The sequence below is a fragment of the Aethalodelphis obliquidens genome, unplaced genomic scaffold (assembly GCF_003676395.1).
Source record: "Aethalodelphis obliquidens isolate GAN/ISIS:26980383/991018 unplaced genomic scaffold, ASM367639v1 scaffold50, whole genome shotgun sequence".
Taxonomy (NCBI): domain Eukaryota; kingdom Metazoa; phylum Chordata; class Mammalia; order Artiodactyla; family Delphinidae; genus Aethalodelphis; species Aethalodelphis obliquidens.
The window spans coordinates 13130670-13202758 of NW_020837994.1; the positions used below are offsets into that span (position 1 = coordinate 13130670).

The 72089-nt window shown below is 45.1% G+C and overlaps 1 protein-coding gene across 1 annotated transcript; it reads right to left on the minus strand.

The window, feature by feature from the left end:
* Positions 1-40487: 40487 nt before the first annotated feature.
* FZD4 (frizzled class receptor 4) lies at positions 40488-49814 on the minus strand. The gene is made up of 2 exons (XM_027083622.1): positions 49202-49814; positions 40488-46842 (listed from the first exon to the last, which is right to left on the minus strand). Exons 1-2 carry the CDS (start codon positions 49484-49486, stop codon positions 45514-45516), a joined length of 1614 nt encoding a protein of 537 aa, XP_026939423.1. The 5' UTR covers positions 49487-49814; the 3' UTR covers positions 40488-45513.
* Between the last annotated feature and the right edge of the window lie 22275 nt (positions 49815-72089).

Below are 72089 nucleotides of genomic sequence, written 5' to 3' on the forward strand. Positions count from 1 at the left end.
ACCTCTAAGGCAGGTAACCTTTGTTGCTTTAGTTAATGACCCTGGGCCCTCAACTCCTTAGTGGGAAAAATGGGTACCTCATAGGATTATAGAGTTTAAATTGTACGTGTACATTGCACGTAAGATGCCTGACACTGTCACTGGCACATAGGAAACAACTCAGTCAAAGATAACTCTTGCTATCATCACCATCACCATAGTCATCACCACCATCATCATCATCATCAAAGTAGAGAAAGACCAGAATGGCTTTACCTTACTCTTTTGCTCTCAGCACGTCTTTTTCCTTTCTGTTCAACCAGCATTTATTGAGTGCCTCTTATGGGCTCTCAATTACGTGTCAAATGTCAACACGAATCAGGTAAATTCCTTGTTCTCAAGGAGCTCTCTCCTTAGTAGAGGGAGACAGATAGACCTCCACTCTGCTCAGATCAGACTGTGATAAGTGCTATAAAATTATAAGTAAAGCTCCCCACAGTTTATTTGAAGATGTTTTAACACCAAATCTCTGTTTTTCTTATTAGAAGACTTGAATGGGGGCTCATCTTACAAAGTAACTTAGGAATTTAAACCGCAGGGCAGAATTTTCATTTCAATGGGAACCTAATGGTTATAATTTAGGTCAATGTTTATAATGTCAATAGTTCAATGGGGAGGAGGAGAAGGGTTTTCACCTCTGTTTCCATGGATGTTAAAAAAGATAATGAAGAAGTCCCCTAGAACCAGATGGAGCAACTGACATTCTTTTTAATTTCCTTCATGAAGTATAACATAAAAAAAATTGAGGAAGCGGCCATGACTCATTAAGACCAATCTGATATGGTAAGTGTACCAAATATTAATATCTATGTATGTACATAGATATCTATATGTAAAGATATAGAGAGAGGTATATAGAGAGAGATTTTATTGGAGATCAGAGTCCCACAGACTCCGTTTTCCATTGAATGTAATCATGAGGAAAGAGTCCCTTTGGGAATTCCATCCTGACGGTAGCTATGGGCCCCTTTTCCATGTTATCTAGAGAAAAGGCAAATGGAGCTGAGCACCTTTCAGACCTACATCCCTCTGCTGTCGTTCCCTCATGGGTCCCTGTCCTAGGGGCCTAAGTCTTGTGTGGGAGATAGATATGTCATACTGAGGACGTGACATTATATGCTGACATCAGCAGAAAGAATCTGAGCTCCTCAGCAGAGGGAGATGGGGCAGGCAGAGACTTACCAGGCAGAGAGACCTGCTTGTGGGGAGGGATTGGGGCTCCTAAGAGTAGGTCTGGAGGGGAATGCAGAATTTGGGTGGGGCGTGGGGTGACTGAGACTGGGAGGAATGGGCCAGAGGCAGCTGTCTCAAAGGAGAGCACAATTTCGTGTTTAACAAGACAACTTCCTAGAAACGGGTGAGATCCAAGGCCCATTCTAGAGACCCCTCAAATGTATTCATGGAGGCTTTCATCGGCCACGTAAGGCCGCATGTCTTCATGGAAGTTTCACAGTGTGTAAATTGCTCCCCTAGGCTTTATCATCCAATGTTATCCTCCTTTAACAGATTGAAAAATTGAAGCTTACCAGCTGTGTGTCTTTGGGTGTTTTACTTAACTTCTCTGAACCCTCATCTCCTTACCTCTGAATGGAGAAAACAGTGCCCACCTCTCTGAGTGTCTGGGAACATTTATGGACATTGTCTGGTGGTAACAGGCATGCATCCATTAACTTCTTTGTGGCCCAGAGTTATTAACTAGGAAGTGATAAGAAATCAAACCCAGGTATCCTGACCACTACATCACACATATTCCGGGGCATCACTCCACTTCCAGGCACACCTGGTAGACAAAGTACACACCTAAGTCCCAGCTGAGCAGTCACCAGGTTTCCGTGTGAAGTTGGGAGGCATTTGCCTCTCACCCTTCAACTCCCACCTACTTCAACAAACCCTGGCCCTGCTGACTCCCACCCCAACCGCAGTCCCCACTGATGGGGAGTTGAGGGAGAACAAGCAAGTCAAGAAAAAATATTACCCCAAGGGAGGCATCAGCCATGAAGTAAATTGGGAGGGGAAACTAATGACAAGTAACACTAAAAAGACCCGATTTATCAAGATGTTTTTACTTGTCTTTAAACAAAAATTACAAAGGAAAATCAGATAACCAAAGAATGCATGGTCTGTGAGGGAGAAAACAAGGAAATTGAGCTAGAAAAGGGAAGGGACTGACTAAACACCACTTTGAAAATAGAGATGTTTCTAAATCAGTGGGCCCTAAGGACATGTTTCCTGAGACACTTATAGCCAAATGTATTCGTTTCACTGAAAATCAACCTAAGACTGGAATCTTGATCTTAAGTTGGTGAGAGCTTTAAAACTTGATTCATTGTTTCCCCCTCAAAGCCTTCCTCTGCTGCTACACAGACACTTTGTACTTTGTCTCAGGGTCTGGAAGCCACATTCTGCCTCCCAGGCAGGACCCTTGGTAGGGCAGGCAGGTGGAGAAGGTGATCTGTATGTGTCCAGGTGATGCCCAGCTTCCCGTGCCCACCTGGCCATAGAGCTTGGAAAAGCAACTGGCCCAGGACACCATGCAGGTAAACCAGGCACACGATGACTCAGGCTGCGTCATGTGTTTTTCTTAAATGTATATCTGATCCATTCTACACACAGAATTCACAGGTATTTTTTAATGTAAACAGATCACCCTCCTTCCCTGCTTACGACCCTTCTGTAACTTCCCAGGTCACCAGAATGAAATTCACGCTCTTCACCAGAGGCTACGAGGCCCTGCAGGGTCTGGTTCTGAGCCACCTGGACGTGCTCGTTTTGTGTCTCTCTTTCCCACCACGACTATGCCACAGCTGCATTTTCCAGCTGACCCGTTTGTAAGTGACACCCTCTTCTTTCCAGCTTATAGTCTGCGCACGTGCTGTTCCCTCTGCCTGGAATCTCTTCCCCGGCCCCTTTGGCTGACTAGTGCCCACTCCTTCAAATCTCAGCATTATTGTCTATTTCTTAAAGAGGCCTTCCCTGTCTCTTAATCCATTTAGTTCAGCCCCTTTTTACACTCACAGTAGCCCAGTCTCTTCCTTATTGGCGCTTATTAAAATTTGTGGAGTTATTTGTTTAATGTCTGTCAGCGCACCCCTCATAGATGGGGGTATTGTCCACAACTATTTTATGGGTATTGTATGCCATGAATATAGGACAGCTCCTGGCTCAGAGTGCTGTGTGACAAACATTTGGAGAATCAGTGAATGGCTGCCTTGGTGAGAACTACCAGGTTATCTGCTCCTGCAGCTGGCGCAGAAAGGGTACATGTGGCTTCTGACCAAAATCAGCTCACAACATAATATCCAATTATTAAAAGTGCTTGTCACCAAATTGAATTGAAGGCAAAATGGTAGGTTGGCAGACTGTCTTCTCCTTCCAGCCAAGGCACTGTGGTCAAGGGAGGTTACTGGTCTGAAAACGTATAAAGAACTTTGAGAAAAATAAGGGCCATTTTCTAAAACCAGGAAGCCCCTAATCAAAAGTCTCCTGGAGAACTGGTCACTCAGGTCACACAGTCACTCACGTAAAAGCCAAAATGTCAGAATGTGAAGCTGATATTTGAAAGAGAAGCAGCTGCACCTCCAGAGAAAACTGGGTCCCGCAGATCCTTGCCCACGTGGTGCAGTGTTTGCCCGTGTTATCCCGAGAAGCCCAGCTGTTCCCATAACTAAAGGCAATTTCCAGGCATTCCTCTGGTTTTCCACTAATTGTAAAATATTATTATAAAGGCATAGCCTGTCAAGCCATGGTCATTTATGAAAACCAGGACACTTCCTGGGAAAAGCAGATAAAGAGAGAAACTCACGACGCATGTCTGTCTCCCTCTACTGAGCCAGGACTGGGGGCTCCTTCCAGGCCAGAAACTGGATGCTCCTGGTCTTTGTTTACCTGGAGCCCAGAACAGTGCTGAGCACAGAGCAGATCATCGGTTCATGTCTACTTGAATAACAGATGGATGAGAGTGTGTCTATGCGGTTTGTGGAGTTTTCTTTCACTGAGATGAAGCTGCCCCTCCCAGTAGCCATTTAAGAAGATGCTGTACCTTTAACCTGACCCACCTGTGCTCAGACCTTGTGGAGACATACTCTACAATCCCCAAATCCCCTTCTTTACTCCCAGCTTCTCCTGCTCTGTTTACGCTCAGTCTGTGTCCTGACCTTTGACAATATCTCCCAGCTGGAGTCTTCTCTCCCTTAACACAAGGCATTTGTACTCAATTTTCCACTCCCTAACTACTGTAACTCAGGCTATCTCATTTCCATCTTTGGCTACTTGGATAAGAGTCTTCATCCAATCTTCAGCCAGTTCAGGTTCACTTACCTCCCCTCAGCCCACTCCCTCTGTGAAATTTTAAAGAAATTGGATAAATTGCCTAGCTGCCACCAGATGGCAGGTAACAGGCCTGGTGTCATAGACCCAGCTATTAAACTACCTCCAGATATGAATGACTAAGGAGAAAAAGATTAGTGCACATGATGCCACTACCTATGTTTTTTCTACAAAGACAGTAAAGAAAACTACCCAAAACAGAATAACATCAAAGCACAGATTGGCGCTTATTTTTTCTGATCTTAACTAATTCCAAACTGTTTCTCTCAACCCCCTTATGCTTTCAGGCTTGAGTTGGAAATTTCTTCCCTTTACTCCAAGGATAAAAGATGTATATAATAGTTGTTAAGAGCTTGGACTGTGGATTCTGGGAAAGCAGTATGGAAATTCTGGTTCTACCTCTGAGTAGAGTGAGCAAGCTATGTAACCGTTTCAAGCCTCGGTCTCCTTATTGCCAAGATACGGAGAACAACAGCACAGAGGAAGATTACTCACTGAGCTGTCTGAGACTCACCTGCCTCGATGAATGAATAATATTTCCAAAGTATAGATACCTCATCTTCAAAATAGCTTTTCTTGGGCTTCCCTGGTGACGCAGTGGTTGAGAGTCCACCTGCCGATGCAGGGGACACAGGTTCATGCCCCGGTCCGGGAAGATCCCACATGCCGCGGAGCGGCTGCGCCCGTGAGCTATGGCCGCTGAGCCTGCGCGTCCGGAGCCTGTGCTCCGCAACGGGAGAGGCCGCAGCTGTTAGAGGCCCGCGTACCGCAAAAAAAAAAAAAAAAAAAAAAAAAAAGCTTTTCTCGCTACCGTTTGATCCAGCTCCAGAATCTTTTAGATATATTTCCTCCTCTGCCTCCCCCTCCTCCTCCTGTTCTCTCTCTCTCACTCTTTCTCTGTTCTTATCTATTATATGGATTAAGGGATGAATGTCTAATGTCAATTTGCCCAATTACAGTTAAAAAATGTAAAAGATGTGCTATCCACCAAAATATAAGCAAACAAGAATCCCAGCTTCTTGTCTTACAAGGTAACTGCCATCATCTGTCCTGATTCATGCCATCTATGTTGTGTGGACTGAGCTCCTCAGACATGCCTATCAGTCATTTACATGTCAGCCACATGCACCACTACCGTACCAAGTGGTTACTCAATTACTGTAATTTTTCATGCATAATTTTTAAAAATATTTTTAGAACAATTAAAGTACTTATTTCCAGGGCTTCCCTGGTGGCACAGTGGTTGAGAGTCCACCTGCCGATGCAGAGGACACGGGTTCGTGCCCCGGTCCGGGAAGATCCCACATGCCGCGGAGCGGCTGGGCCCGTGAGCCATGGCCGCTGAGCCTGCGCGTCCGGAGCCTGTGCTCCGCAACGGGAGAGGCCACAACAGTGAGAGGCCCGCGTACTGCAAAAAAACAAACAAACAAAACTTATTTCCAGACCCCTGGGTAAATGGGTAAACAAATTTGGGTAAACAAATTTGACTGTTTTGTATTAGTCTCCAAGATAACTTCTATACAACCCACAGGAAATAGAGAAGATCATTAAAATACATGATTACTGAGAGATAAATGGAGTGATGGAATAGGAGTTAATATCACTTGAGCTCAGACTGCCCCTGTAAGATCTGCAGGAATTGCATGACAGGACAAGGTTTTGCAGAACAATATTTCATCAGGAGATAATGGCAGTATCTCATTAGGCTAAAGGGAGATGACAGATGATGGAAGACCACTTTTCATGACAGCTCTTCTCTGATTGTAATAATACCTTATGCCGTCTCCACATGACAGAGACGTAAATTCATACTGTATCTAAATAACACCAAAACAGTGAGTCAATTCAGGGTTTTAAAAAATTAATCAAAAATTGTTTCGCTCCATAGAGAGATCCAGCCATAGATTGAACCTACATAGGATATATTTTAGCATTTTACTGGTAAAAAATAAGACATATTTAACTATAAATAAAGTGCCTAAATGAAAGATATTTATATATTTTTATTTATTTATTTAATTTATTTATTTTTGGCTGGGTTGGGTCTTTGTTGCTGTGCATGGGCTTTCTCTAGTTGTGACGAGCGGGGGCTACCCTTCGTTGCAGTGTGTGGGCTTCTCATTGCGGTGTCTTCTCTTGTTGCGGAGCATGGGCTCTAGGTGTGCGGGCTTCAGTAGTTGTGGCACATGGGCTCAGTAGTTGTGGCTCGCGGGCTTAGTTGCTCTGCGGCATGTGGAATCTTCCCGGGCCAGGGCTCGAACCTGTGTCCCCTGCATTGGCAGGAGGATTCTTAACCACTGCGCCACCAGGGAAGCCCAGAAAAATATTTATATATTTAAACTTTGCTACTTGAAGGTCATTTCTAAAGTATCTAGAATAAGCTAAAATTTTTTCAATTAAAAAAAAAGATTTCCTGTAAGTACCCACTTTTAACATTCTAAATATTCTCTCTCTTGTTCTGTTTTGTCCAGAAACACTGACTTTTTTTTTAATTCCCACCTTGGGTATTAGATTACACATCTATTTGTTCATTTTCATCTTGTGTGTCTCACCTACTAGAGTGAGTGCAAAGATTTTTTTTTTTAAGGCTGTGTTCCCAGTACGAAGGATGATCCTTGGCACAGAATTGGTGCTCAGTGAGTAATTACTGAATAATGAATTATTTTTACCTTTGCTCTCCTATATCTTCTAAATGTCCTATGCATTATTTTGTAATAAGAAATAAAAATAATGTTGTTTTAGAAGTAACAGGATCCAAGAGTGACCAATATGGATCACTATATGGTGAGTTCTGAAGTTGCTTTCTCCTTTCTTAGATCTCCACTCATCCCCCCACCCCTCCCACCCTACCTCCACACCTGCCAATTTACAGCGGCTAGGGTTACTGAATGCTTTCCTCTGGTTCTTCTAACTAGTAAGACTGCATGCTTCTATCTGAGTTTTAGCTGTCCTGCTGAGTACTGACTGGAGTTTTCCCTCAGGTAAAAATCCATCAAAAATGCAAAACTCACACATGACATTTCTTTCTTCCAAGCGTGACTCTTGTCCACCATGTCAGCTTTGGTTCCTCTTTAATTGCCTCCCCGTGACTGGTTTTTATATTTTTTTCTATAGCTTATACTTGTTACTTATGGGAAGTATTTACAGGAGCAACTCTGCCATTATCAGAAGTGGAACCTCACGTTCCACGTTTTAGAAAGCACTCTACAGGAGTGTTGGGAATGGATTGGAGGTGAGACTAGGGATAGGGAGATAAGTCAGGATGCTGTGGTAAGATGCCCAGGGAAAGGGGATGAGAGTTCATAGCAGCAGCATTTAGGTGAAAAGGAAAGTTTGTATTTGAGAGTTCCAGACTCTAAAATCCCAACTCTTCAGGAAAATGGCCAGCTTTGGAGTCTGAACTAAAATGTCAAGAGTTTCTGGTTAGGGAATGCAGTTTGTGGTGAGAGTTGATGTGATGATCTTGGGTGGTATTTTCTCAGGAGAGAGTGGGAAGTTCGAGAAGGGAAAGGGACCAGAAGTTGAACCCTGGGGAAGATGCAGAGAGTGATGGGCAGCAAAGTGGCTAAGAAGAGTAGGAGATGTTGGAGAATCAGGAAAGTGGTAGTGGTGATACTGAGAGCTGAGAGTTGTTGTTGGTTAATAACATCAATTAACTCAAATTAATCCAGTAAGCTGAGGTCCAGAAAGCTCCCATTGGACTTGGTAGTTGGAAAGTCACCAGTGACCTTTGTGGGGCAGTTTCAATGGAGGTTGGAGAAGCCAGATTGGAGAGAGTTAAAAAGTGAACCGGAAGTGAAGAAGCGCAGATTGTTCTGCATCTATAGATGCCTTTGAAGCAATTCCACTTGTTCTCCTGTGATCTTTGTCTACGCACAAATTTTACAATCATGCACCACCTAATTTTTTTTGAAGTGTAATTATATTAAGCCATTTTTGGTTCCCTTTTTTATGTGAATATCCTTGAAAAAATTGCCATCTGGTTATGCTTTCAAAAGCATTTAGGGGGCTTCCCTGGTGGCGCAGTGGTTGAGAGTCCGCCTGCCAATGCAGGGGACATGGGTTCGTGCCCCGGTCCGGGAAGATCCCACATGCCGCGGAGCTGCTGGGCCCGTGAGCCATGGCCGCTGGGCCTGCGCGCCCGGAGCCTGTTCTCCGCAATGGGAGAGTCCACAACAGTGAGAGGCCTGCGTACCGCCAAAAAAAAAAAAAAAAAAGCATTTAGAAGCAAACAATTGGCAAAGAGATTGCAATAGTGGCAGACACTTCCAGTAATGTCCATCAATAACTTTCCCCTCAAAAGATTTCATAATTTCACCTACTAAAGTGGAGGTATCTTTGGAAGGCAGCTATGCTCACCACTGTACAACCAATGCTGCACTATGTGGAGGTGTCTTTGTTAATTCGCACCTCTAGTTGGTTGGGATCGCAGGCTGCCAATTACTAGCTATATGACGCTAATCTTCCTGAGCCTCGATTTCTTGGCAGAGATAATAATAATAACAACAACAAGACCAGCTAAGCATTTACATAATGCTAACTACTTGCCAGGCACTATTCTAAGTTTTCACATGTATAACAATAACAAATAATTTAATTATTTTGACAACTCAACTAGGTACTATTATTATCCCCACTTAAGATGAGAAAGCTGTGGTACAGAGAGGTTAAAACACTTGCCTAAGCTCACAGAGCTAATAAGTGACAGAACCAAGATTTGAACACGCAAGCAAGGACCTCATTCAATGGCAACTGATACTGTTGTTATTACAGTTTATTCATTTACTCAATATATATTTACTGAGCACATATTCTAAGGCAGGCAATGTACAAGGACCTGAGTATATAGTGGAGAGTAAAATCTTGGCCTTTGCTAGAAAAGATTCTAATCTGATCAGGGAGATAAGCAATTGAAGGGTGAAAATAAATAAATAAATATGTAATAACAACTTAACTATAAGCTTAATGCATAAGGCATTAGCTTTTGTGCCTTGCTATGGAGAAAACAAACAAGATGTGGTACAAAGAATAATGGGGAGGGACTTCCCTGGTTTTCCAGTGGTTAAGAATCCGCCTTGCAATGCAGGGGACGCGGGTTCAATCCCTGGTCAGAGAACTAAGATCCCACATGCTGCAGGGCAACTAAGCCCACATGTCGCAACTACTGAGTCCTAGCGCTCTGGAGCCCACGTCACAACTAGAGAGAAGCCCTCGCGCTGCATCGAAGACCCCGCGTGCCGCAACTAAGATGTTGTGTGAGCCCAACGCAGCCAAATAATTAATTAATTTTAAAAAAAGAATGATGGGGAATTTCTTAACCCTGGGTGGTAAGGAAGTCCTCTGTAAGAAGGTAGACATTAAAACTGACATCTGGCTGACAGAAAGGATCCAGCCATGAGGAGCAATAGGGGAAGAGTATACCAGGCAGAAGGATCTGCATTGTGAAGACTCCAAACATGTAAGACCTAGGGGACAATTTGGACAAGGGCAAATTGAGATAAGCAAAGTCTGGCAACATGGAAAGATGGCCAGATCATGCAAAGTCTTGAAGGCCGTGGTAAGGAGTTTGGATTTTACTCAGAATATAATGCAGATTCCTTGAAAGTTTTGAAGCAGGGAACTAGCATGATTCCGATTGTATTTTTAAAAGCTCACTCTGGCTGTGATGTGGAGAATTATATTGGGGAGGGGGCAGGAGCTGGAGAGGGGAGATCAATTAGGAAGCTGTTGAAGTAGTTCAAGTGAGAGTTGATTGGCATCTTCGATTGGGGTGGTGGTTGCACAGATGGGGAGCCCCAGGGAAGAAAGCAAGAGACACTCAGCTGTAGGCCCAAGTTGCACCAGTGGGAAGCTGGTAGAATTTTGCAAGTAATTGATCTCCACAGAGATGGCTAGAGTAAGTAAGCAGTGATCCAAGATGACTTGAAGTGCTACATGAGACATGTCTAATGTAACCTCTCTTTTATGTCAGTGAAAATGTGCACCTAGAAATTCTCTAGACTTCCTTTCGATCCCACTGCTCACCCTTGCTGGAGGCCAAGAGCAGGAATACCCAGCGATAGGGCTGAGATTGCTATGATGGGCTTAGACCCATGTAGCTTCAACCCTTGGTCTGGGCACATTGTCCCTGAACAAAATCAAGGTTCTGTGAAGTAGAAGGAGGCAGCGAATGGTTACTGGCCAGACAGCCCACACGCCTACCAGAGACAGGTCTGAGAGGAAAACATCAAGAATTCTGATTTGAATAGAGTAAGTTTCAAAACACCTGAGAAACGGTGTCAATTAGACTGTTGGATATACAAGTCTGGAATGAAAAGAGAGGTTTGAGCTCCACGTATCTTCTTTTAAGTTTAGTGTTCTGTTTAAAATGTGCTGAGTTGTTGAGGTCACCTCAGATCTTGGAAATCGTTGCGAATATAAATGGGAATGGGAATGCGGCACAAATAACCATGAGGGCTTTCTTGAGTGTATCAGGATTCAGTTTTACAATGTGAGATGTGATTAACCTCGCAGCCGGCCTATCTGAGAACAGCTGAGAGCGAGGAGGGCAAGAACATATGGCGCAGCAGTTGGGAACCATCAGTCGCAGCAGCCCAGCTGCCTGGGAACTTTCGAATGGAGAGTGTTTCATTGGAAAGGCTTCAGTCATACTAAAGGACCAGGGTATCCACGGGAACATGAAAGGAGACCAGGATTAAGAATTTGGGCAGAGGAGAGTCCAAGAACACTCTCCCATCCCAGGCATTGATGCTCTGTGAAGACAGAAAACAATATGGCAAAGACAGATCCCAGCACACCCAAGGTGTGATAATGGGTAGGCTGGCTCAGGAGTTAGAGGGACCTCGGTTCCAAATCTGGCTCTGACCTCAGGACAGTTCTTTACCCTCTTTGAATCCCAGTCCCTTCATTTCTAAAACAATGTGATGCCTACCCTGGAGGCCTAAGATGAGGAAATGAGATAATGTAAGAAAAGAGACCAGTGGTGCCTCTTTTTTTAAAAAAAATAAATTTATTTGTTTGTTTTTGGCTGCATTGGGTCTTCATTGCTGCGTGCGGGCTTTCTCTAGTTGCAGCGAGCAGGGGCTACTTTTTTTTTTAACATCTTTATTGGAGTATAATTGCTTTACAATAGTGTATTAGTTTCTGCTTTATAACAAAGTGAATCAGTTATACATATACATATATCCCCATATCTCTTCCCTCTTGCGTCTCCCTCTGTCCCACCCTCCTTATCCCACCCCTCTAGGTGGTCACAAAGCACCGAGCTGATTTCCCTGTGCTATGCGGCTGCCTCCCACTAGCTATCAATTTTACATTTGGTAGTGTATATATGTCCATGCAACTCTCTCACTTTGTCCCAGCTTACCCTTCCCCATCCCCATGTCCTCAAGTCCATTCTCTAGTAGGTCTGCGTCTTTATTCCCGTCCTGCCCCTAGGTTCTTCATGACCATTTTTTTTTCTTAGATTCCATATATATGTGTTAGCATACGGTATTTGTTTTTCTCTTTCTGGCTTACTTCGCTCTGTATGACAGACTCTAGGTCCATCCACCTCACTACAAATAACTCAATTTTGGTTTTTTATGGCTGGGTAATATTCCATTGTATATATGTGCCACATCTTCTTTATCCATTCATCTGTCAATGGATACTTAGGTTGCTTCCATGTCCTGGCTATTGCAGATAGAGCTGCAATGAACAGTGCGGTACATGACTCTTTTTGAATTTTGGTTTTCTCAGGGTATATGCCAGTAGTGTGATTCCTGGGTTGTATGGTAGCTCTACTTTTAGTTTTTTAAGGAACCTCCATACTGTTCTCCATAGTGACTGTATCAATTTACATTCCCACCAACAATGCAAGAGGGTTCCCTTTTCTCCACACCCTCTCCAGCAATTATTGTTTGCAGATTTTTTGAGGATGGCCATTCTGACCGGTGTGAGACGATATCTCATTGTAGTTTTGATTTGCATTTCTCTAATGATTAATGATGTTGAGCATCCTTTCATGTGTTTGTTGGCAGTCTGTATATCTTCTTTGGAGAAATGTCTCTTTAGGTCTTCTGCCTATTTTTGGATTGGGTTGTTTGTTTTTTTGATATTAAGCGGTATGAGCTGCTTGTAAATGTTGGAGATTAATCCTTTGTCAGTTGCTTCATTTGCAAATATTTTCCCCCATTCTGAGGGTTGTCTTTTCGTCTTGTTTATGGTTTCCTTTGCAGTGCAAAAGCTTTTAAGTTTCATTAGGTCCCATTTGTTTATTTTTGTTTTTATTTCCATTTCTCTAGGAGGTGGGTCAAAAAAGATCTTGCTGTGATTTATGTCAGAGTGTTCCGCCTATGTTTTCCTCTAAGAGTTTGATAGTGTCTGGCCTTACATTTAGGTCTTTAATCTATTTTGAGTTTATTTTTGTGTATGGCGTTAGGGAGTGTTCTAATTTAATTCTTTTACATGTAGCTGTCCAGTTTTCCCAGCACCACTTCCTGAAGAGTCTGTCTTTTCTCCACTGTATATTCGTGCCTCCTTTATCAAAGATAAGGTGACCATATGTGCGTGGGTTTATCTCTGGGCTTTCTATCCTGTTCCATTGATCTATCTTTCTGTTTTTGTGCCAGTACCGTACTGTCTTGATTACTGTAGCTTTGCTTTGTAGTATAGTCTGAAGTCAGGGAGCCTGATTCCTCCAGTTCCGTTTTACTTTCTCAAGATTGCTTTGGCTATTTGGGGTCTTTTGTGTTTCTATACAAATGGTGAAATTTTTTTGTTCTAGTTCTGTGAAAAATGCCAGTGGTAGTTTGATAGGGATTGCACTGAATCTGTACATTGCTTTGGGTAGTAGAGTCATTTTCACAATGTTATTCTTCCAGTCCAAGAACATGGTATATCTCTCCATCTGTTTGTATCATCTTTAATTTCTTTCATCAGTGTCTTATAATTTTCTGCATACAGGTCTTTTTTCTCCTTAGGTAGGTTTATTCCTAGATATTTTATTCTTTTTGTTGCAATGGTAAATGGGAGTGTTTTCTTAATTTCACTTTCAGATTTTTCATCATTAGTGTATAGGAATGCAAGAGATTTCTGTGCATTAATTTTGTATCCTGCTACTTTACCAAATTCATTGATTAGCTCTAGTAGTTTTCTGATAGCATCTTTAGGATTCTCTATGTATAGTATCATGTCATCTGCAAACAGTGACAGCTTTACTTCTTCTTTTCCAATTTGGATTCCTTTTTTTTCTTTTTCTTCTCTGATTGCTGTGGCTAAAACTTCCAAAACTATGTTGAATAATAGTGGTGAGAGTGTGCAACCTTGTCTTGTTCCTGATCTTAGTGGAAATGGGGGCTACTCTTTGTTGCGATGGCTTCTCATGTTGCAGAGCATGGGCTCTAGGTGTGTGGGCTCAGTAGTTGTGGTGCACGGGCTTAGTTGCTCCGCGCACGGCATGTGGGATCTTCCCGGACCAGGGCTCGAACCCTCGTCGCCTGCATTGGCAGGGGGATTCTTAACCACTGCGCCACCAGGGAAGTCCAGTGGTGCCTCTTAATGAGGCAAGAATCTGCTTAGAGTTGTAATAATATAATAACCAAAAATTACGTGGGGATGTGAATGTCCAAAAATAGATTAACCACCTAAATCACATGGCAACTGCATAGCAGAATGTTACGTATCATTTATAAGTACGTGTTAAAGAACATAATTAATGGGGACATATTTACCATATAAAGTTATGTGAACAGAGCAGCATGTAAAATGTATATAAATATTATTTTTGAAAAGGAACTATATACATCAAAATGTTAACAGTGGTTGTTTGAACTGAAAAAATATAGATTTGGGTTTGTTTTTATCAAAAAAGCACACAGATTTTTGTCAGTTTCTGAGTTTTCTATGAGAATGAATTGCTTTTATAGAATATGGGAATTTAATTGGAGATATTAAATGGTGGATGATTTAATGTCACTGTGGTTGTTACCCTTATTAGTGTATTGTTCTAATTTGCTGTTCCTCAAACCCACCACTGGCATAGCCCCTGGGAAAATGGCAACAATCCAGTGGAACCCAAAAATGTGCACCTAGAGGAATTAAAAGGATTTTTCTTCGTTTGATTTGGGTGGTTTCCACTGGCTGGGTGTGCCTCATCCTGACAGGAAGTGTGTGTCACCAGACAAGAATTTTATTCTTTGCAGCAAAAAGTTGGTTAGTGGAGACAGAAAAAAACAGCCATGAGTGTTTCTCATGGATCCTGCTTGGTTGTGTCAGACCAGTTCTCTTGTGTGGCTGGCATCCCTCCGAGAGGAGACCCCTCCACTCAGGGGCCGCCTGCTGCAAGTGGGATGTGCTGTAGGGGTCTCCCAGGGCTCTAAGAGGTCAGTTTCATTTGACCCCTGGGCTCTAAACGTGGCTTTGCCCCTTGGTAGAGTCACCAGCCCTCCCTAAGCCTCAGTTTCTCAACTGTAAAAGCTTTTGTATCTGCCATGCCACTCCCTCTGGAAAGGGAGTTTCTTTCGGGGCTGGGACCATGCTTCATTCCTTTCTGTATCCAGAGGGCCTAGCCCAGTGCCTAAGGTCAATTAAAGTCTGCTAAGTGACAAAGTTGCATAAGTGGCTTTTAAAATGTTCCATCCAGGCTTGGCAATTAAATTTGTGAACATGGTCCTCCAGGGTATATTTATACATAATGGTTTATTTCTGGGAAAGAAACCTAAAATAAATGTTGGGAAATGGTAAGATAAATCTGCACGGTGGTACATGAAGGGACCCACGTAATATCCATATTAATCTCTTTGATTCTTGCTTTCCTCATATCTCCAAAATAGTATTTACTTTATTGAGTTCTTTTGTGCCTTGAATGAGCAGTGTTTTGTCAAGTGCTTAGCACATTTGTGCACTCATTAAATGTTCATTTCCTTTCAGCAAGGGTAGTGAAAGGTAGCTCTCATAGCTAACACTGGACTATTTGATTTGAAGGACTTGACCCCAGGCATCCTGGCTGCCATCCAATAATGGCTATATCCAATAGTGACACAGATTTTTCAATGGAGAATAAATAATTCCCAATAGGAAAGACCATAACATTGATCTCAGCGCATATCCCATCCAATGTTGGAAGCCTTATATGGTCACGTAGGAAAGTGTAATTAACTGCCCATTCATTTACAGAATACCCACCATGTGCTGGGCATTGTACCAGGCACTGGAAGGTCAGGGAGAAGACCCAATCCCTGACCACAAATAACTCACTGTCCAATAGAAGAGACAGAGGCAGAAACAAATTATTATAATATAATGCAATGAATCCTAGATTAATAGCCCATGGGAGGAAGAGAAACATCCAACCACACTTAGCAATGAAATGTACCTCTTTCATTTTTATATGAAGCCCAGAGCTCTCCTATATTTCTGAAGTATAGAAAACATTTAGAAGAGACTGTCTGTGGAAAATAAAAAGGCATCACCTTCTCAAAGGATAATCTCACTTATGGAGTAAATAAAATGAAGCTAAGTGCATGGGTGGGATACACAGAAATGAATACAAATGCAGAGACCAAGTTCAGTAGGGATCACACCATGGTCAGTGTGTTTATTGGAGGGAGGAGGAGGTGATGGGTGGTGAGAAAGTGGTTCTCTCGTCATCTATATGTTTCCATATTCTTTATGTTTTTAGCATCAAGGTGGTAGTCAGATATTACTTATGCTATAATTGCATTATTACATATGCATAGGAAATGGATGGGAAGGAAGGAGCCTTTCCCCAGGTGTCCACATGGTTTGCTCCCTCATCTGCTTCAGGGCCTTGTTCAGATGGCACTTTCAGAATATCCTTTTTTTTTTGCAGTACGCAGGCCTCTCACTGCTGTGGCCTTTCCCGTTGCGGAGCACAGGCTCCAGACGTGCAGGCTCAGCGGCCATGGCTCACGGGCCCAGCCGCTCCGCGGCATGTGGGATCTTCCCGGACCGGGGCACGAACCCGCGTCCCCTGCATCGGCAGGCGGACTCTCAACCACTGCGTCACCAGGGAAGCCCCGGAATATCCCATTTTAAGTCGCCACCTCACCACCAGTAAAATCCCCATCCCCTTCTCTCGTTTCTCCGTCCCCATAGCACTTACCAGACTCTGACACTAAGTATTTTACTTCTTTTAAAAGTTGATTGTCTGCCTTCCGAACTACAATGGAGACTCTGGCAGAGCCGGGATTGGTGTGTGTTGTTTCCCGGCTCTAAACCCAGCGCCTTGGACACACGGCAGGTGCTCCACAAGCCAACTGCCTGACTCACAGACAATAGGTTAAGAGCAATAATTTCTGAATGGAGGGATTACAAATCTTTTTATTTCCTTCTTTCTGCTACTTGGTATCTGAATTTTTGAAATGAGCTCATGTTAATTTTATTACCTTAACTTTTTAAAAAAGTTGACTGGGAGGCAATAAAAGGAGACTCCAGTAGAAACCACAAGGGGAGAAGGAAGGGCTGATGGAAGTCAGGCCGAGGAGCAGGGGAGACCTCATGAGACACCTGGTGGGTGAGGATAAAGTCCCTCTCCCAAGACTCCTCTGCTACCTTGTTCTTTTCAGACACCAGGATAAATGCCTGGTCTATAGGTCACTGGCTCACAAAGGATCTCCTGCCCCATAGCGCCCCGTTCCCCGAACAAAGGGCCCAGAAATTTATCCTCATTCTTCTATCTGCCAAATGTTTTTATCTGGTTCCTACTTAGGTTTCAGCCAATTCTTTGCTGAAGCAACTTGGCTTCTTGTTTTCCTTGGGAACCAGACTCTTTTTAAGTCGAAGCCATAAAAAGGATGAAACCCATTACCTGATACTTTTCTATTCAGCTATTCAAACCATGTCACAGATGGGGGCCCTGCGTGCCACACTCTCATTGTGGGCCGCGGCATCTAAGCTGAACACTTTGCGTAAGGCACATGGGGAAAGTGAATGCTAAAGGTTTGCTTTTTCCGTTCTTTTTTTCCCCTTCCATTTTTCTCTATTCTATTTCCAATCTAGAGCTATGGTCTTGAGTGAATGATTGTAGAAACAGCTTGGTCCTCCTCTCTAGGTGCTGCCGAAGAGCAGCGGGAGAAGGCGGTCAAGATGGTCCAAAAGTCAAGGGACTTGGATTCTCATAATTGCTCTGCCACTAACTGGCTACATGATCTTTGTTAAATCGTGTCACCTCTCCATGCCTCAGTTTCTTCATCTGCAGAATAAGTGTTTTTGAAGTGTTTTTCCAAGTCCCTGCCCTGATCAGTTTTTGTTTAACTGAGGATCAACAGTGACACCTTGTGGTACCCCCTGGTTTCGGTTCAGTTTTCTAGCCTACAGCCTAGGGCGTTTCATCCACAGAGAGCCAAGAACCCCCTCCCTGGTCCACCCACCCACGGGTGAAGACCTGTGCTTCTGTGGTGAAGTGTGAAACTTGATGTGAATGTGAGGGTTTCACCCCCCAGGTGTCTTGTGGGGCTGGCAGGGCAGCTCTAGAGGGGGACCTGGGAACATCTAGCAGGGCAGGAGCTGAGATTTAATGGTTTTCCAGGGCTCCTCCTAATTTCTGAAATAAGCCTTAAGGCAGACAGAGTATACACAGCGTGGCCTAGGGACCTAGGACAGACATCTAACTGGCCCCGGAATGAATGTTTGACAGAGGACGGGACACTTAAATCTGGATCTTACAGAGTGAGTAGAGTTCTGCCTGCAGAGGAACTCCAGAACAAAGAACAGGGTGACTATGGACAGGCTCTATCTGCAAATCAAAACCAGCACCTTCTGGATCCAACCACTTCCCCTTCCACATATCACTCAATTTCTCAGCTTCATATTTTCAATGTTCCAAAAGAGCAAATTTCATGCTCTGTCCTCACATCTGCATTTCCTAGTCACCCTTCACCCCACCCGGTCTCAGCGACTAACCAAAGTCGCCATGACACCTCAACCAAATGACCCTTTTTACTGCTGCTGTTGTGGTCATCTTATTTCCCTCCGAGCTGCACGTGGCACAGTAGTGCACCCTCTCCTTCCTGAAGCACTCTCTTGGCTTCTGTGAGACCCACACTCCTAGTTACGCTCCAAGTTCACAGTCTGCTCCTTTCCCAGCCTCCCTTCTCAGCTCCTATTCCATCCAACGTGAAATGTCACTACTTCTTTGTGCTCAGTCCTGGACCTTCTATTCTTTTTTCTATCTAGGGGATCTCATTTATGCCCATGGGTTTTATTTATTTATTTATTTATTTATTTATTTTTGGCTGTGTTGGGTCTTCGTTTCTGTGTGTGGGCTTTCTCTAGTTGTGGCGAACGGGGGCCACTCTTCAGCACAGTGCACGGGCCTCTCACTGTCGCGGCCTCTCTTGTTGTGGAGCACAGGCTCCAGACGCGCAGGCTCAGTAGTTGTGGCTCACGGGCCTAGTTGCTCCGCGGCATGTGGGATCTTCCCAGACCAGGGCTCGAACCCGTGTCCCTTGCATTGGCAGGCAGATTCTCAACTGCGCCACCAGGGAAGCCCTATTCCCATGGTTTTAAGCATCATGTATCAGCTCTTAGATTTGTAAACCCAAACCTGAGCTCTGAAATCTAGACTTCTCAGCTCAGCTTAAAGGCTACCTGAGGGTCAAGTGGCCTCCCTTGGCATTTTTCTTATGTCTGCCTCCCACCCTCCCTGCCATATATGCAGATCCAGCACCTAGTGGGTACTCAGAAAGTATTTGCTAAGTGAATAAAATATAAGTAAACAAAATCGTTTCAAATAACAGAATAAACTTGTGGTTTTGATTTTTTTTCTTCCTAATCTTGTAGTCAATCCAGTTCAAGTTCAGCCAGATGAGTCTCACAGGGTGTCATATGTTCTGTGTTTCAGGATGTGATCTAATTTTGAATTGTTTCTTAATGCAAAGTATCACCTTTTTCTAGGAACTAATTTCCCGCCAACACATACACACTGTCTATTCTCCTCTAGGGGGAGATGTCCCCATGAAATCACACTGATGATCTTGAGCAGAACATTTCATTCTCCTTGATTATTCCAGGTTCATAAACTTATTCATCTGTGGCCCTTATGGCAGTGGATACTCCTTCAGGAAATACTGGAGCTGCAGCAGCCCATGTTCCAGCTTGGTGGGTATTCACGTTCTGGGTACTTTTTACTAGCTCATACAATTCCTGTGTGAGCAGGAGTTGAAAACAGCCTTCACACAGCGGGAACTTTGGTCACCAGGGATGGAAAGTTGTTATTAAAATAAACCTCCAGTCACTTTATTCAGGAAACTTTAGGAACGTTTCTAAATAGTCCAAAATAGTAATGGCCAAGGAACACTCATCTTGCTCTCTTCTCCGTGGGTGACACTGACCAAGTTAAACACGCCTCCTTTCTGAGAATGAGTCACAGCTCTGCCTCTGATATGCTGTGTGACCCTTGGACAAATTACTCAGCTTCTCTGAGCCTTTACTTCCTCTTCTTTAAAATGGGCAAAATAATATCCCCACACAGTCACTCAGAGGAGTAAATCAGACAATACCTGTTGAGTACAGAGCACAATGCCTAGGACATAATAGCAACTCGGTACAAAAACGTTGCTATCCCTGATACCCAAGTAGAGGAAATTGCCCTCGAGATACAGATATGGTCCCTGGAGAATTTTCTTCTCGACCTGTTCAACCAAACATACACATGCATAATCCAGCAGCCTAGTTGGGGAAGGGCTCCCAGCCTTGGGTTATGGTTTGTGGTTTCCAAGGCTGTCCACCTGGTCCTCTCCTGCGTTTGTTTACCCTCATATCCCTGCATCAGTAGACTGCCTGGAACATAACAGGCGCGTGAAATGTTTGCTGACATATTGGACTAGATATGTGCTGTGCTGTCCAATATGGTAGCCAGTAACCACTTGAGCACTTGAAGTGTGGCTAGTCCGTTTCACAGTGCTCTAAGTGTAAAACAGACACCAGATTGTGAAGATTTAGTACAACAAATATGAAATCATTTGTTTATAACGTTTACGTTGACTACATGAAAAATATATTGGGTTAAATAAAATACGTTATTAATTTCACCTGTTTCCTTCTACTTTAAAAAAATTTTTTTAAATTGAACTATAGTTGATTTACAATGTTGTGTCAATTCCTTCAACTTTTTTTTGGCCACGCCTCACGGCATGCAGGATCTTAGTTCCCTGACCAGGGAATGAACCCGTTCCCCATGCAGTGGAAGCGCAGAGTCTTAACCACTGGACCACCAGGGAAGTCTCAATTCCTTCTACTTTTTAAATGTGATTACTAAAACTTTTAAGATTACACGTATGGCTTATATATTGTATTTCTACTAGACAGCGCTGAACTAGACTATAGACCACTGACTGACTGAGGGATTGATGAATACAGTTCTGACTTCTCCCTTCCAGCTCCCTCACGTGTAAAAGATACACAAGCTCTATCAGGTGCTTTCCAGCTCCAGAAGTCTATGCCTTTACAAACTTTAGGCTACAGTTTCTTCTTAAGTAAGAATACTTATTATATTTCCACTAGGAGCCAAACCGTTTTACATTGATGTTTAATCTGTATACTAAATGTAAGAGAAAAGAATGGTTCTCCTCATTTGATAAGTGAAGAAGAGAAAACCTGCATAAGTAAAGAGATCTGGCTAAGGACATAAGTGGCAGAGCTAAGCTAGAATCTTCGCCCGTCTTCTCTGGTTCTTTGTAATAATTTTCAAGAAATTTCAAGAAAATGTGATTCAAGAGTTGATGTGGGACTTCCCTGGTGGCACAGTGGTTGAGAGTCCGCCTGCCGATGCAGGGGACACTGGTTCGTGCCCCGGTCCGGGAAGATTCCACATGCCGCGGAGCGGCTGGGCCCGTGAGCCATGGCTGCTGGGCCTGCGCGTCCGGAGCCTGTGCTCCGCAACGGGAGAGGCCACAACAGTGAGAGGCCCGCATACCGCAAAAAAAAAAAAAAAAAAAAAAGATTTGATGTGTGTGCTTTGTATTTACTTGTTTGGAAGAATCGTATATCATCAGAATCATTATAAAAATGTATGCAAGGGGTTCCTCGGAGACTGGAGAGTTTTGGTAGATCATTGACACCGAGTAGTAAAGTGTTCGGAGGCTTCTCAGGAGGAAGATCAAGGGCTGTTGGAGGTTAATCGTTCACCAGCTTCAGAAGACACGGCTGGGGGGGGCGGTGTAGCAGGGAATGAAACATTGACCAGCTCTGATTTAAATGCAGGAATGTGTTAGGGAGGCACGGAAAGGTCAGGGGGAGCATTTGGCACCTGAGACAGGTCCCACGGGCAAAATTCCTCTCTCAGAGACGGAACAGGAAAAGGGAATGTGCTCCGAAGGGGAGAAGAGGGTCTCTGGCCTCAAAGTGCACTTATTTTGCCAGCTCCTACAGCCATTCCCAGGGCCTGCTGGAGGGCGAAAAAAAAAAAAAAGGCGAGGTCCTGTTTGACTTTTCAACCTCCCAAAGTCGACTAAATTTTGGAGAGCTGGGACCGAGCGGGGAGGGGTAGGGAAAACAAAGATGCATAATTAAGATATTGTCCTTGCCTTGGAGCCAAACTGGAAAATCCAACGCGTGGTGCTGAAGGCTCTTGGACTTCAAGTGTTGGCTCCACGTAGCCTGGGATCCTAGGCAATTTAGTTACTTTCAGAGTCTCAGTTTACTCAACTGGAAAAGAAAAGTAATAAAGTCTACCTCCAAGTATTGTTACAGTAATTACATGATAATGAGAAATCTCCCGACTCCCAGTTCAATAGTGCTGAGTTGAAGAGTGGGCAAGACAGTATCATTGTTTAAATTGGTCCAAGGGCTCCCACAGCCGCCAGGGGAAGGTTCAAACTCCCTTCTGTGAACTGGCCGCACCTCATCTCCCTGCTTCCCTCTCACCCTCACCTCCCCACTCCACCCTTAGGAGTTTCTGATCTGCGACACTTTTAGAAGCAACATCCTGAAGGTTGAGGTTCTTGCTTTTTCTCTCCTTAGAGGTTTCTGCAGCCTTTAAGTTACCCAGGGGTGTTGACCCCTCAAAGGTCCTCCCTTAGCCCAACCCACCAAGCTACCCCGCTCCTTCGCCAGGGCTACACCTTAGCCCAGTGGGGCCGTGCTTGATCACCATAGACATCATTTGACAAAGAGCACGTTGCATTTCTCTTAATACGTCTTAAAACACAAAACAAAAGTTAGCTGGCTGGCTGCCCGGTTTCTGTTATGTAGACCCAGATTAAATTTATCTTGGACTGATTTGCAGAGCCCCTGGATGCTGGACTGAAAAGTGATTTACATTTTCTTTTGGCAGGGGACTACCCAAGTGGGAATTGCCTTGAAAAATAGCTGTTCGAAGCTTGTGCATGTGTGTGTACACACATATATACACATGCCCTGGTCTGGTCGGGTTGATAAGTTCTTCTCATTGGTCGATAAACTTCAGAAGTAGAAAATCAAGAGCTAGGGAAAAGGTTATCATATCACAACCTTAATGGTAACAGGGCTGCCATAACTAAGTTGTAAATTTGTTTCTGGACTCTAGGTTAAAAGGGAAGCATAATCAGGCAGGTAGCTCTTATCATCAGAAAGAAGGGTCCTCCTGACTCTTCTTGGGAGTACTGAGAGTATTGCAATAATACATATCTACCATTCACTGAGCACTCATTGTGTGCAGGGGCACATTTGGTGCTTATAGCAACCGCGCAAATTAGGTTTGTCTTCTATGGTTGAGAAAATTCAGACTCAGAGAGGTGATGACTTTTGTAAGCCTCCCAGATAATAGGTGTTGGAGCTTGAATTGCTACCCAAGTATGTCTGGCTCCAGCTACTACCCTACACTGTCTCCCCAGCCTGTGACAGACATGACTTCAACAATGTTTCACAGCAAATATACAACTTTGGGGGGCTCTTTGACCTTCAAGTAGAAATTTGAAGACTTTGGGGTTCATTTGGTGTCATGTTCAAACTGGAAACGAGTTGACTGACAGGCTCAGAGCTTTGACCCATCCCCTCCCCCATCAGAAATTATATATATATTGAGTCCACCATGTTAGATGCCCTATAGTCATTTCTTTATTTAAACCTCACAACAATTGTGTGACTTAGAGCCTTATTAAAGGGTGTTGGGCACCAGTAACAGGACCCACATGAAAGAATTTGAATAAAGGGGGACACATCATTATAAAGAACATCATGCGTCTGAGAGAACTTAAGACCAAGAAGTGTGACTGGGCTTCAGAAGAGATGAGAAGCAGAAGCTGGGCAGTCAGAGCCCAGACAGTCGAGGCTGCCTCTCCAATGCGCAACTTCTCTCAGCCCTGCACCTCCATGTTAGGGTGACCCACCGTGTGCCTAAGCACAAGGGCCCCCATTAGGGTTAGACTCCAGGCTTTGATTGATGAATTTGGGGAAAGGATCAGGAATTCATCGATCAGCCCTTTCCCCTCCCCTTTTTTTCTTTGGATGCCCTCAGAAAGCTCCCAACCTCCCTTCCTGCATCTACATGGGGTGGTCTCTGACCGCTCAGGGCTGCCTACAAGGTCTATCTCACTATGGGGTTCCGCACTGCCACACTGAGCCAAGTTCATCTACGAAAGGCAGATGTGTAACACTTCCTCTGCCATAACCTGGCCCATCCCTTACCTGGCTCTGAAGTGGGGCAAAGGAAGGGGAGGCCACTGCCTGGGCCCCCTCAAATTCCTACATACAGTCAAAGAGGGCCACCCTTTGGACTTCCCTGGTGGGGCAGTGGTTAAGAATTCACCTGCCAGTGCAGGCGACATGGGTTCGAGCCCTGGTCTGGGAAGATCCCACATGCCGCAGAGCAACTAAGCCCGTGTGCCACAACTGCTGAGCCCTCATGCCGCATCTACTGAAGTCCATGCTCTGTCACAAGAGAAGCCACTGCAATGAGAAGCCTGTGCACCGCAATGAAGAGTAGCCCCTGCTCTCCGCAACTAGAGAAAGCCTGCATGCAGCAACGAAAACCCAACACAGGCCAAAAATAAATAAATAAATTTATATATAAAAAAAAAAAGGGCTTCCCTGGCGGCCCAGTGGTTGAGAGTCTGCCTGCCGATGCAGGGGACACGGGTTCGTGCCCCGGTCCGGGAAGATCCCACATGCCGCGGAGCGGCTGGGCCCGTGAACCATGGCCGCTGAGCCTGCGCGTCCGGAGCCTGTGCTCCGCAGCGGGAGAGGCCACAACAGTGAAAGGCCCGCATACCACAAAAAAAAAAAAAGAGGGCCGCCCCGTCATGGCCTCACCCCCCTTCCCAGAGCAAGAATTAACAGAGCCTCTGGCCTCTATGCCCAAATTCTCTTGAGATTCTGAAGGACCTAACTTGGGCCAGTCCACCCTGGGTCCAATCAGCTCTGCCAGGGCCCTGGAGGAGTCACAGGGTACCAACAGGGAGGAAAGTTGTTGGAGGAAGAGGACTGGGGACGAGCAGAAGCCTCAAGGTTTCTGTTGTCATCGCCTCTTCACCAGCAGAAAGTTGCACCTTAGGAGAAGCTGCTCTCAGAGCTGAGATTCATGCCCAGGTCTGATAGACCCTCACCACCATGCTCTTACCCAAACACAGAGTGATGAGAGCCCGGAAGCTGGCCCTGAGCTGGGTGTTCTCCAGTTGGCATTAAGTGGTACACTTGGCATCATGTAAATGATTTCAACGGTAATACTGAGAGTAAGGCAGAACTAAGATTTTACCTTCTGCCCTGTAGTGTCCTCTCCTTTTCCTTTCTCCTTCTGGACCACCCTAGAAATGTGGGGCTGCACAGGCTGATAGAAATCATAGTGTACTTGATTCCAGAAAATCTCCACTTATGAGCTGTGTGTCCTAAATCACTTTATCTTAAGCTCTTTGATTATCATTCCGTTTTTCATCCATTTAACCATTATATATATCTGTGTATAATACATATGCTAAATATATATTAATAAATAAGGCATGTAGAGTTGGCATACAATACATCGTATATGTATTAATATATAATACATATGTTTTTTATTGTATCAATAGCCTTACTGGATATCTACCACATGCCCGTCACTGCGCTATGTCATTAAAAGCACAACAAATCCTACCAGATGCTTAGTTTTTCAAGGAAGAAATGCAAACTGAAAGGAACTATGCCAAGATAATATTTTTCTATTCTCAGATTGCCAAATCTCCAAACGTTCTGCAGCACATATGAGGTCAAGGGGAGACAAGTTTTCTGATACACTGTGGGTGGGAGTATAAAGTGGTACAACCTCATGGAAGGCAATTTGCCAAAACTTGTTCAAATACAAACTCGTATGCCCTTTGTACCGGCAATCTGTTCCTAAGAAATTATCCTTTGGCTATTCTCACTTTCACAGAAAGTAACATATGTATATGATTGCTAGCACTGCAGCATTGCTGGTAATAGCAAAAGATTAAAAATAACTGAAATGGAGCTTCCCTGGTGGCGCAGTGGTTGAGAGTCCGCCTGCCGAGGCAGGGGACGCGGGTTCGTGCCCCGGTCCGGGAAGGTCCCACATGCCGCGGAGCGGCTGGGCCCGTGAGCCATGGCCGCTGAGCCTGCGCGTCCGGAGCCTGTGCTCCGCAACGGGAGAGGCCACAACGGTGAGAGGCCCGCGTACCGCAAAAAAAAAAAAAAAAAAATAACTGAAATGGCCACCAGTATAGGCCTAGATCAGCCATAGAGGGAAACACTGGGCATAAGTGACAAAGACTGAGGAAGCTTTCTAAGTTCTGACAAGGAAAAGTGCCAAGACATATCGCTAAGTGGAAAAAGCAAAGTGCAGGATGGTACATAGAGTGTATTAATGGAATACTAATGATAGTATAGTTGTACAAATAGTGTTAGTTACAAACTAATATAATAAAATTATATAATAATATTAGTAAGAGTAATACTAATAATTAGTATAGTGTATATGTATGTAAAATTTTGTAGAGGCATTTTTTTAAATTTCTGGAAAGGATTTTAAAACCAATGTAAGGGGTTATTTTTTTTTTTTTTAAGGTAGGTGGGAAATCAGGCAAAAGGGAACACGGGTAGGAATAAAACCTTTCACCTAATATCTTTTGAGAATTTTTGAGCCACATGAATGTATAACCTATTCAGAAATTGAAATAAATATGTATAATTTAAAAATAACAACACTACAATGAACGTTAAGAAGGTGAAGGCCAGGGTGTTACAGAAGCAGGTAACGTGTGACCTGACCTAGCCTGCTGAGGAAGTCCCTGAGGAAGTAAGTCGTAAGTTGAAACTTGAAGGATAAATAGGCAGAGGGGCCCATGGATGAACAAGGGCCATCCAGGAAAAGGGACCCCACGTACAAACCCCTGGGGACAGCAAGAGCTTCACAGGCGAGGAGTGGAAACATATTCAGCAGACTGGAATGCAGATACAACAGGGCAGGGATACTGGGGAAGCAGTAGCTGATGCAAAGTTAGGGGCCAAGTTATGCAGGCTCTGCTTAAAAATTTGGACTCTATCCGAAGGGCAGTGGAAAGCCATTGAAACGGTTTCAGCAGGAAAGTGCTGGGATCAAGGTTATGTTTTGAATAGATTGCTCTGGAGTCTATGAGGACAAATGACCAGAGGAAGCCGAGTGCATGTTGACAACTCATATATCTGACAAACCGCTTTGGAGAACTATTTGGTGCTTTTTTTTATAAAGTTAAACATACATCTACCCTATGACCTGGCAATTTCATTCTTAGGTATTTATCCAAGTTAAATGAAAACATATGTTCGCAAAAGTATCTGTACAAGAATTTTTATAGCAGCCGTTATTTATAAAAGCAAAAATTGTGCCCCTCAAACTCCACAAATTTCTGTCAAAAGATGATTTCGTAAGCAAAGTGTGATACATTTATACAATGGAATACTACTTGGCAATACAAAGAAAGGAACTCCTGATACACACTACATGGATCATTTTTAAATCCATGAAAAAAAGCAGACACAGAAACGCATATACTGTATGATTCCATCGACATGAAATGAAATCCATGTACAAAAAAAGTATAGTGATAGAAATCAGAAAGTAGTTGCTGCGGGGAGAGGGAAATTGACTGGAAAGAAAAATGAGGAAATGTTCTGGGGCGCTGGAAATGTTTTATATCTTTTAGTACTTGGCAGTTACACAGTGTAAAACTGTCAAAACTTGTCAAAGTGAACAACTGAGACTTGTGCTTTTTATAATACGTTAAGTATACCTCAATTTAAAAGTAAAAGGGAAGCGTGGACATTGAGAAAGTGAAGAGGTGTTTACAATAATCAAGGAGAAAGGTGATGCTTGCCCAGTGGCCTAGCATAGGGATCAAATAAAATAATGTTTAAGAGGGCAAACCACCAAGCTCCACGCAAGCCATAAAGCTCTATATAAACTGTGAAGCCCTGTTCAAAAGTAAGGATTCAGTCTAAATCCACACCAAATTTTGGAGGTGATTGTTGACCATCTGAATTGCCCGAGGTAGTCCTGTTTATCTGCAATGAAGGGCTGGGGGAGAGATTCATCATTATTTTCTTGTGGGTCTGTCACCTTTTGGTAGGAGATGGATCCAATGGCTACTGAGATTCATCAGAATACTTGTTCTTGGGGCAAAAAAAAAAAAAAAGGTGGGGGGAGGAAGTGCTTTTGCTGGGGGTAGTTTTCTACTGAAAACTGGGCTTTCCCAAACAAAAAATGCATTCCGCTGCTGGGCTTGAGTCTTTATTTTTTTGAATAATTAGGGTTTGAACGCTACAGAAAGAAGGAAGCAGTCAGTTCCTGAGGCAGGGACCATAACAATCAGTGACACGGCCACCCAGCACTCCGGAGAGCTTGTTGAAAGCTGAGAGTGTGTGGGAAACACACGTGCCTGCTTGAAGCATCTGCCTCTGCATGTAGACAGGTTTGGAGAAACAGCTGTGCAGAAATCAGTCAAAAGCCATCTGAATAGCTGGTCTCTCACCATGTAACTGAATTCAACTTTTTTATATGTGCTTTTTATTCGATGTTAATAAATCCCTAATTATTCATTGTCATTTAATTTTTTTTTTTTTTTTTCAAAACCACTTTGAATGACCAGACACAGCTGGGCCCTCCCTAGTCACACCAATGGATGCTAAACACTCCAGTGCTCTACTTGGGCCCTTTGTCCCTGCACGAGGTGGGGCCTTAGATTCCATGACCTCTGGAAGATGACTGAAGATCCTTTTCCGAGCTGCAGTGGACATGTGTCGTATTTTTATTATCTAGTATCTGTCAGCCAGTCCCTCTCTCTTTCTAAGGATTAATCTTTGTTGTGGTTTCTCTTGGTGGGAGATAGGACCCATCTCCCACATCAAAAGTAGGCAGGGGGGCTTCCCTGGTGGCGCAGTGGTTGAGAGTCCGCCTGCCGATGCAGGAGACACGGGTTCGTGCCCCGGTCCAGGAAGGTCCCACATGCCGCGGAGCGGCTGGGCCTGTGAGCCATGGCCGCTGAGCCTGCGCGTCTGGAGCCTGTGCTCCACAACGGGAGAGGCCACAACAGTGAGAGGCCCGCGTACCACAAAAAAAAAAAAAAAGTAGGCAGGATCACACACACACACACACACACACACACACACACACACACACACACACTGGCCCTGGCAAAATCTGAGGATGGGCAACTGACTTGGGCTCAGCCCCACTGGTGGTCTTCCCTTGAACTGGGAGTCTCAGGGAAGCAATACAAGAACATGGATGTGGTTGGTTGCTGTCCGTGGAGACAGCTGGAAGTCATTGCTCGGGAAGTAGCAGAACCGTCATGCTGACCAAGCCACTCCTGCCAGGGCACCACTGCTGTGATACCTTTGGCCTCACCCTCTGACTCTCCACTTCTGGATGGGAAAACTGAGGCCTAGGATGTGAAATGACGTGTCCATGTTCACACAACAAATTATCAACCAAGCCAAAACTCATATTTAGACCTTTTCACTCTCCCCAACTACTTTCTTCACAGCACCAGAATCTCCCCTAATTTCCACCAGTTTCTAAGCCTAATTCTCTCCATCCTCCAATAACCCCCCAATAAATTCCCTTCCAAATAAGTTATCTAGAATCTGTTTTCATTGCTGACACCGAAGACAGATACACAATCATAAAATAGTGGTTTCATTTCCTGTCTGAAGCCTTCGCAGAGATGCTGTCTAGCAGTATCTCAGATACTCAGACACAAGACTTTACTTTGGGGGCCATGGAAATACACCTGAGTAAGTGGGAGTGGGGATGAGGTAAGAGGACTGAAAAAGAGAAAGGGAGAAGGAAAAGTACCACGTATTTCCCATCTAGTCTGTGCTAGAACTGACGGTACAGTGATGGTCGATACAGGCAGAGGCGCTGACAGATGCCAGGAGCTGTGCTAAGAGTTCTCCTTGTGCTGACAACACTGGGAGGGAGGTGTTTCCGCATCAGAAGTGGAAAGAGTGAAGTTGGATGAGACTGAGAAATTTGCGGGTGGCCACACAGCGCTTGAGTGGCAGAACTTGCATCAGATCTCATTCCTCACAAGATGTGCCCATTCCACTGTAATAACTGTGTTGAAAGCTGATGGGTAAGCCATGTGTCTTTTTTCTCTTTTTATTACGATCTCAGAATTGTACCCATGATTTGGAATGAGTTCACCTGAGCATAATGATGCAACGAGCTCATTGGATCATGTATTTATTTTTTAAGAAGCACGAGGTAGAAAACTTTCTCAAGCCCATGAAGAGCAGAGCTGGGGGCGCGTCCAAGCCTGTTTTGATTTACGTGGAATGGATCCAGCTTGAGTGTAAATTCAGGACCGTGTTTGCTTGTGTCACACTCTACTTTTTCAAATTACTTTCGTATGTCTCACTTCATCTGTTTCCCCCACTTCTGGATGAGAAAACTGAGGTCCAGGACTTGAAATGACGTGTCCCTGTTCACACAACAAATTATCATCCGAGCCAGAACTCAAACCCAGATCTTTCCGCAGTATCCCACTGCTTCCTCCCCAGCCCAAGAACTATCATTACACCAAGTGAGCTTAACAGGGTGACTTGGATTGATTCATCCTGATGGCTTGACTTAACCTCCTGGGATTATTCCAGTAAATATTAGTCCCACATCTCTTTCCAAATATGTTCAGTCTCTCCCTCTGTCTTTATTTCTTCATCTTTTTCCTGGCATCCCTCGTCTCCACCCTCCCCCTCCCACCTCCTCCTTTTCTCTTTTAACCTTTCCTTCTCTTCTTTCCTCCCTTCCTCTCATCCTGTCACACACACATTTGTTTTTCTTACATAGGGGTGGTATCATGTTGACAGGGTGGGTGAAATGAGGAGTATCCTTCAAGTCCCTGGAAGGAGAATATTTTCTTATGGATTTTTTTATTGTTTAGATTGTTTTGCCAGGCTAATGAAAGATGACTCTGAGGTCCCCTTATCTCAGGCCAACCGGAGGATGCCTTCAAGTTTTTGTTTTTGTTTTTTCCAAGCTGGTTCCTTACAAATGCACCCAGAAGGTCACTCTCGGGTCCCCAAGATAGTGGTGGGTAATCAATCACATCCAGGACATCACATCACAGAAGATAATCTCATGAATGGGAGGATCTGGGGAAGGAGAGAGGGGAACCTGAGCTGTCCCGGGATTGCGAGCACAGTAAAGGTGATCTGATGGATTGCTTTCTCCAGAAGTTCTCTGGGATAGATACAAGGATATTCCAGCTCCAGTGGTTGGTCTTCCCCTCTGATTTTTGACTCCAAATAAATAAATGTACACTTACACAAAAGGCTCAAACATTTCCCAGGTAATCCGATCATTGCAACTCAGCAAGCAATAAAGACAGCATCTAGTAGCTCAGAAGCCTGGGTCCACATGGGGCCCCCAGGCAATCCTTTCAAAACAAACAGAAGGGATTCCAGTTCTGGCTTTGCCAAGGACAAGCTTTGTGAGCCTGAGTAGCTCACTTAACTTCTCTGGGCCTCAGCTTCTCAACCGTAAAATAAAATAATGAACTAGTTTATTCTTTCGACAAATATTTATTAAACATCTACTTTGTGACAGGCCTAGTGAAAAGTTTTTTTTAAAGGGTCTCGGGGTGGGGGTGGGGTCTCAAAGTTTAATGGGGAAAATAGGTATAATAAAGGAAAATAATAATAACATCATATTTTTAAGTGCTCTAATGACATTATGTACAAAGTGCTATGGAGGGACAAAGGTCAAAACAACTCAACGTAGGAGCTCATCTTCAGGATTCTTCCCACCTCTCAGAGTCTGTGTGTGTGGCTTTATTTGTTTGATTTGTTTCGATCTCCTTTTCACATTAATGTATTTTATTCTTCCTTAACTAGTTAACTTCAAATCATTGTCATCATTATCAACCACTGCCAATCACTATATCACACATACTGTTTAATGGCCTCAACAATTATAAAAGTCAGATATTATGGTCACCATTTTAGATATAAGAACACTGAAGCTCAGAGAGGGTAAGTGACCTACTCATACTCACACAGCTGGGAAATTACAGAACTGGGATTTGAACCCCAACTGCCAACTCCAAAGCTCATGCCCTTTCCACTGCATGCTGCTCCTTCAAGTAGGTACAGCCATTCAGGACCAGCAACATAATTTGCAGGACCAAGTGAAAAGTAAAAGTACAGAGGTTTTTGTTAAAAAATTATTAAGAACTTCAAGACAGCAACAGTAGAGCATTCAACAAAGCATGGGGCCCTGAAAGACTGCCCAGGTCACACACCCACGAAGCCTGCCCCGCCAGCCACAATTCACTTTACAGATGGCATCTCCCATCCAGGAGCAAAAGCATCATAGCAATTTGCAGGCCCAGACCACAGTGGCAGAATGTTTTATAATCATGCGTCACGTGCAGGTTACCTGACGTTACCCAGAGGATTCAGCGTGGACCATGTGGGCAGAATTTGTGGGCGCTGTGTGATAGCTTTCCCAGAGCAGGAAGAATTTTTTATGTGGGGAAAGGTACATAATCTTGGGCTGACAAGGGTTCTGACTACACCCTCACCTACCTTTAGAACCTAAGGAGGGGGGACATTAATACAACACAAAATGAAACACGGCCAAAAGCCCCTTAGCCTCTCTTTTTAAATTGCAGACCAGACCTGTAGGTGCCCTAATGAAGGTCAGTGGACAAAAAGCAACAGGACTGCTGGTTTATAAGCCTTTCTCCTGAAGCACGCAAGGAGGTATCAACTCCTACTGAGCCAACAGAGATTATGAACATCCTTTTGGTGAACAATTCTTAATCAGTGACGTTTAATCTTTTGTGATCATAGACCCATCTACGAAATTTGGACCATTTCCCTCCCAAAAGACATGTGTACATAAAACAGTTTGCATGCAATTACAGACTTCCTTCATTGACCCCAGATTTTTTAAAAACCCAGGCATTTTAGATCACAGATCCCTCAGTTATAGAAACCTACAATGTTGGGCCCAGACAGAAACTTAGAGATCATTTTTGTGAAACCATCATATTTCTCGGGGGTGAAGGTTGAGGTCATTTGGGATAATAAATGATTCTGTACATTTTCAAAGACCTACTCCGCTGATTACCAGCCCTACCCTTGAACTAGCTGCACGCCCCAGCCCCCCCAATTTGCTCCTATCAAAACACTGCAGCCCAGTGGGACAGTCTAACCCCACAGACGGCTGATGTGAGGACATCAGTGAACGTTTGCAGAGTGCCTGGACAAGCCAGGGACGTGGGCACCAGGACAGCTCTTGTCCTTGAGAAGATCACAGACGTCTAGGGGAGAGACACATACAGACAAAAAATGTAAGATAACACAGGCAACTATAGGTGTTTGAGAGGTGACATACCGGGTGCACTGTGTCTGCCAGGTTGGATCATTCGAGGCTCCCAGGAGAGAAAACACTTACACAGGGTCTTGAGGAGTGAGCCCAGAGCCATGGAGGGACAGAATCTCCTGGCTGAGGGGACCCACACATGCAAAGGCAGAAAAGACTCAGACAGCGTGAGATACACAGGGGGTTGGAATTGGCTAGAACATACGTTGTTGTGTCTGAAGAAGAGGCAGGAAGTGAGACTGGAGGAGAGGGGAAGGGGTCCAATTCTGGAGGCCTTGGATATCACACTAAGGGGTTGGACCTACGGAAGAATGTCAGCCTGGGTGATGGATGAAGGAGTCTCTTCCTGGGGATGGTGCAAGAAGCCAGATATCCATCTGTCCCGGACGGCCTTCTGCCGGATGGGGTGGAGGTCAAGATGCGGGGTGAAAAGCTTTTCTCAGATCCCAGTCACCTCTGTCTCTAAAAATCAGCCGCTGCCCAACACTGGAGAACAAAGGAATGGCCCTATACAGCCTTCATAAAAGATGGGGACAGTTAGCCTGAAACACATCGCTAAGGTGTCAGTGAGATTCACTCACCAGAAAAGTACCATTCTTCTCCACAAAAAGATGACCAAATCGGCCTTCTTACAAATGCAGAGAAATTGCTCTCATTAAAAAAAAAAAAAAAAAAAAATTAAAGGGAACCTGACTCCAGCTTGATATATTGATGTGTTTCTCTCTGCAAAGTCTCACATTTTTCATTTATTTGTAAATTAAACCAGTTTAGTCCTAGGTGGTGGGCTGGCTCTGAAGAAATATTAATCAAGAGAAGAGGGTCCTGGCGGTCCAGTGGTTAAGACTCCGAGCTTCCACAGCAGGGGGCACGGGTTCGATCCCTGGTGGGGGAACTAGATCCCGCATGCTGCAACTAAGACCCGGCACAGCCAAATAAATAAATATTAAAAAAAAAAAGAAGTCCTTGGAACAGGTGTGTTTTCTCCCAAACTAATGCATAGACAAAAAATCCTGATCACTGAGACACTCTATGAAGTTAATCTCTGCTCTGAAGCTGTCCTTCCCTTATTTACCACTAGATGTCACGAGAACCCTGTTTTTGAAAAGACAAATCTTCAAAATTGCTGACCTAAAGAAAACCATTCCCCCTAGTGTTCAGATATTTGAGTAAAAAAGAAAAAAATATTCTTAACAACAGCAAAAATTGCAAATGTTCAGAATTTATCTCTTGAGTAGCTACATAATGGTTGTAATTCCTCAGACTACCTGCAAATAAGATAGTCCCTACAGGATCACAACAAATAGATTTTTGTTGAAATATCCACGGTAAACGTTCATCGTACAGGAAATTCCATTGCATTTACACTATTTATTTAATAAAAATAATCTCTGCGATTATTTGCATTTATTTCTGAAGGAGGATGTTTTTCCTTCCTCAGAATAAGTTCAGGAAATGGGTGAAGTGTTCAGGAAGTTAGCTAAATGCTGATGTAAATCCAAAAGGAAGGTCTGTTGTTTAAAAAAAAAAAAAAAAAGGAACAAAAAAAAAGCTAGGAAGTGGTTCTCTCTTTCACTTATGGAAAATGTTATACAGAATTTCTGATTTAAAAGGAAGAGGACTAGGGAAAATGTGTGTGCTCGTGGTATCTTTTGCCGTGGGTCTGGTTGGGCAGTCCAGACTTTTACTGATCACAGTAACCCACAGAGAAAACTGTGTCAAGAAATAAAATCTAGGGGCTTCCCTGGTGGCGCAGTGGTTGAGAGTCTGCCTGCCGATGCAGGGGACACGGGTTCGTGCCCCGGTCCGGGAAGATCCCACATGCCGCGGAGCGGCTAGGCCCGTGAACCATGGCCGCTGAGCCTGCGCGTCCGGAGCCTGTGCTCCGCAGCGGGAGAGGCCACAACAGTGAGAGGCCCGTGTACCACAAAAAAAAAAAAAAGAAAAAAAAAAAAGAAAGAAAATCTATTAGATGGGAGACGTGAGTGGGATTAAGTTGTACGAAATGAAGCGCTTACTATGGAATTTGTATCAGCTATTCTAGGAGGTATGTCTTGATAGGAAACTCTGGTCCAAAAGAGGTGGTGGGACCCCTTAGCACTACACAAACAACTAAGCACTATGCTCTCCTCCCCAGGACCCTGTCCCTTCCAGCCACCAACAAATGGTGTCATGCTGACATGCAGACTTCGAGGGAGACAGTCTCATCCGGGAAACCCAGCTCCCCGGGGTGCAATCTGCCACAGCCCTTCAGTGAGGAGGTCGTTATTTATCTGGAACTTGCAACGCAGGGAGTGTGCTATAGCAGGTGTGCAGAGCAAACAGAAAGCTCCAGGCCTCTGAAACACAGACCGTTTAGAAAGCACAGATTCGGCTCATTGAACTGTGTGAAGGAGGACGCAGCTTGTTGTGGTTTCTCTGAAAATCGCCCCCTCCTTTCCAGCAGCTCTCTGCTACCCCCTTCATTCAGGCCTTCATGGTCTCTGAAACTGGTCTGCCTGCCCTCCCCAGCCACGCCTTGTCTCCAGCCCAGGCCCCTGCGGCAGCCAGGGCGAGCTTTGTAAAACACCAAAGTGCGTGTGAGCCCCCCTTGCCCTCAACCTTCTGCCACCTCCCCTGTGCCCAGGGCAGGAGACAGGACAAGCTCCAAGGCCTTTCGTAACTCGGCCTCAGCCCACCCACACTCCCACTCCAAGAATCTCAGGCTCCAGTTACACTGAACAACTCACCACCTGCACTGCCCCACAGGGATCTCTCAGCCAGGTTTGTTTTTTTGGCTGTGTTGGGTCTTCGTTGCTGCGCATGGGGCTTTCTCTAGTTGCGGCGAGCAGGGGCTACTCTTTGTTGCGGTGTGCGGGCTCTAGGCGCGTGGGCTCCAGCAGTTGTGGCACACAGGCTCAGTAGTTGTGGCGCACGGGCTCAGTTGCTCTGCAGCATGTGGGATCTTCCCGGACCAGGGCTTGAACCCGTGTCCCCTGCATTGGCAGGCGGATTCTTAACCAATGCGCCAGCAGGAAAGTCCCTCTCAGCCAAGTTTATTCACACATTTCTTCCTTCCACTCTGGGCAAATGAGGAGATGAGGGTGGACTGTGCACTTCTCTTGATTTCTATAGAGTAGTCTATTTGGATTTATAGAATTATGACATGAGAGAAGCAAGAGAGCAGGTCTCAGAGGACACAGGGCAGACACGCCTACACACACCACCTACTGGATGCAAGTATCATAAACCACGTGCGCCAGCAAAGGTAGTCAGATGGAGGCAGCCGATCTTATGACTAAATGCCTCCAATGGCACCCCACGAGTAAGTTGTAATTTTTATTATTTTATTTTGGCCATGGGGCACGGCATGCATGATCTTAGCTCCCCCACCAGGGATCGAACCAGCACCCCCTGCAGTGGAAGCACAGAGTCCTAACCACTGGACCACCAGGGAAGTCCCTAATTTTTATTTTTGACATTTTGAACAGAGGGTGGTTTTGAGTAGCAGACAAAGTTTTAGAAAAGTCATGCTTGCTGGGATCTGCCCCTTCCTTTTTCCTATTCCTGTGCCCTCCCTACACATTTACTTGTTGAGGCAGACGTGTCCTTCCGGGGATCAAATGGGATGAGAATGGTTTAGAAAACGTTTTCCCATTGCACTCAGTACTCAGAAGCTGTTCTACCCAAATTAAACCAACAAGGCCCTGGGACTCAGACTAGGAAGAAATTACCTAATAAGTGTGATAGGAACAGTAGCACTGATCTCTTAGTAGGTACAGATCCTTTACCAGGTACTGAGGCATGTAGTTTGTTGCCATGAACTTCCGGAGGGAAAAGGTTGTGCCTTATTTATCTTGGTGTACCCTCCCAGGCTGACACATGCTGGACCCTCATTCAGCTATTCCACAAATATTTACTAAGCAATAGAGGATTTGTTTTTCCAGGTTTGGAGATTTAAGCTTGTTAATAACAGATGAATTCTTTCTCTGTTTCATCATCTGCACTTTCGGACTCTGAGTTGGACTCTTGTCTTTGTGCTTTTCTACAATCACTCCCTCTCTCCCTTCCACAGCCCACCCCAGTATTCTACATATAGTAGGTGGTCAGCAAGTATTTGTTGGGGAGAGAGGAGAAAAAAGGGGGAAGAGAGACAGCTTAACAATAAGCAACACGGTGGGTAGGTAGGTGAGCAGTCTCAAAACCATCTTGAGACTACAGTATTTTCTGCGGCGACTGCCCAAGCATCTTTCCAGAAAGTCCTGCCCAGGCGAGGCCTCTTGTTGGACCTTTGGTTTCTTTCCTATGCTGGCCACATTTGTCACCAAAGCTCCACAGTTTCCCCGCCTAACAAGCTAAAACCCTCCTGTCCTTCTAACCTCCCTTACTTATTCTCTCCATAGATATTTCAGAAACTCATGCCAGGCCTTGAGGACCCACAGATGGGCACCTTTGGGTGCTCAGAGTCATTGTCAGGGTGCTCGGTCTAGTAGGGATACAGACACGTGAATAGTCTATTACCAACAGCTCAATGAAGGCTCCCAGAATTGATAGCACAGAGGCTAAAGTTTACCTATGGTAAGAAGAAAAGAGAGGCAGGAAGTGGCAAGTAGGAGGGTCAGGGGCATCTTCCCAGGAGACATGACCTAAGATTTCAACGTTAAAGAACAGAAACAGCCTAGTTGAAGAAAGACGGAAGGAGCATTGCAGGCAAAGGGAAACACATGCGGAAAGGCAAGGGAGAGTAAGGAAAATGATGGAACTAGGACAGATTTCTCTCTGTGACTTATCAATCCCATCTCAGTGCTTTATACTCTACATTCACCTCATATCAAGTGAAATGATGCAATCCTTCAGCATCTTGGAAAATTTAGACAGCCAATCATTCAATCTCTTAAAGAGAAAGGCACTGATAATGTGGGCTATCTATGAGATTAAGCACGTTCTTGGGTGAACACCGGATCAGGTACTTGTAGGAAATCATGTGGGAGGCTGATGAAAATCAGGCGGTTGATGTGAAATGTAATAAATCTTACTTTTTATTCTCTCTCCCTGGGGGTTTGAGAAGTTGGAATCCTTTGCTGTGAGAACAGATGAATCCGTGGTTTCCCTGCCTAAGGAAAAGGACAGGGTGATTCTGGGAATTTCAGGTGGGACCAAGGTCCATTCTGAAAACTTTCTGGACGAAACCTTTGCAGGTCCAACATTTTCAAAACATTTAGCGAGATGTTCCCAGTCCTACACCCCAGCTGCATGGTGAAGGAAAACTGAGCAGAGGACAACGCCCTTCTCCGAGTGTGGTTTATTTCTGTTCACAGAAACTCTGAAGACAGGAGGCCAAGGCTGACCTCTTTAGTCAAGAGTCTGCTCAACTTCAAAATTATGATTGCATGTGAAAGCTAAAATGGGAAAGAGAAAAAATCAGTTCTCAGGACAGAAATGCTAAAAAACCCTTAGGCCACATTCCAGTCAAGGTCCCAGCCCTGTGTATGGAGCTCCTGGATGAGGGAGCAGCTAAGACCATTGCAGATCAGCTGAGTGTCCAGGGTCCTGGGGTTTATTCTAGAGGTGTCCAGCTTACAGATAAAGAAACTTACAAGAGTGATTATGCTACATAATCCTTAAACAACAGAAGCTCATGGCCAGGTCTCGTTATTGAGTCGCCTGCCAAAACATTTACCCACTCTCAGTGAACTATTTGCAGTAAAAAAAAAAATCACAGGGATAGAACGTGGTAGTTTCCTAGGGCTACTGAAACAAACTGGGTGGCTTAAGGCACAGGAATTTATTCTCACACAGTTCTGGAGGATAGAAGTCCAAACCCAGGTTTTGGCAAGGTTGGCTCCTACGGAGGCTCTGAGGAAGAATCTTCCATGCCTCTCCTGGCTTCAGGTGCTGGTTGGCAATCCTTGGTATTTCTTGCCCTGTAGCTCTATCACTCTAATCTCCGTCTCTGCCTTCCCATGGCGTTCTCCTGTGTCTGTGTTCAAATTCCCCTCTTGTTATAAGGACACCAGTTATTGGATTAGCCCTACACTCGTCTAGTAGGAGCTCATCTTGATTATGTCCGCAAAGACCCTACTTCCAAATAAATTCACATTCACAGGTAAAGGGGGTTAGGACTTCAGCGTGTCTTTGGGGCAGACATGATTCAACCCACAACTGAGTGTAGAACGAAAACAAAACCCTGGGCTAGGCATGAGAGAACAAGGCTAGCCCACAGGCTACTCACCCACGGAGGTACTCCTGGCAAAAGTTTCAGTTCTCGTCTCGAAAGAAAAGTAGTGCCTGCGCTGCTTACCTGAGAGGTGCTATGAGCAAAAAAATGAAATCGTGTAAATAAAAATATTTTCTATATGGAAAGTGTTTCTACAAGTGCAATGGATTATGAATTCATTCCAGCTTGTGTTGAATTTTCCTTAACGTCATAACTACATAATGAGTAGGTAATGAAATGAGAAACACAGCCGGTCTTACAGGGAAGAGAATTTAAATTACATGCCTCCTTTCAGGTATGGTTTGAGATAAAATACAATAGTGATCTGCAGCGAAGGAGAAGAGCATTGCAGATTCTTGCTCCCTGGGCTTTTCACTCACACTAAAACAGGGTGGTATTCAGGTGAGACCAAGGGGTGGAAAGCAACTGAAAGGCAAACCAAGAGGGCTGATGTTCTCCTCTGGGACACCAGCAGCCGTCTCCAATGGCAGTGACTTCCCTACCCTCTGTCTGTGTGGTCCATACTACTTGCTCCCATGACAGTGTCCTGCTAATGGCCTTGAATTTGCTTTGTCTGATGACTTTTCTGGATACTTATAAATTTAGCTAAAGTCATTTTCCTGGCTGATTGATACAACATACTCCCATGTCTATTACACGAAACAGAATCATTTTGTAACCAGAAAAATAAAAAAACTTTTAATGAAAATCTGAAGTTAAAAAAAAAGCTCTCTTTCCCCTTTTCAAGAGGCCTGAAGCTCTAGCAGCGACAGGGAAACATGTTTCAGGCTGCCAGATTAAGTCAAAGGGACTGGGAAGGTGTGTAAAAATGGTTACATGTATTGGGAATGCCAAAAAGGGGCGTCATGGGGTGACAGCTTGAGAACTATAGTCACATCCGAAGTATCAAGTGACCACTTGAGTGTTACCGATGACCACAGTAGTGATAAAGTCTGTTGACTTTGCATCTCGGGGGTTTGCTGACCCAAGAGAAATCCCAGGGAGGGGAAATAGCACCAGCAAAAAAAAAAAAAAGACGAGGCTCTCCCTCTGCCCTGCAAACCCAATTCTCTATTTCTCACTGCTGGGTAAGCATGATTCCCAGGGGCTTTCAGACACCTGCAGGAATAGGCCAAATCACACACCAGCTACTAAACAAAACTTTATTTTCCTTTGATACAAAAATTAAATAGCAAAGTTTATTTATTTATTTATTTTTGTACAGTGATAAATTAGAAATTTACAGTACAGACATCAATGCAGACATACGTTTGTACATCCTCAAAAGCAGGGTCCATTTCCTCTGACGTTCAGCAACTCGTTCAGGGCATGTAGGAGGGTTTGCCTGGTACCTCTGTGTCGAACATCTAAAAGTCCCTCAGGTAGGCCTCGAGGTGGCCGGCGCTCGGGTGGCACGGGGGCCCGAGAACAGCCACAGAGCACGAGCGTGGCTGCCTCACCAGCAGGCCGAAATTCATCTCTGCATAGATCACACCTGATATTTATTCTGCCTTTCCTACAAAGAGCTCGAGGGGCCTTTGTCCTCCTTCCTTCTAAAGTCTCACAACATCCCTGTGAGGTAGGAAAAAATTCAGGACCACCTAGATGCCCCACGGGGAGACACCTGGAAAGCAGCCTCCCCTCCCCAAACCCTCAGCCATACCAGCCCGAGCCCTCAGCAGGATGGGGAAAGGTGCACACCTGGGAGAGCAGATGGACCCAGCCTCCAGGGGGCAGGGGCTCTCGCCCCCTCCCCGGAAGCCTTCTGGGGTGACAGTGGTCATGTACTGAATATTGTAGGCGATCAGGGAGCTACAAAAGCTTGGAGGACACGGCTCATAGGACCCCAAGCAGGCCCTCTACAAGCTGCCTGGGTGAATACTGGGAATTTGCTGATGCAAAGAAGAAGGGAAATAAGGCAAACCAGGAACAGGCAACTGGGTGTACCAAGGAGAAGAGGCCTATTGGGGAGATCCGGCGTTCACTTCCCTCCAGGTAACACCCAGTGGGCCATCACTGCACATGTGCGTGGCAAGAGGCAGTGGCAGACAGCTCAAACCAGGCCGCAGCGAAACAAAATCCATTATTTAAGGCTCTGGTATCTGATCCTTGGTAGGAGCAAAATGCTCTCCTAGGAGTTTCCAAGATCTACAGCCTAGGCCCAGAAGAAAAATGAGAACCCGGGTCCTTTGCCAGACATAATACAAACCCAGACGGGGACTCTGAACCCAAGTATAATAAAGGAACAAAAAGAACCATCAGAGTCCAATGACTCGACATCTCTGGCTGGAATAGCAACTCCCTCCAATCTCCTCCATCATAGAATGAAATGCAGGATGTATAACAGATCGATTCCGGGGGCTCCTTCCAGAGTCTGGGCTCCACAGCCCTCTCCCCTAACTGCCGTTGTGGCCACCTCGCCAGAAGCCGAGGCTTGCACCATCCTGGTGAAATCTTAAGTTGAGTCTGCCTTCCAGGGCTGAGGCTGTCGAGTTTCTCTTTACACCCTCGGGCCTCGGCTTGGTTCCCAACACCGAATTCCGTGACCAGGGGGCTGAGGGGGGCCAGAGAGGACAGGGCTGGGGGTGCCGGTAACATCACAGTTCAGAACCTAGATACAGAAGTTTCCCAGGTTCCAGGTTTGGAGGATGCAGGGGAGGGAGGGCCAGGGGAAAGCAAAGTCAGAGAGCATCTCAGGGAAATAAAAAGTGTCACCACTTCTCCTGTTGCAGGTCCCCTGGGTGAGCTGCCAAATCAGAAGCAGTCTCAGAGATCAGGAGACAGGTCTCCATAGAGGAAAAAGGATATGAATCAACCAAGCAGCTCCATCAGGCCAGTTCCACTCTTCCCATGTTCCTCTGCCCTGAGGTGTGGCCTTTATGAAGGAGGAGAAAGGAGTTTGCCAGAGAGGAGGCTGGACAGAGGTGCCCTTGGTCCCTGTTGAGGCCAAGGGATTTTGTAGGAAGCTATAATTATACCTACTTATTCTAGATTTCCGAGAAAGAAAAAGAACCCTAACCTTTTCCCTAGCAAGATGCTGTCCTCAAATTCACCTGTACGAGTCACCAGAACACCCCAAGCCCTAAACTGCCTGCTCCCGAAGCCATATTAGATGTGGGAGTTCATGTCCTTGTAGCCAATGTTTGTGATCTTCCTAGGAGATTTCCACGGAGACTGTCATGAAACAGAGCTGATGCTTTCTGGCAAAACCCCTGTGAATCGATTTGCAAGGAATCCTGGGAAGGGATAAGTGATGGGTTAAAGGGAGAAAGACCCAGGAGGAGGTTTATGGGATGGTGACCGTGGAACAGATGGCAATTCAGTAGCCCCTGCGACTTCCTGAAACCAATGGCCAAGTTCAGCAGACCCAGGGGCATCCCAGTCCAGGTCGGTTAGAAGAACAGAGCTGATCCTCCCTGACATCCCCTAAGGTGCCTAACACAGGGCTTTACGGACAGTTAGCACTCAGTAAATGTGCTGATAATTAACCTTTTTTAAAACCAATACCAACTTAACAGGTGATGGATTCGTTTCAAGGTAACTGATATCTAACTCTTGGCCACAAAGCTCCTTTCTTAAAACCGTAAACACTCTCGGTGGTCTGGAATGTGAAAGGAACGGCCTATAAGCCTGTGACACTGCCAAGGCTACTCATCTATTCTGCACCGATGACGACTTCTGATCAAATATATATTTCTCCTGTGAAGGCAAGAGATTTATGGAAGAGACACGTTACAACCCAGAAAGCTCCAAAACTTGGGGGTCCAGTTTCACCCAAGTACTCTTATTGTTCCTTATTTGTTACTATTCATAAATATTGAGCACCCTTTCCATGCCGGGCCCTCTGCTAGGTGCTGCGTCGGTCACACGATCCCTGAAACATTACAAAGAGAACTGCATTACAATCCCCTGCCTGGTCCTTCTTTCCTTTCCTGGGCCAGAGTCTCCGCACAACTCCCAAGACACTGGAGCGGAGCGTGAGTAAGGGCAGGCTCTGCCCCTGGGTGCATGCTCCAGGGCCCCGGCCAGCTATGGGAACCATCTGCAAGCAGCGCAGGGCGTTCACATTTTACATTTCATAGGCGATGCAGTCTCAGATGGAGTTCAACTGGTCCTTCTGGGGATCATTTCTCATGCTCCTGGAGCCCTGACCCAGAGTCCAGCCAAGGTACTCAGGCTCAGCACACACAGCAGGGGACACCGGTGCCCACTCAGCATCTGTGTCCAAAGCCCCAAGCCTTTGCCTTCCAAAACATGCAACAGACCTTACGTGTATCTTCATCTCAGACAGGTCAAGAACCACACCACAACAGAGAAAGAAGAAAGGAAAATGTCAAACCAGGGGGCATAAAGCTCAAACCAAAAAAGACATGCTTATTTCCAGAATTTGAACTCCTCTTTGGAAATTTGAGTCCCTGGAAATATTTTTCCACAAAGAAATGTGATAGAAGAGCTTTCCTACCTGTTTTAAAGGGGGGAGGAGCATGAATAAATAAATAAATGAGTCATCGCAAGGTAGTTGCTGAAGCAAAGACAGGTATGAACTTCAAGGACAGCAACCTGTGACATCATCAATAATTTGTCCCAGAGATCTGGTGACTAGAAGGCCTGAGGCGGGTCAGGGGAAAGGCCAGTTACAATTGTAAAAGAATCGCAGCTTTTGAGAGTCTGCTAGGGGGTACCCCCTTGCAAGGAACATAAAGCATAAATTTTAAAAGCTCTGGATACCTCTGCAAAAGGCAATTAAGACCTGTGCCGTTAGAGTTTGCAGTTCACTTCATACGGTCTACACTTTATTCCCCACGAACCAATCAAGCTCCTGGCATTCTGGAGATTCATTAAGCACCATATAAATACTCCAGGCCACACTGCCTCCAAGGAAATCTTACCCGGAGCCCTTGCCAATTACTAGGAAATAATTATGCACCAAGTAGTTGGATTAGCTGTCCTTAGCTCCCTTTACAAAATTGAAAAAGTCTCCATTGTGGTAAGCAGACCAGACTCTGATAACATTCTTATGCTAAAGGAAAAAAAAAAAAAAGGCACTATCATTCTGAGAATGCAAGCTGACCATAGCTTTAAAGTCAGCTGAGTAACTGTTATGTCATGGTCCAAGAATGTGCTTTTAATTGTAATTGACACACACAAGTTACATAGCTAATCTGTGTGAATGCAAAGTTGCCAAGAAACGTAACATTTTAGCTCTTCCAGACTGGCGTCTGCATAGATGCAATCACACAAGTAAAATATATTAAGTCCCCATTGCTCAATGCAGTCGGTCTCTGGGGTGGGTAAGGTAAGTCGACTTGGTAAATATCATTTTCCTCTGAATTAAGTGATTGTCGAGAAAGTGAATCACCCTTCCTTTCCCCCTCATTAGGCATGCTGCAGTGCAAACATTCCTATAAAAAATACCTGTTTTTGAGTCATTAACGTAAAATGGAGAAAACAGCAGCAGTCTGGGACAGAGCTGTTGAAATTTAAGAGGAAGAGAGAGAAGAAAAACCCACTGGATACCTCATGTGTGTTTGTACAGTACTTTTGTTTGTTCAAACAATTCTGTTTTATGACAAAGGCACTGAAAGATTCTGACACCACCTCTTGGGAGAGCAGTCCACAAAGTTCTAAACAGCAGACAGTACACCACAGAAAATGTTTATGTTAGACCAGCCAAACTCTAAAACTCTTGTAACACTTCTCTGAACCCAGCGTTTCCAGTGTTTATAGATTGCTTTGCTATCTGAAAGACCCAGTTAGTATTTAAAATTTTTAAAGGGTTAAAAAAGTTAATCTTTCTCCCTGCAAGTTGCCTACTCACAGCTCAAATCCCACCCTGCAGGGAAAAGCAGCATCGCCCTGGACCTCCTGGAATCTAGGCAGGACCTCCACGCTCCAAGCTGCGACCTGCTAAAGTGATCAATGTTTTGATTTTTCACAGCTTTGAAAGGCTCTAACTGGCTTTTCCATTTTGGATCATTCCAAAGTCCGCAGCAAAAATCATTAGTTTTATGATGCTGGGGGGAGACGGGGGAGAGTGGTGGAGGGTTATGGGGGTCACTTAAGTGTTGCTAGCTTGTTCAAACTGAGATTCACTGCATGAAGCTTTTAGTAGCATTTGCACCGCAATGCTGGCATGCCCCCTTCAAAATCTGGAAAGCATGGAGGCTGGCTAGCCTTATACCACAGTTTCATTGCCTCTCCCAGGCTTCACCCAACCATTCCCTCTTTTTTCTCTCTTTACCTTCCCAGAATTCACCAATCTGTTGGAACACTTCTGCCACGTGTGAAGAGTTTTGGCAGACCAAATCCACATGCCTGAAGTGATGCCTACCAACAAAGACATAAAAATTTTCAACATCTCAACCGCCATATTGGAGTCATCTGCGGAATACCGGAACAGCGCCCAGTTGGAGATTTCATAGAAATAACAGGCAATCACACAGGTTGCAGGCACCGTGTACAGGACTGAGAAGACCCCAATCTTGACCATCAGCCTCTCCAACTTGTCTGTCTTTGTCCCATCCTTTTGAAGATTCGACCGAATTTTGAACAAGGCCACCAAGCCTGCAGCAATGAACAAAGTTCCAATCACCAAGTAAGTGAAGAGAGGAGCCACCACAAAGCCCGTGAGGGCATCAAGGTTTTGGTTCCCCACGTAGCACAGGCCAGTCAGTTCATCTGCATCCACCAGTCTCATAATCAAGATGACAATGGTTTTCACTGCAGGGATAGCCCAGGCTGCAATGTGGAAATAAGAGCTGTGCATTTCAATGGCTTCATGACCCCATTTGAGTCCCGCTGCCAAAAACCAAGTGAGTGTCAGAATAACCCACCAGATGGAACTGGCCATTCCAAAAAAGTACATCAGCAAGAAAATGATTGCACATCCTGTGTTCTTAAGTCCTTCTTGGATGAGAACAGGTTCTGCTGCCTCTTCAAAATCGCAGGATATCCTTTCCCGGCCTACAGTCAGCCTGACAATATAAGCAATGCTATAAATATTATAGCACATACTGAGAAATATGATGGGGCGCTCCGGGTAGGAAAACCTGGCAGAATCGATCAGGAAGGTCAGCACAGTGAAGGCGGTAGAGATGAAGCACAGGCTGGCCCACACGGCCATCCAGATATCGGTGAACTCCTTGGCCGAGCGGCTGTATAAGCCAGCATCATAGCCACACTTGAGAACGCAGTTCAGGCTCCTCTTCACCCAGATGTACTGATCAGAGTTGGTTCCCACGGAATGGCACTCTTCCCCAGGCTGGATGGGGGTTTTGTGAGGTAAGGGCACCTCCTCATCACCTGGCCCTTCCATGCACATGTGGTTGTGGTCATTCTGTGGTGGGAATTTGCTGCAGTTCAGGCTATCTGGCCAGGCAAATCCAAATTCCTTCAGGACAGGCTCGCAACGTCTCTTGACCGAAAGACACATCCCGCCGCAGGGGCCGATGGGGATATTGACCTTCTCTGTGCACATGGGCACATACACGGAACAAAGGAAGAACTGGAAAAGTCATGAAATGAGCAAAGAAAACAATGACTTGGAAGTTTGACCAAAGGCTTGCACAAAACTGACTTGAATGCTTCTGGGCAAAGTACGCATCTACTTTTAAATCAGTCTACAGGGTGTCTGTTGACTCTGACCTCAAACAAATGTACCTAATAATCCATCACTTGCACACTTTTTTTCTTTTGGGTCTAGCAATCCTTTCCAGGAGAACACAGATAAATAAATATATAAAAGGGACACGAAGAATTACATAATCCCTTTTTGCACAACACTTGGGGAAATAAACCTTAAAAAGCTGACTTTGAGTCTCCCTCCCCTTTCAGCTACTACCTGAAAGAGCTGGACAGACTAACCAAATGACTCAGTCCTTTGGGTGATGGGGTGATTTATTTTTACCCCCATTTCTTTATCACCGTACAAATAAATGTAAAAAAAAAAAGTAGATACGGCTTTTCTCACGTTAATATTCTCTCCTTTCTCTCTTTTATCCCCTAAAATTATTTTTTAACCAGTCTCATATTGAAAGAGAAAATGTCCTCACTGAGATACTGTTAAATCCAAGGATGGGATGCAGGTTGAAGCCTCTGGATACCAGGGGTTTGTTTGGCCAGGTTTCCTCAAAGAATAATAATGAAGCACAATAGGAAAATATAAATGTTCAGTCCCTGAAACTGCAACACCAGCAGGGGAGAGTCCAGTTGCTGTCCTCAATTCCTCCAGCATTGATAAACAGTCTGCTTGGCTCCTTACAGATGTTGTCTATGAAGTCTAGAGTTACAAGTAACTATTTTCCAGCATGTAAAGGGATCCAGTCCTGTCCTTCAAAACAGCTTGGCTGCCTCCCCAGGATACATGTAATTAAAAATATATATCCCTGCAAAAGCTGTTTCGCCAGCAAAATTGTCACTGATGTCAGGATATGTGCTGTTTCCAAACTGAGAGCTAGAGAATCATTTTCTTAAGTTTTTATAACCTAGTTCTAAAGTCTTGAAACTTCCAAAGAGACATTTTACCAGCAACAGGTCTAATCCCAACCATCTTTCTGAAACCACAATCCAACTTTTCAAATAACCTATGTAAAAACATGCACCTAGTAAGTCAGCTACCTGCCTGTTTCTTATCTCTCAAAAGTTACAACCAGAACCACAGATTTCTAAAGCTTTTAGCCTGGATAACTATCCTCTATTTCCCCCAACTTCTCTCTTTTCTAAATTTCTAAAAATCACTCGTAGCCTCACCAGTCAAAACACAACCAGTGTTAACATTTTTAAAAATTTCCTTTAGGTTCTTTTTTTGTTTGTTTGTTATAATGAACTGGTTGGGGCTTCCCTGGTGGCGCAGTGGTTGAGAGTCCGTCTGCCAATGCAGGGGACGCAGGTTCGTGCCCTGGTCCGGGAGGATCCCACATGCCGCGGTGCGGCTGGGCCCGTGAGCCATGGCCGCTGAGCCTGCGCCTCCGGAGGCTGTGCTCCGCAACGGGAGAGGCCACAACAGTGAGAGACCCGCCTACCGCAAAAAAAACATAAAAAATAAATAAATGAACTGGTTGTTGTTATAAGATTATAATCACCCTGTATATGCAAATTATTCACTTTTTATGGTAGGATGAACATTTTCTATATTATTACATAAGCTTTAATATTTTTAATGACTGCAAAAACAAACAAAAAAACCCCACAAAACTTCCAATACACAAACTACCTTCTGGAGCTTGACCATACTAACGCCTTTTTCCCAAGTGATATCTTCTCCCCCGCCAAGTACTAAACCTGCCCTTAACCCTGAGGCTAAGAAGGAACTCAAGCCATCGCAGCCATTCCTTACTTCGTGACCTCTAAAATCATGCAGGACGACGCGAGGGGCCATTCTGCAGAAACGGGGCAGGGGTGTTTCATTTAATAACACACCCAAAAAATACGGGGGGAGGAAGGAGGTCGGTGAGGGAGGAGAAGTTCCCGTCTCCTTATCTCTCCTTCCAAGTCTTAGCTGCAGCTGGCTGCCCTGCCTGGGACTCGCCCACCGAGCAGCGGCGGCCAGAATCCTTGGCAAAGATAACTCTCAGCTCCACTGGGGTTAGGGGCTTGGCCAGACACGGGTGGGCAGGGGAGAAAAACGGAAGGGCGGGGTGTAAGAGTGGGTCCTTTCGCAGGCCAGATGACTTACACAATGTTTTGGCTTCCAGTCCCTGAGAAGGGACAGAAAAGTGGGGGTGGGAATGGAAATCACTTCTCCAGGATAGTTAATACCCTTCAGACTTAGGAAGGGGGCAGGGGGCTCGACTTGGCAAGGGCTCCACGGAGTTAGTTTGGGGCGTCCCTGTCCAAGGGGTCCCACCCGGGGTAGGTGCGCCCACCTGCAGCTGGCTGGAGCAGCCGTACTGGATGAGCGGCGTGAAAGTTGTCAGCTGCAGCTCGGCGTCCGTCTGCAGCTCGTGCCCCACCAGGTTGGGCATCTTGGTCACGTTGTAGCCCAGGTTCTGGCACATAGAGATGCGGATGGGGTCGCAGCGCCGCTCCTCCTCGTCCCCGAAGCCCCGCGCCGGCCTCAGGAGCAGCAGCAAGAGCAGCAGCAGCCGCAGGCTGAGACCGACGCCCCCGGGGGCCCCCAGGACGCGCGGCCCTGCGCCCCGCCAGGCCATGGCCAGAGCCGGGGGGCAGAGGCGGCGGTGGCGAGGGCTGCTCCAGCAGACACCCCCAGTTTGCACGGGGGAGCCGGCTGCCCGCGCTGCTCCCAGCTCCGGGAAAGGAAGTGTGATAAGGCGCCAAGGGCGACGAGGGGGCAGCGGCCGGGCTCTCCCGCAGCTGCGCGCGACTGTGTGGGGTATTAGACGCCCCCGGCCGGGGCCGAAGGACAGACTGCGAGGGTCATGGCTACAGGCGGCGAGCCTCCAACCCGGCGCCGGCCGCGGCCGCTCAGCGTCTCCGCGAAGCCCGCCAGCACGCAGCGCCGCACCGCTCTCACCACCCGAACCCTCCGAGGCGCTGGAGTTTTGCTGGGCGGTGGCGGGACGGGACGGACAGCGCGCCTCTCCAATGGCCGGGCGCCGTGGCCAGCGAGGGGCGGGGCCGCTCTGCCCTGGGCAGGGTCAGGCTCCCGCCCGCCCGCCCCCCTCCTCCGCCCCTCCCCCCCGTCCCGTAGCGCTCCGCCCCGCTTCCCGGCTCTCACTTTCCTCCCACCCGGTTCGCAGCGCTCGGGGGCCAGGCGGGGATGGAGCCGAGACGCTCCAGCCGGGCCAGCCTCCCCCTTCTCTCCCAGGTGAGAAGCGCTCCCAGAGGAGTCGGCTCCCTTTTCCTTTTTTACTTCCAGCTGTCACCTCAGCCCGTGGCCACTTCCCCATCAAGCAGAGAAACGTATACAAAGAACATGGGATTTGGCTTTACAAAGATTGTGCCTTTAAATCCGGCTGTGTGACCTTGAGCAAATTGCTCAGCCTCTAGGCGTCAGTTTCCTCATCCGTAAAGAGACTTGGGAGGATTAGAGATAACGCGTAAAATGCTTAGCACCGTGCCTGGTACAGCGTGAGCTCGCAGCTATTTTCACTCCGAGCTTGCTTGGGTTGGAGCCCGCCCCCCCTCTCCCCGCCCCCAGCCTCGGCCTGACCTGCACCCGGGAGCTGTCTGTCTCCAGCCGCGAATGGGGGAGGCGCCCCGGAGCAGCAGACCAGCCAACGGTCTCGCGCTCCGATTTCCTCACCGTATGAAATGAAATTCCACAGGGGGATTCGAAAGGAAATGAGACCGGGACGCTCCGTGCTTCTCGGCCCGCCGCCCTTCCTGTCTCGGGGACACGGTTTCTAAATAAGGTTGGGAGGGTGAGAGGGCAGGAGGGGAGAAGCTTGACCTGTGCATGGGGGGCTGAGAAGGCGCACAACCGCCGGGGCTCCCCTTCCCCAGCCTCCCGGGCATCCCTCCCCTGCAGCCTGCATCTCTTTCTGACTTATTCTGCTTCTGCGGGAGTCCTGGGGCTCATGCCAGCCGTGTTTCGATCCAACTTTTCCCTCTCGCTACCAGCCCTTCTCCCCACCCGCCCCTCCTTGGACGGAGCTTTGTGCTAGCCCACACTCTCCACTTTCCAGTCGGGCCAGGGAAACCCTCAGCAGGTGGATTCCTAAGCCATTTACTCGTTGCAGGACTGTGGTCAAGCCAGTGTGCCTCTTGGAGCCTCAGACTGGCCATCTGTAAAATAAGGAAGTTCGTATCTCCCCCCACACGGTTGTTCTGAGTTAAATGAGATAATGCGTGTAAATCGTTGAGCGCACTGACACATCCTAAGCGCCGAATAACTTGGTTATTGTTCTTGTTGTGGGACATCTTCTGCAGCCCAGGTCTGAGGATCTGGGTTAAGAGCTTTCTACCCTCTTCCTGAGGTATTTTGGCCCAACACTTACACCACTGTTTTCCAGGGACTTGATGGCAGGGACCAAGTTTGAATGTGTGTTTATAACCTCACATTTCAGCTAAGTCTGGCATATGGCAGAGGCTGGACGCAAGTTGGAAGGGCCTCTGTACCACTCATGTGGTGCTCATTCATCTTTGCAGAGTAATGCATGAGACCATTGGCCTACAGAGATGAATAAATGATTAGATGAATGAATCAAATGAATAGATGATTCTCACCCTGTAGGAACTCACAGGAGGAGACAAAGAATAAAAAGACAACTGTAACTCGATGTGTAAGTGCACACAGAGAGAGTTGTGGGTAAATTGAAGGTAGAGGTAGCTGAGTTTGGAGGGCTGCCGAAAGGGGGATGGTCAGCACAATTCTGAGCTACTGGACAAAGCAGAGCTATGTGCGATTGGCACTTCTCCTACGGCACTTGCGGGGAGGGGAGGGGAGCTTGCTTTGTGCTAAAGATATGTGTACATGGTTTATTAAACAATGGAGTCCATGAGGTAAAGAAGCAGGAGCTGTCCCTCGCACAGGGCCTGGCACACAGAGGGAACCCACTGGTGTTGGGTGAAGGAATACTATTAAGTCAATAGCAAATAACTCATATAGAACATTTACTTTGTGCCAGATACTGTTTTACACACTGTACATGCATTATGTCATTTATTTCACACAACAGCCTGAGAAGACTGATGTTCCGAGAGGTTAAGCACTTTGCCCAAGAACACAGAGTAAGTGACAGAGAAGGACTCAGATGCATATCTGCCTGGCCCAGAGGTCTGTGTGCATGGCACTGCTCTTACAGAGGAAGCTGCTTGACACTTGGCCTAATCCGTAGTTAAAGATGATACTTTTGTGATCTGGACCTCTCATTCCTAGAGCCCGGGCATCCCTGCCTCAGCCTGCTTGAAGCGACTGTCTCCTTTGAGAACACTTGAGAAAGCCCCTTGCCTGTCAGAAGCTTTTCCTGTCAACAGCTTTTCTTTCCCGGCATGGAACTCATCGCAGGTATTTTCCAAAAAAGAAAGCCAGGGGAATCACATTTCAGTCTGAATGTGGGAAGAAAACAAAGACCACGACTTAGAACTAAGTCTGAATGGCCTGGAGCGCCTCAGCCTCCCTCTCACAGAGTGGTTTACACAGTCGACAATCTGCGCCTGGTGACAGGCATGGCATGTTTGTCTTTGTTGCAGAAAACACTTCCCCAAGGGAGTTCCAGGCAGAAGGCTATCCACCCTGTGACACGCAGAGCGTTTAGGAGAGGAGTAGAAGGTAGGGACTTGGGAATAGACCTTCTGTTAACCTAAAGGACAGGCCGTGGGTCCCTAGTGGCTCTGGCCTGAGTGCCTGGGCAGCTTCTTAGTCCACTCCCTGAGTAATAAGGATGCAACCACTTTGGAGCGGCAACAAACATGACTTCAGCGGGCTGTTGGGCAGTTGGAGGGCTCTCCATTTGCATCTAATGAGAGGCTGGGTTCTAATTAACTCCTGTGATGTGTTAATTTTTCAACCTGACATTTTCTGCTCTCATAGATTCTTGTAATGGTTCCTAAATTAAAGGCTGCATTTGAAGACTAACGTTTAGGTTAAAATCCACCACCTAGGGGGGTGGGGGGGCCTATAAACATCCTTTCCCTCCTAAGGGAAACCTCTCATTTGCAGTTCTTTGCTAACCCAATTAAGTGCTGAAGTAGTCACCCTAAAGCCTGCTTTTTATTTCCTGCGAAACAACCCAACTAATCCATATTCAGTAGCTTCCAAGAAAAGTCTTATTCCAACCACTCATGAAGAAACCAGCTTCTTTGAATCTGAACAGAACATTTAAAACTCACAAAGAGCTGTCTTGATAGAAAATGCAAGAAAGTGGTTCATTATTATCCTGTTTGGTTTTTGAGGGGATAATTCACTGCGACTAAAACCTCGTAAGGACTGGGAATTTACTGTGGGACAACAGAAGCATAGGGAGAAGCCATGCCCCATCCCATGGGTTTATGGACAGTCTAGGTGCTGCATCTTACCCTGCACCCGAACTAGTTATAAAACAAGAACATGTGTACTGAATAAAGCAGAAGGGAACACTAATCTTGCTCAAAGTTGAGGAATCAGAGGCCCCAAGTGGTTAAGTAATGGCAGAGGCAAATCCCCTTCTTACAATGGTTGCACCATTAGCTAGCAGAGAAGAATCAAGTCACCGTAGAACTCTTGGGTATCAAGGAATCAAAGCCCTGTTGTTCCTCTTTCCAAGCGTAAAATGGTACAGAGGACAGTCTTACTTGTTGGTGGTGATGGTTTAATGCACAGATGGTCAACCAATAACCTTTGCAGGAGACAAAAAGTAATGCAAACATTTTATACCTCCACAACCTCGTTTCATTTCAGTATTTATCAGTCAAGCCATTAGCAAATGTTCAATGATGTTTAGTCCAAATAACCATTGTGGACATGCCACTGAGCTGAGTACTGAGTGGTATGCAGATATAAAAGGACGTCCCTGCCTTCAAGGAGCTTATAGTCACATTGGAGGAGATTAAGACATGAGACCAAGAGTGAAACAAGCTTGTTTATAGTTAAGAGCTTTTTCTTGAGCTCTCTTACTGTATTATACATTTGGTTTCTTTGTTTCTGTTTTTTTGTTTTGTTTCTTTCAGTCTCCTTCACAATCCTCTGAGGTTACAGGCTGTGCTGAACAGCAAAGAAAAACACTACCTGACCCAATGAAGGCTCTCAATAGATATTTGTTGAATAAATAAATGAATGGGGGACTTCCCTGGTGGCACAGTGGTTAAGAATCCGCCTGCCAGTGCAGGGGACACGGGTTCAAGCCCTGGTCCGTGAAGATCCCACATGCTGCAGAGCACCTAAGCCCATGCATGACAACTACGGAGCCAGCGCTCTAGAGCCCCGTGAGCCACAACTACTGAGCCTGCGTGCCGCAACTCTTGAAGCCCACGCACCTAGAGCCTATGCTCTGCAACAGGAGAAGCCACCGCAGTGAGAAGCCCGTGCACTGCAAGGAAGAGTATTCCCCGCTCGCCGTAACTAGAGAAGGCCCACGCACAGCAACAAAGACCCGATGCAGCCAAAACTAACTAACTAAATAAATTTATTTAAAAAAATAAAATAAATGAATGGTTCAGGTTCTAAGTGCTCTAGTTCTTCAGAAAAAGAGAGCCTTTTTATGTGCTGGGTATAGGTGACAACCAAAATACAACCTAACTGGTCCCAGAATGATGGTCAAGTCTATTCTATAAGCTGGTCCTGCAAAACAGCTTTCAGCTTTCTTCTGAACTTGGTTGTTTTGCCAATCATTTATCTTCATTTTTTTTTTATTGTGCCAATTCCTAAGTCTTTTAAGGTAGAAAAGTGTCTTGACCAAATTGTTGTTTGATTCAGAAGCCTGTTTCTCTACTTCATAAATCAGCTCAAGACATTTTCTTATCATTGTTCATTGGCTAGTTGACCACTCATTTCGTTATTGTCAGCTAAAGCCATTAGGAATCATACATGCTACAACACAGGCTGTAAGCAGGGATCTCAAGCCAAGGAATTATAAGTCACGGGATCTCCTGTAAATGATACATTTGTAGAAAAATTAGAATGTGAGCTTAGCTATGAGGCATGTGTAAATTTCCAAGAGACCTTGGGAAGCATAGAAAAGAAGGCACCTGTAATGATATTCTCACAGGCATCTCTCTCATCATTTGATACAGGTGAGATATCAACAGGAATAAAAATGGTGTTAAATAATTACCAAAGGGTGAACCAGCCACCTGCTATGGGTAAGCAAGAACTAGACTAGACAGCGTTGCAGGTGGTGGTTTTAAAACAGCCTCAATTTCTTCGACATTCTTCCCATTAAAGGGCAAAGTATACGTTCCCTTTCCTTGAATCTGGAAGGGGCTGTGACTCCTTCAACCGACAGAGTACGGAGTAAGTGACACTAGGTGACTTCCAAAGCTACGTCATAAAAGGCCTTGCCGTTTCTACCTTATTTACTGGGAAATTCATTTTAGAGCTCTGAGCAGCCTTGTAATGTCCAACTACCTTGATACCACCATGCAGGAGAGGCCACATATAGGCTTTCCAGTTGATAGTCCCAGATAAGCCTCTCATTCAGCCGTCCCAGGCCAAGTGCCAGAAATGTGAATGAAGAAACCATTTTGGAAGTGGATTCTCTGGTCCCAGCTGTTCTCACCCTCAGCTGTTTGAGTCATCCCGGCCCAGACATTGTGGGGCATAGAAGAACCATCCTTGCTGTGCCTTTCCAAATTCCTGACACACTAAATCCATGGTTGTTGTTTTATGCCTATCTTAGTTCATTTGAGCCGCTGTAACAAAATACCACAGACTGGGTGTCTTATAAACAGATATTTATTTCTCCCAGCTCTGGATACTGAGTCTAAGATCAATGCGCCAGTAGATTCAGTGGTAAGGGTCCACCTCCTGGTTCATAGATGGATGCCTTTTCGCTGTGTCCTCACATAGCAAAAGGGACAAGGGAGCTCTCTGGGGTCTCTTTTATAAGGGCATTAATCCCATTCGTGCCTGTCCTCATGACCTAATCACCTCCCCAAATCCCCATTTCCAATACGAACACATTGGGGATTGGGATTTCAACATATGAATTTTGGGGGGACACAAACATTCAGTCTGTTGCAATGCCTATAGGTTTAGGTTGGCTTGTTATTCAGCAACATATAACCACAACAGAAGTAAGTAAGAAGATAATCAAAAGAGAGTGTGACTCTGCTAGAGAAAGAATGACTACCCAAAGATGAATAAAGGGACTTTAGATGGGGTTATGTTTTCAGTTGCTTGGGGGACAGTTGGGTCATGTTAAGTGGAAGCATGATTTTGCTGTTTTTATTTAGAAGTTAAAGGGCTTCCCTGGTGGAGCAGTGGTTAAGAATCCACCCACCAATGCAGGGGACACGGGTTTGAGCCCCGGTCAGGGAACTAGATCCCACGTGCCTTGGAGCAACTAAGCCTGTGCACCACAGCTACTGAGCCTGTGCTCTAGAGCCCACAAGCCACAACTACTGAAGCCAGTGCACCTAGAGCCCATGCTCTGCAACAAGAGAAGCCACTGCAATGAGAAGCCCGCACGTTGCAACGAAGAGTAGCCCCCGCTTGCCGCAACTAGAGAAAGCCTGCACGCAGCAACAAAGACCCAACACAACCAAAAATAAATAAATATTTTTAAAAAGAAGAAGTTAACTATGGGGCCTTCCCTGGGGGCGCTGTGGATAAGACTCTGTGCTCCCAATGCAGGGGCCCCAGGTTCAATCCCTGGTCAGGGAACTAGATCCCGCATGCATGCCGCAACTAAGAGTTCACATGCTGCAACTAAGGAGCCCACGTGTGGCAACTAAGACCCGGTGCAACCAAATAAATAAATAAATAAGAAGTTAAGCATGGTTAAAAGAAGGGTGTGTGGGCTTCCCTGGTGGCGCAGTGGTTGAGGGTCCTCCTGCCGATGCAGGGGACGTGGGCTCGTGCCCCGGTCCGAGAGGATACCACATGCCGCAGAACGGCTGGGCCCGTGGGCCATGGCTGCTGAGCCTGCGCGTCCGGAGCCTGGGCTCTGCAACGGGAGAGGCTGCAACAGTGAGAGGCCCGCCAGAAAAAAAAAATCATCTTAAAAGAAGGGTGTGTGACTGCCAAGTTGACAGAGAGTGACTCTGGTAGCTTTGTACTGTGTCCATTCAGCTACAGTAGAACTACATTTTCCAGAATTCCCTTTCTTGCATGATTCTAGACTGGGATTGGCCACAAGAGAAATTAGCCCGAGACTGGGGAGGTGGAAGTGAAGCAGCACTTTATGCTCTGAAAGTCAGCGTTGGGTGCCAGCCACGGTGGCGGTTCACGGATGTTGTCCCTAACTGCTGGCTCACTTGCTGGCAGGATCTGGACCTGCACTATGTCCTTCAGCTTCTCTGAGTCCTGGGCCAGGTGCCTGAGTAATTCTGTGGCCAAGGGCTCGAGCTTTTGCAGGTCACCTGCATCCTCAAGATTAGAGGCGGTTAGAGACAGACACAGGATCCAGTTTGTCCCTGTGGTTCCAGTGTGCCCTCAACTTCCCAAACTTTTTGCCCAGCTTTCCTTCTTGACGGCAGGCCTGGTTGATCTGTACTGACCTCAGGCCCAGTACCCTTGCAGAGTACTGCACTGGCTCCCACAGTTTTGTAAGGTCTGATGCTTTTTATAAACTTGATTCTACCTTACTCAGAGCGACTCTGCTTCTTCGATCAAACCCTGACTGATACATCCTATAAAAAAAGACTCATAGGATGTAAGCGCTGGCAGCTGCCTTAGAGTTCACCTGGTCCACTCCTCATTTCTGAATGGGGAAACTGAGGTCCCGAATGTGACTTGCCCAAGTGGCACATAATAAATGAGTGGTTGAAACAGCTTGCTAACCTGCTCTGTGACCTAAGTATTTGCCAAATTCCTGTTTGACTTACGGAATTGCAACAGGCCTGCTACACCAGATCCTATTATCCATCCAAGCCCTTGACTGAGCCCCTTCGTATCAGGCACTGTGCTTGGTGTTCCTCATAGATGACCTCATTTAACCCACTTGCCCTCCAGCGTATATCCTAAAGTATTGAATTATCAATGCTTCTCTCCATCTCCACCGCCACCAACTGCCCAGCCCTTATCATTCACAGCTGAGTCCTAACAGGCCTGCTCATCGGCAGTCTCTTCTCTCTACAGCAAACAGGGCCATCTTTACACATCAGCTTCCACCATCAGCTTCCTCTCCTGCTGAAAGCCTGTCTGTGGTTTCCCATTGCTGTTGGGTTAAAATGTATCAGGCCTACAATGTCCGGTAAGATCTGGCCCCATCTCCCCTCCGCTTCGGTCACACCCTCTGCCTTGCTCACCACACTCCAGCTACAGTGACCTTCCTTCTATTCCTAAAACATACCCGGCTAGTTCCTGCCATAGAGGCTTTGCTGTCTCCTCAGCCTATAAGGCCACTCTCCCCCAGCTTCCCATGGCTGCTGCTTCCTGAAAAATGTCATTTCCTCTGCAAGGTCTGCCCTGAACACTCATGTCTCACCCTTCCCTTCAGTCACTCACTCCTTCCTCTGTTGATGCCTATCACTGTCTTGGTTATTTACTTGCTTATTTATCAACTTTGTCTCTCTGCTAACTAGAAAGAATCTCCCTGAGGACAGTGTTATTCACTAATATATCCCTGGTGCCTAGTAGGTGCTCAGTAAATATTTGTTAAGTGAACAAACCTGTATGGTACCTACTGTTATTCTCTCCATTTTACAGATGAGGAAACACAGTGCCTGCGAGATTAAAAACTTGCCTGGGGTCCCGCAGTAAATAGCTTAGTTGATATTATTCCAACACAGGTTTACCTGACCATTATGCATCCTACTTTCGAGGCTTTGTTGCCTCCACAAGTGTCCTCTGGGTGCAAAATATATCCAGATATTAGAACTGCAAGGAAACTTTTATAATCACCTACCTCCTTGCCTAGTCATTATATTGATACTAAAGTTAATCAGTTAACCATTTATGAGTCCTTCCTGTGGGCACTGATAAGGTAATTGGAATTGCTCCCCCAAATTGGACAGACATTAAGGATCCCTCATTTATCATACCCTGGGAATTTACAGATGCCTACATTTTTATCTGATTTTCCTTCAGTAGCCCTCACTTTTTCAGTTTCAAGAATGTGACTGAATTTTCGACCTCCCTGCCCCAGTTTTTCTTCATTATCTCTTTTGCCTTCAAGAAACTATACCATTTCTGTTCTAAAACAAGAAGAGACAGGGGATTTCCCTGGTGGTTCAGTGGTTCAGACTCTGCACTTCCACTGCAGCAGGCACTGGTTTGATCCCTAGTCAGTGAACTAAGATCCCGCATGCCGCAGGGTGCAGCCAAAAATAATAATAATAAATAATAAAAATAAAGATAAAATAAGAAGAGACACATTTTAAGAAAACAGTTTTCAGATACGTGCAAAGAAACAGTAGCAGTTGATAACATCTGTTAGATCGCCAGAGACCTGGAAGGAAACTTCCAGATCATCTGCTGCAGGACTCAACAGATAAAGCATCTGAGACCCAATGGGTGCAGATGGCTTATCCAAGATGGGGCTAAAAGTAGATATCCTTTACCCTGCTTCCAGGACTCCTCCCATCCCGTCGCACCGTCTTCCTTCCACCTCCTTACTGGAGAAACCAGGATCGCTGTGGAAACCAGGTTATGGGTAAACAGCAGCAGACCCATTACTCAGACCCGAGGCTTCAGACCGCATATACGGGGAGCTATGTCATAGATTGTTCTGTTAACCAGGCCCTTTCTCGTTCTCAGTAGCACAGCCACACATGACCACTCATGCACTAAGGATGACTAGACTTGCCTCACCTGCCTGCCCTTCAGAGCAGCCAATCACTCTTCTACCTCAGCCAACCCATCTCTCCTTCCTCCTTGTCCATACATTGTGTTTCAGAAGAGCTGTGTTGAATGGCTTCCTCATTTCTGCTTCTGTGACTGTTTAAGTCTCTCTTGAGGGGCTAGCTGAGATATCCCTGCTAATGAAGTCTGAATTGCAGCATCCCCATGAGGCCAGAGCGGTGGGAGTGGCTCAGAGAATGTCAGAACTGGAAGATACCTTAGAGACCAATGAGTCTACCTTGTCACCCTATTTACGGGTAAATATGGATACAGAGAGAAAAGTACATGATCATTGACTGTTCACTTTGATATTGCTAGCTGGGCATAGAGCAAAGCTAGAACCCAGACCTTCTGACTTTGCAGCTCAGTACCTCCTACATCATGCTGAAGCCCTGGCACTTAGAATACGAGGGACACAATGAGCCCCCTGGAAAGGGTGTTGACTGACTGACGATATCTTCCAGCAAGGAAATCAGGAAATTCTGTTTCCTTTTTAGAATTAAGCCCTACCATAGTAACTCTCTACAGGAAAAACAAAAGCAATAACAAAATTTCTTTATCATCCTAGGGCTTTTGTGAGAATATAAGGCATACATATATAAAGGTTCTTACCATTAGGCTCGGAAAATTCTGTTGGCTTTCCTTCACCTGTTTGTTGTGGCACTGAGTTAAAACTTGCCTGTGTTGTCGTACTTAAATCCAAGAATTCTCCACTCCTCATTCTAGAGGTAAGTTTTCTATGCCTTTTAGTAAGGGTGATGCTATGGTGAAATTCCAGGGGCATAATTTGTCTTATATTCTAGGTGAATAGTGCCTCCTGGAGTTGTACAGTGTGTGTTCTTTTTACGATGCAGTGGCAATAGATAATAGCTAAAGTGCTTTACATACATGATCTAAGTTAATAGCATACTCTAAAAGGTCAGGACTACTGTTGTGTCTATCAGTGACAGAAGATTTGGAGGGATTAAGGCACTCGCTCAAGTTTACAGTATGGGGCAGTGTTAGGTCTCTCTACAGATAGACCTATAAATAGAGCAAGCAAATTAGAGCCAGAGAAATCTGATTGGAAATTTTAACTTGATAGTTCTAGCTGGGTGGTGCTGATCAATTCAACCTTTCTGAGCCTCAGTGTTCATATCTTTAAAAAGGCATAATAGAAATTATGGCAGATACCGTTAGTTGTTTACCCAGTAGCTTCCCCCAAGCCCTACTTGCCCCATCCAAACCTTTTTTTCCTTTCTAACAACAGTGTATTAGACTGTCAAGTGCTTCAGAGGAAGATGAGCTCTTTCCTGGTCCTAGGGCATGGGGGTAAATCTCTCCCCTTGCAAGTGATTGGCTTAGGAATGGGCATATGACATAATTCTAGCCAATGAGATGGAAGTACAAATGAGGGGTAGGTATGGAGGGCTCATCTTTGGGGATGTTTTTCCTAACTTTTAGAAAGGGTATAGCAAAAACATCTGCCTCTTCTTACTCCAGCTTTTGGATGTTGAGTGAGGATGTGATGGCTGGAACTGTTGCTGCCATTTTGCTACCCAAAAGAGTGCAGACCAAATGCTGACGATGAATATGTGGTTAATTTTATGTGTCAACTTGACTGGCCCACAGGGTGCCCAGATATTTGGTTAAACATTATTCTGGGTGTTTCTGTGAGGATATTTTTGAATGAGTTTAACATTTAAATCAATAGACTGAGTAAAGCAGATTGCCCTCCCTAATGTGGGTGGACCTCATCCAATCAGTTGTAGGTCTAAATAGAATAAGAAGGCTGACCCTCCCCTGAAATGAGAAGATTCCTCCTGCCTTACTGCCTTTGACCTGGGAGATCAGTTTTCTTCCTCCTTTCAGACTAGAACTGAACTATTGGCTCTTCCTGGGTCTTGAGCCTGCTAGACTTCAGATTGTAATTACACCAACAGCTCTCCTGGGTCTCTAGCTTGCCAACTCACCCTGCAGATCTTGGGACTAGTCAGGTTCCATACCCGATTTGATATATGTATATATATTCTGTTGGTTCTATTTTTCTGAATAGCCCTAATACACTGACAGTGCAGAAAGATGAAAAGAACCTGGGTTCTTACAGATATGATTGAGCTACTGAATTAATCAACCCCAGTAGTCCTTATGGCTGAACTTATAGTTAAGTGAGATAATACATTTTTCTTCCTGTGGAAACCACTTTTAGTTGGGTTTCTTTCTTATTTCTTGCACATGAAGGCACTATAACTGATCCAGCAATCAAACCAGTAGGATTGTTGTGAAAATTAAATGGTGGTTAGTAAATATTAATTTTCCTCTCAGCATCTAAATTAGAGTGCAAGACTCTCTTCTTAATAATGATAATCCCTTAATTGGTATAGTCTTTTTGCCACAGTATGCTTCCATAGTCATTATTCTACTAGATTGTGAATTTCTATTATTATTATAATTATTATTATTAATTATTTTTGGCTGCACCATGTGGCTTGTGGGATCTTAGTTCCCTGAACGGGGATTGAACCCAGGGCCACAGCAGTGAAAGCACCGAGTCGTAACCACTGGACCGCCAGGGAACTCCCTAGATTGTGAATTTCTTGAATATTGAGACCATGTTTACTTTATCTTTAACCCTAGCTCCTAGCACAGGTGTTGAATCTTTCTTAGATTATATCTTTTCATGGATTTGTTCTTCAGTGACACTGATGCCCACTTGGAATTAATTACCTAGGAACTGGGTAAAGTGAATTGACACAACTCTAGATGTATACCCCATGGTATAATTGTTGGTTATAGGACACTTCAATTTGGTTCTTTGATTGGCAAACCTTATGTTAAGGTGTTTAAATATTAACTGCTATTATCTAAGGCCTTATATTGAAGACATCATTAACTTTATAACCCATCATGTGAACATTCCCTGACTGTCAGGATTTCCACCCAAGGGCAGACTTAAGTTGCTTGGAAGGACTTGGGTAACCCAGGGCTCTAGGAAGAGATTATAAAATGCTAAATGCGATTCTAAAGGAAAAACAAGAATTTTAAGGACAGATAACCATCACCTGGCTGCCTCTGCCTGCTGGAAGATGTGTTTTTCTACACATCATAGACCATAAATGAGAAAGGGAGAGAGAAAGAGGATTCTCACGAGAGATAATTTTGTGTACATGCTGGGGGAATGGAATGTGGAGTGGAAGAGGGTTATCAAGGGAAAGGAAGTCTATGGCTGTCAGTATCTCTGGGCTTCTTCCAAGAGGAAGAGCCTCTCCAAGGAACGTTCAACTCTTTACCATGACTCCTATGTAGACGTTGTTAATGAAGGGAATCCTTGACCAAGAAAGCCTTCTTTATGGTCAGTTAGCCTGTGAAGAAATTATCAATATTATTTCAACAGCTGTTCCCTAATTTAACCTCTAGCGAGTCTAGAATCTAGAAGGTCAGGTGTATGGCTCAGGAAATAATATCTTCTGTCAAGAACCCCAAGTGATGGTTTCAGTAATTTTTCAGACCTTACCTTGAGGATTACTGATAGAGAAACGTCTGAACTAGGCACCCTATTTTGAGGTAACCCCTGCCAGCTAATCACTGTGACCCAGATATCACTGTTAGTCTTTATCTTTGAGCGCAGGGCATGTAGGTGGGAAGAGGTTGAGTCTAGAGAGTATGATGCTTCGGTACTGTCTTCAGGAAGTTCTCATGGTCCCTTCCACTCACAAGAGGGACCTTAACCCTGACAAAGGGCATGAACAACGTCAGGGCTGCTTCCAGCCCGTTTTCTGTGAGAATTAGTAAATTATCCCCTCTAGGTGGACACTGCCCAAGGGCTTCATGGCTTGGTGAGAGAAGGACAGCTAGATTGTAGCCCCACTTGCGCACAGTGGGGTGCCTTTGTCCACTGTATACAGTCTTCTCAACCATACAGGATGGTCTTTCGTTATATGAGACCCTTCCCTTGGCTTTCTCCAAGTGATGATCTCAGTCACCTGAGGGTTAATTTTTAAAAATTAAAATAGCTTTTTAGGGGATCCCTAATAAGGCCCTAAATAAACAGCATCTTTTTTCTCACTGGGTTGGAAACACGTTGAATAAATAAACTAAAAATACTGCGTTTATTAGTGACAGAGGTTACACGGCTCAGTAGGTGCTACAGCTTGAGTACAAGAAAACACTTACCATTTATTCACTGACCATTATATACCAGGTGCTGAATTGACACTATATCTAACCTCTCCACAATTTGGGGAGATAAATATTATGATTCCCATTTTGTAGATGAGGAAACTGAGTTAATAAGTTGAGGAGAATTCAAACCCAGGCCTGACTAGCCCCAAAGCTCCCCACTTCTTACTTGGCATTGCCACTTCTGGAGAACCAGCTGGAACTCCTACAACTAAAACCCAGTTAAATCAGCCAACAATTCTTCTGAGATTTCCAAAATTGTCCTCTGGCAGAGTTTTTTCCTTTCCCCAAAGTCCTCCTTTGGCACAAGCCAAAACGGCCTGGTTCCTCCAGCAGATATAGAAATGTGCAAAGCCTCAAGTCCTCCGATTCCGGGTTATTTTTCATTGCCCCTGGGAGCACTAGGTCTAATGCCAGCATGGACGTACTATTTTGAAACTAAACGCATTTCTGAGAAAACTCAGGCATAGTGCCATTGCAAGGATGTACTTTATATCATCACCCAGGTCTTTTGTCCCATAGTGCAGTATCACTGCTGCTGTCCTTCCATCTGGGCTTTGCTGCCTATGGAGAAGGGCTGTTTTGTTCGGTGTTTCTTCCCAAACATGTTGGAAAAACCACATTCACAGACCCAAAGGCCTATTTTGCTCTCATGAATTTTATCATTACACACACCCATTTTTCCATGGGATAGTTCTTGCTTTAGGTCAGGTTCCTTAGAAGCAGAGCCTGAGATGTGTTGGTTTCAAGTGATTTATTGCGTGTTTTCAAGGAGGAGGAGAGAAACAGTTATGACAGGGGAAAAGGGCTAAACAAGAATTTGGCTTCAGCTGGAGTCTAGCTTTGGCTTGATCCCATGGGGAGCTCTGGAACACAAGTTTGCACCCGAGGGTTCATCTCGCCTTAAAGTTAGGAGGGCTGGCCCTTTGCACCCCCATGACAGTCATTTGTTGGCCACTGGCCGTGGAGGCCACATGTCTGTGTGCCTGTGTACGTAGCTTCCTGGTCAAGGTGGCTCACTCTTAGCCAAGGGCACTTCTCCAGAGAAGGGAGTAGCTGTGAATTGTATTAGCCAAGTCTCCCAGTAGCTCAGGGAAACTGCCTGGGTGCGCTGGCTGGTAAAAGGGATCTGGGCAGGGCACCAACACCAGCTCTGAACCACAAGACACAAAAATCACTTGAATCTGAGTATTGGTTTATTAATCTCAGAGTTCCCAGAGATTATGCTTCATTATATATTCCTCTCTACACATTTAATTGGTGAATAAACCAACAGCAAAACAGTCCTGTACTTCCAAGTAGCTGTGAGTAAAGATGATGTTCAAGCAACAGTCACCCTATTTCAACATTCAGCCAGCCTGCTGAAATACATAACTGTGACAGCTACAGCATGAATTCCATTTTATATTCATTTTCATGACCAACCATACTGTGTATCGTTCCATCTCACAGTGTGACCAACAGGTGGCACCAGAAACACCCACACTTGTTCCAACTAATTTATGCATTATGTATATATTTGCTAAAACGTCAATTCCTCTCTACTTCGATTTTTCACGTTGAAAAGGCACGCATAGCATTAAGCCCAAACCAGAAATTCGTAACTTACAGTTTTCCATTTGCTATTTGACCTCTGTCTTGTAAGGTTACTTAAATGAATAAAAAAAAAAAAAAGGGTGATAGGGCAAGTGAATTCAGAAAGAAAACAGCTATTCATTAGCAAAAGGAAGGAAAAAAGATTGGAGTCCTGCATCCTTTTCCTTCAAGGTCTCTTGAGTGTGTAAATGCTGAAGATTATTAGGAAATATTTGAATAACAGGATAAAAAAGTCAAGGATACTGCCTCCAAAACATGAACTTTATTCCCCACTGAAAACAGACTTGGATGGCAACCAAGTTGCTCAAGGATTGCCCTGGCCAATATCTGACCACAGGGTTCCACTCCAGGAAAGGTCTCTGAGTCCAGCATTCACCATTTTCAAGTTTGTTTCTTTTGAAGTTTGTACTTTATTGTTGGTAAGGGGAAGTAAAGAGGGGGTGGTGCGGCATCTTCCAATTTTTTTTTTCCAACAATCCAGCATTGCACTTTTTTCCTATGTTGGGCGATCCAAGGAGCAGAATGACTTAGGGGAAAAAGCACTAAACTGAGAATTAAACCACAATACCTAATACACTGAACCGAGAATTAGGCCACTTGTATTATTTGATTCTTCAACTATGTGAAAAATGGTTAAAAATGGGGATACTGAGTCTCAGAAAGGTCATTTAGGTCTAGCCAGGATCTCAATCCAGTTCCTCTGACCTCAAGGCCAAGTTAAATCTAGATGTACCATGAGCTCACGGTGCAAGTTTGGACAAACTATTTCACCTAACTGGGCTTCAGCTTTCTCTATAACATGGCCCCAACACACCTTCCAGCTAGAAACCTCCAGATTCGGAATAGTACGTGTAGAGTGCAGTGTCTTGTGTACTGATTGGGACTGGAGGTGTGGTTTGGCTCCACAGTCCGTAGGAAGGGAGGGTAAAGCTCGCTTTGATAGTGTTCCAAAGTGGAAGGTGACACGGCTATTATACAATGCGTGAAACAGTCTGGTTCTTGTATTTGGGGGGAAAAGTAAATAACAGGTCCTGATTAGTCTTTCCTATACCTGTCGTCAGCTTATTATACTGTAAACATTGTGCCTCTGGGAGCTTTCCTTTTCAAATGAAATGATCCCAGGGTTTGGAATTCCTCTTCTTATGCCATGCTCTTCTGCCATGCATGCCGCAAATGATTTTCACTGCCCTTCTCTGAACTTTTACTATTTTTACTCTGCCTTTTTGACAGTAAGACTGATTAAAGGGTTTTTTTTTGTGGGGGAGGGTTTTTTTTTTTTTTTTTAACTTAAAAGATAGAGGCAACAGGACGCTTGAATGGTACATAAGGATTCCTTGCTCATTTATATCTCCGTAATGTGAATGGGAAAAGTCAGGGAAGAGGGAGAAAAGAAATTAATCTCAACTGAGTGTCCACAGTATATCAGGCTCTCTGCTCAGCCTATATGATATCTCATCTCCCTTCGTCCTCTTGAATAGGAGGCAGTGCGGTATAGTGGTTATGTGCCTGGGCCCTCTAGGTGGACAGACATGGCTTCTCATCAAAGCCCTGGCCCTGCTTCACCACGTAACTCTGGGCAATCTATGTAACCTCTCTAAGCTTTGGTTTCCTCCATGAGACAACATACATAAAGTACTTAGTATTAGCCCAGAGTAAATGCTCAATGAATATTCGTCAACATCATTACTACACTCCCAAAGGGCAAAGCTTATCTACTTCACTCTAGATTAAAAAAACTAAAGTCCTAAGAAGTTAAGTAAAAGATTTCCAAACTTATATTAATCTGACACTTTTATGGATACCTGTTGTTTCTTTTCCCGAGCACCCTTCCTTCCCGGGCAAACCATCCTACCCACCATTGTTTTGGTAGAGCAGACCCATACCCTACCTGTCTCCAAGCTACTGGGGTGGACACATGACTCAGATCTGGTCAATCAGAGTGTCTTATGTTCATGTTTACCATGATTGGTCTAGGGCAGGGTCAGCAAAATTTTTCTATAAAGAACAGATAGAAACATTTTAGGCTTTGTGAGATATAAGGTCTCTGTCACCACTACTCAATTCTACTGTGATAGCAGAAAACACAATTCATAAATGAATGGATGTGGTGTGTCCAATAAAACTGAAATTTATGGAGACTGAAATTTGAATTTCATATAATTTTCAGGTGTAAAAATACTATGCTCTTTTTTTCCCAACCATTTAAAAATGACAAACCTGGGACTTCCCTGGTGGTCCAGTGGTAAAGAATCCACCTTCCAATGCAGGAGGTGTGGGTTCGATCCCTGGTCGGGGAAATAAGATCCCACATGCCACGGGGCAACTAAGCCCATGCACCACACCACAGCTACAGAGCCCACACACTCTGGAGCCCATGCGTCTCAACTAGAGAGAGAAAACCCGCAGGCCACAACTAGAGAGAAGCCCGCATGCCCCAACGACGATCTTGCATGCCGCAATGAAAACCCAAAGCAGCCAAAAATAAAAATAAATTAATTAATTAAATAACTATTTCTTTTAAATGACAAAACTATTCTTAGCTTGCCTACTGTCCAAAAGCAGGAGACAGCCTGGATTTGGCTCATGGCCCATAGTTTGTTGACTCCTGGTCTAAGACATGGGCATGTGACCCACAAACGGCCAAAGTCCTGTCATGAGATTTAATATGTGGACACCGGGAGAGAGTGTGTGCCTTGTCCTTTTGTATCCTGATTCCCATGGCTGTCTTGCTTTCCACACGGAGAGATCCTGTGAGAGTATGAGACCAACAGCGCAAAGAAGCAGGCCAAGCAGAGCCAGCTAAGTATGGAGAAAGACAAACAGAGCCCTGAAAACTTCATTTGAGCCTCTAACTTAGCCATGCCTATTAGTTCCATGAGCCAATGGATTCCTTTTTTTTTTTTTTTTCCTAATCTCGTTTGCATCAGGTTTTGATCACCTACAATGAGAGGGTTCTGATAGAGACTTATGGGGTTTTTTCCTCACACTATGCAATACCTCCTTACGAAATTATTAAGAAAAGGGAAAACTAGCATGGATTATGTACTTACCATGTGCCAGGTAGTTGGGTAAATTGCTTTCACGTGTGATCTCTCATTTAGTACTTATACCAACCCGCTAAGGTTGGCATTATTTTCCTCATTTTTATCAAGAACACAGACACATTTGATGCCAGTAGATTGCTTGCTCAGATCGTGTTTGATGGCAGAATGGAGCACCTTGCAGGGATCTTTAGGGGATTGGGGGAATGGACTTCTCAGGTCCCTTTTCTCTCCCATTTCACTCCCCAAGAAAGACTAATGGAAGAGTAAACTTTGTCAGGGCACGCTTAATCCCTTTTCTGGGAAAGAGAGCATGTACTGATCAGGAATCCCCACTGTTCTCTCTGGCCATCCTGGGCGGTGGGGAGTGGCCGTTCTGGAGTTCTTGCCCAGCTGCCCGGCAGAGAGTGGACGAGCAGCTGAGGCACTGGTGAACAGCCTGGATTAACCCGGGCAGTTTGCAACTCCCTTGCAGGACCGATCCAGGATTTCCTTCAGAAGTATCACTTCACAGCAGCTGGCTGGCCTGCCTTTGCCAACTGCTTGACCCCTGGCTGCACAGGAAGCTTCAGCAGGTAGAACTTGGCCAGCGTGAGGCATAGACACACCCTGAGCTCCTTAGGAGAACAGAAAGGTTTCCACAAACAAGGTTTGCATGATACAGGATGAGACAGGTGCCAGGGAAAATAATCCTTCACATCCATTAACCCTCACCTTGATATATCAGCTCTTTGAGTTTTGGCTTAAAGACAAAGAACTACCATAGTGATAGCTACAGTTACTTATTGGGCAACTACTGTATCACCTTCCATTTCTTATTAAAATAGCTACCATTGTTTATCAAACAATCACTGTCTGCCAGGTACTTTACTTATATTATTCTTAATAATTTCAACAACCCTGCAAAGGAGACATTAAATATTACCGACTATTTTATGAACAAGGTAGCTGAGATGACCAGAGGTTAAGATATGACGAACTCTAGGAGGGAAGGGGAATTTGCACCTGATCTGTCTCTATTTCCACCTCACTGTGGTAGGGGTGAGAGATTAAATGAGAAGAGAGGGGCAATACTTTCACAGCCTCCAGGAGTTCTCAGGGTGGGTCAAGCCACCAGAAATAGAAATGCAACTTGAGGCTTGAGTCCCTCCTCAGGCTCTGGGACTCTTCGAAGGCAGGGATTTTTGTTATTTTGTGTTTACCTGGTGTACCCTCCACACCTAACTCATACTTGACTCTGAGCAGGGACACAAAGAATATCTGTTGAATGAATGAGAAAATGAGTCCAGGTGTCTGCTTTCTGTAAAACAAGAAATGGCTGAGGGGACACTGACTTGATGAGGTCCTCTCTTTGTATATGTCACTTTCAGGAACTCTTAAAAATTATGAGAACACTCAGGGGCATCCACACTACAATTTAATGCAATGGACTGGAAGTTTACATAATTTCGCAGGTCATTTTATAGGCAGTGATTTACCTAATGACACCCTAGTGGCCTAAAAGAGTTAATGCATCTTTCAAAAATACTTTCCACTGGGAAAAGAATTTGAAAAAGAATAGATACATGTGTATGGATAACTGAATTACTTTGCTGTACACCTGAAACTAACACACTGTTAATCAACTGTACTCCAGTATAACAAAGGTATGGACACCAAGGGGGGAAAGTGGCGGGGGGCGGGGAGGGGCAGTGGCGGGATGAATTGAGAGATTGGGATTGACATGTATACACTGGTGTGTATAAAATTGATGACTAATAAGAACCTGCTGTATAAAAAAATAAATAAAATTAAATTAAAAAAAAAAGACTTCCCACTGGACTGCTGGGGAGTAGCTTGAAGCAGGGAAAGAATCTGATTGAAAAACTTTCATTAGACTTTTTTTTTTTTTTTTTTTGCTGAACCTTAACCAGGCAGTGATCAAGTGCTGGGTGCTTAAAAAGTTAAGCAGAGACCTCTAGAAGGCAAGTCTTTCAAAAGGGAAAGGAGGAAAAAATGGGCAAAAAGTTCAAAAACTGGAGCTTTGACTACTTCCTGCCTAGCAGGCAAACCCTGAACCCAGTCCCCTTTTGCTTGCTCTTTGAGACAAGGCTGAGTTAGCAAGCTATAAATTCCACTCTTCTAAGTATGAGGAATGTGGAGATGAATGTGGGGAAGTCTTCGTTCCAGAGGAAAGGGCCTGATAGTGGGCCAGCTGGAGATGGAAGACAGGACATACCCCAAGTGAGAGCCAACGGAGATTTGAAATTAGAATCTGGGCTCAACCTGCATCTAGGTTTTAAGAACTCTGATTGTAAGTGGATAGGGCTGTCAAGCAGTTGGAGGGCATTTTGTAGAGACCTGAAGTGACACAGCATTGATTTGCCCGGAAAAATGACCAGCATATTTATCGGATCATTTGAGCCAACGTATCTTCTTGGTAAGGAGGAGCGTTTGTGCAGGGAGATCTGACCTGGAGGGTTAGGGTAAAAGAAGAGGAGAGCCCTGCAGAGATGAGTAGAGAAGGTCAGCTGGTGCAAAGAAGCTCATCTCGCTTTGCCATCGAAGGCAGCTTGATGGAGACGGGCTGTCTAAACAAACTGCCAAATTTCCGGTGTGTTGTAGATGACGCCCTCCCACAGAACTCATGGCCGGGGATTCAGGGCTGCCGCTTACTTTGGAACTTGTGGAAGATCCTTTTTATTGGGAAGTGTGGTTTGGAGAGTAAAACTGTAGAGGACTCTACCTTTGAAAAAATCAATGTTTGTTGGCACAAACTAAGGCTCTCTGGATTCTTAGATATTTAACAGGTTTAGGCTAGGTATAAACAATGACTAGGTGGGAACTAAGAATTCAAGGATGATGACCCTCTAAGGTTTGCTTTGAGTGGAAGGACTTAAACATATATTTTCTTAACGTAACCTCACCCAGTCATAGGGTAGGTGGATAGTAGAAAAGGCATTGCCTTAAATGGCCAGAAAGTGGGCACTCTAGGCTAACTCTACCATTAATATGGGAAGTGGGGCAAGCTATTTAACTTCTTATATCTCATTTTCCTTCAACATCATGGAGATAATAGTATTTTCTTTTCTTTCCACAGGAGTTCTGGTCAAAGTTAAATAAGATAAGTGACCATACTCTTAAGAATAAAAAGTAGGGACTTGCCTGGTGGCACAGTGGTTAAGAATCCGCCTGCCAATGCAGGGGACATGGGTTCGAGCCCTGGTCCGTGAAGATCCCACATGCCGCAGAGCAACTAAACCCATACGCCACAACTACTGAGCCTGTGCTCTAGAGCCCGTGAGCCACAACTACTGAAGCCCACACACCTAGAGCCTGTGCTCCACAACAAGAAAAGCCACCGCAATGAGGTCTGCACACTGCAACGAAGAGTAGCCCCCGCTCACTGCAACTAGAGAAAGCCTGTGTGCAGCGACAAAGACCCAACGCAGGCAAAAATAAATAAATAATTTTTTTTAAAAAAAGAATAAAAATTGATTCAACTGCATTACATGAAGAAGGCTTGAAGGTCTGGGTTTAAATCCCAATTCTATGATTTACCACCTGTCTAATCTTGGACGTGCTTCTTAACTTGTTAGTGCCTCAACCTCCTTGTTTCTGAATGCCTCTCTCAGAAAGTTGTGAAGATTGAATAAT

Excerpts from the sequence above, each read along its gene's own strand:
- FZD4 (XM_027083622.1), bottom strand. The coding sequence starts at position 49,486 with ATGGCCTGGCGGGGCGCAGGGCCGCGCGTCCTGGGGGCCCCCGGGGGC. Across the intron at positions 46,843-49,201 it reads GCTGCTCCAGCCAGCTGCAG|TTCTTCCTTTGTTCCGTGTA; the intron begins GTGGGCGCACCT and ends TGACTTTTCCAG.